Genomic DNA, 72089 nt, shown 5'->3' with positions numbered 1-72089 from the left:
ACCGTAAATCGGATTAAGACGAGTCCTAAATGAAAATTTATCTACTAGAAAAGGGCTAACTGAAAATCATATTTACAGTAGCCTAGGTCATACTTATCAGACCCAGAAAACAGAAGACAGAAAGTTCCGGTGAGTTCTTGGTGCTTGATGTTCATCACGGTTCTCATCCTTGATGCACATAGCTTCAAGTGTACAACTCGTTGATGGGTTTACATCATCTTTACCAAGTTTCAACCATCATAACACAAGTGCAAGTCTAAGATATGTAGCACAACACAATCAAGTGTTGCAAGTAGTTTGATGAACCAAAGTTACATCAAAGTCTTAGATTTAACACACACATGAAATATAAAAGTAATATTGAACTATAAACTTGAAAGTAACTAACTAATCAAGATCTTAAGTTGTAGAACATAGTTCCTAGTTTGATTTTGAAGATCCAAGACTCAAAAGTCTAGATCTAAAGTTATTAAGTTAAATCTTAAGTAATAACACTTGAACCTTTACCTTAATGAAACCATAAGCTACAAAACTTAGATTATCATCTTGTAAAGTGTATGTAAGCTCATAAGCTCTTGATTATGACAAAGTTAGAAGACCATAAGCTATATAAACTTCGATCTTACATAAGCATTTGAAGTTATAACTAAAGAGTTATACTTCTATGCTCTTGAACCTTTAAAGTTAACTTTTGTTCAAGAAAAATGAGATCAAAGTTAACTAGTAACACTTGACCATTCATAACCAAAATCACGATTTATATAAGCAAGGAAATGAAGAAATAAATCAATTAAACAAGTAATAAGTTCATGGGTTTCATACTTTTAAAGATTCAAGCCTAAGTCTTGATCTTTAAGAATGTAAACATTAAGTTTACAAACATGAATCATAAGTATGTTTTCACAACACATGAACTTTAATCTTTAAAAAAAAAAAAACCAACAAGTATAGAACATAACTATAAAGTTTATGTTCTTGTATGTCTTGTAAGAACAAGATGATATGAAGAATCAAACTAAAGAGTTTGATTCTTAGTAAGTAGTAAGTAACAACAACAAGTAAGTAACAAATAATCAAAGACAAGTAACATTAATCAAAAGAATGATGATGATGAAGAGTGTATATGGCCACGGTTTTAATCAAGAGAAAAGGAAGAAGATTTAGTTTTGTTATTTACAATTTGAAAGAGAAATGAGAGAAAGAAAGTTGCAAGTTTGAAGTGTGTGTTAATTGAAATGGAACAAGTGAGTGAAGTAGTCAAAAAAAATAAAAAAATAAAACTCCTCTAAAAGCCTAGGGTGGCCGATGGTTTACTCCACCAAATGGGGAAGGGAAATGTCCACAAGCTCTTAAATGTAATTGTCTAAAAAAGATGGTTATTAAGGGTGCTTTCATGGGGATAAGGTGCAAGTAACATGCAACTAGATTCCTTTACCAACTAAACTAGTCTTGTTAAGTCTTAAGTAATACTTGCATTCATAAATGGGCTTATTAATCCAATTAGTGTGTAGTGTGGGCTCTTAAGTCCATTAATACTAATAAAAGCCCAAGTTCCATTAATTAACAAATTAATCCAACAAAGCCCAAGTAATTAACTAATAACCTTAGTTAATTAAAATGATTAATAAAACTTAATCATGAATGTAAATAATATTCTAAAAATATTATTCGTGTAATGTACGTATGTCACAAAGACATTTCGGGCATTCAAAAGTTAATCGTGGTAACAAGTAAATGTATATAAACAATACATTCAATAAACACAAGTATTAATAATAATTATTAATAAATAAACGTTGGAAAATCTAGGGTCATTACACAACATGCTGCAGCCCAAGTCGTATCAAGTTAAAAGGTATCGGTTCATCCAGCTTTTTCTTGTAAAGTAATATCAACCGACACTTTAATTAAAGGTGTGGGATCAACAACATAGTTGTTGTCTTCCATTATCTCTTTAAATTTTTTTTTTAAACCGAACCATTAGGTAGTGGGTAGTATATGTGGGGTTGTCTGATTGATACTTTCGGTTTATAGAGCTAAACAGGAAAACGATTTGGTAGCAGCCACGAACAAAAAGGAATAAAGGTTTCCTTTACAGCTCATTTATCACTATAAAGCACTCAACATATCCACCATTATTTTTCCAAATCCTCGATCATGATATCCTTTTTATACGTTATTCACTTCCTATCATCAACGTGATTTTAATAGACACAAAAATAGAAAGTGCAGCAGTGAAATCCCATGGTTGTTGACGATTCCTTCAGACAGAAATGATAGAAGTGGAAACAATATGTACGATGCAGCAGACTTGATAAGAAATTAGTGGTTTTTGGTGGCGTTCTACAGCGTATAACAAGTTGGTTTGTGTATGGTGTTTGTTCAAAAAGTGGCAATCTTATATGTGTGTAAAAAGATAAAGAGAAAGAGATAGTTCAAAGTGGGGTTTCCATGGGTAATGTTACGGGTGTGGTGATGGGAGACAAAAAGAGAAAGAGATAGAGGAAAACAAAATACATTACGCAGATGGTGGTACGTGCTCACGTTTGAAGAAGATGGTTCGAAAGGGAATAGATACAAACAATTATGGTTTGGTAATGGTAGCCGTTGGTGATTGTTATAGATTGAATAAGGTGGTCGAATGGCGAAGAAAAGTGATATTGTGGTTATTCGGTTAGTAACATAAGATGTGGAGGAATTGAAGGAATTTTTATCCGTATCATAGAAGGATTGTGTATTATAATGCTAGTGTCATCGACATGAAGAATCAACTCAAGAAGAAACAAACAAAAATATATAAAGCAGAAAATGAAGTGTAACATATTCGTACGATATATACAGCACAAGATTCGATTACAGTTTGTTTCGTAGCTTGATTTGATCGACCGAAGAATCAATCGGGTACACATAAAAAAAATATATATATATATACAAGTTGAATAAAATTTGATTATATAGTGCTTATTGAGGTCGACGTGTAACAAAATTCAGACAGGATTATACAGTAACAAGATTTGAAGGACGATTGTGAAGTTGACGTGTAACAGAACGAAGACAGGGTTCTTCGAACAAGAAGAAGAAAACAAGAAAATATAAGTCAGATGTAACAAATTCGTATATTCTTCTGTTACTGATTCCTATTCAAGTTTCTTTTGTTCTTGTGATTAAATCTTGATTTGTACTCGATTAGAGCCAGAAAGAAAAATTACATATAGTAAGATTGTAACGTGAAATAGATTTGGATTCTGGATTCATATATACAATACTACTGATTTCTATATGTATTTGTATATGTTAACATCTATTTCCTTATGAGGTAAGGCTTAGTGTGTCAACAAGATACTAGAAGTAATCTAGCTTTAGGAGGGCGGAGTGTTACCGATTGATTTTTACCCTCAGGAAATAATCCCTGCAGACCCGGTTCACAAGTGTAGAAACTTGTGGGGTTGCTTAATCAATCTGTCGTCCGTAGAGCGTAAAAGTGCTAGCCGGATGACTTCTAGTGAGAGAAAGTAGAGAGAGAAAGAGAAGTGAAGTCTCAGCTCTCAAAGTTATCAGAATATCTGAACTGTGTAAAATGACAACCCAAGGGGTTTATTTATAGTGTCAGATCCACCAGATTGCTTGGGGACACGTGTCAGATGATGATACGTTCTGTTACTTGTGATCCGAAATTTACGCTGAAGGTGGCGTTCTCCGTCCAGGTCTTATGCGCTAAGCGGCCTTCAGGGCTTACGCATGACGGAGCAGCCTGTACAACGGAGAACGCTGGACGGTTAATTCCACAAAACTGTTGTTTCCAGCCTTCCTGATGCTACTTTTATGCAACCATTATGTCTTTTATGTGTGTATACGATAGGATACACCATTAGTATATAATATGTACCTATATATAATACTGATTCCTAATATGTATCTGTATATATAAATTAGTATGTATATCTGTAATTATATATCTGTATGTATATTATCTGTATAATATAATTAAATTAATAACTATAATATTAATACTCTTAATATTATAAATAATAATAATAACTATTTATAAAAATAATAATATTATTGATAATAATAATATCTATAAGATTTATAACAATAATGTTATTAATAATAATAATATTAATTATAATATTACTAATAATATTAATGATGATAATAATATTAATAATAATAATATTATTAGTAATAATAATATTATAACAATTTATATTTATCACACTTCCCTTCCATATATTATATATTGAGATTAATAATAGTTAATAATACTGATTTTATTATTAATGAAAGTAGTCACAGTATTATTAGTATAATAACTATATTTTTAACTTGTAATTACATTTAATATATTAATGTTATAATTTATTAATTATGTAATTATATCATTCATTATATGACATTATGAGTTGATAAATAGAGTTTTATCATTATTGAGTAATATAGATAAAACGATTCGATTATGTGGAGCGTTCGAGTGAAGCTGTTACAAAGATGGAGATAGAGATTTAACTTTTAATGTAGTCACGGTGGATTTCCGGAATTCAAGGAATGAAAATCTTGAAAATCTATAAGATCTGATTCTTCTGGATTTATGGAAATTAAAATCTCTGTAATTAAATGTGATCATCTGTCTCGATTGCTTTGTCTGGTATTTCCACTATAAATGAACTTCTTCCGTTCCATTACTTCTCACCACTCCCATTTTCTATACTTTAATTCATACTTCCAATCATCAGTCAATATGCTTCATCCAGTTTTAATTCTGGATATATTCCTGACTTTCATATCGATCATTCTCCTTTTTAATCTACCACCGGAGGAATCTGTTTACTTCTATTATGCTCTTGGATTTATAGTGTTTTTAGTTCTCCCGAGCATTATTATACACGGTTTGTAATTTCTGTGTTTGTGATCAGATTTATATTTCTTGTTATGTTTCGGAGCGCCATGCTCTTTCCGACTTCAAGTCAAGCGAATAATGGTCAAGAATTCATAGATATAGAGTTTCGAATGATCATAACGTTCTAAGCACGAAGAAACGCATTCTCACGATTTGATTGGTTAAATTACCAGAATTACTGAGAATGGAACTATCAAGAATATAATTTCTTGATACGTTCAGAGATTAAGCAGAATGAAAGAGTTGGGTAACATGGTACATGATGTGGGTATGATCTGTAAACCTTTATCACGTTCCATTAGAAACTCAGCATGACTTACTTTAATATAATCACGTTGGCCGGGCGTCATTATATTATACTAACTCATGCTTCAATTCCCAACACTTCTCCAGAATTCATTCCTAATTTATATTTAAGTTTTACAGAAGTTTTCAATATAATGAAATACAGAAAGCACGAAGAGATATATAATTTCGGACGAGAATATTTATGAAAATATCCTCAGAAATATCGAAGATATTTATGATGCTATTTTGGAATTTCTAAGTTCGAAGGTTGATGAAGAAAATTTTCCGCAAGATTTTAACATGACTCCGGAGCAAGATATTCTCTAAAGATTTCATCGGATCCAGAATTATCTGGGTTCTTTTAATATAGGGTTTGGTCCTTGTATTTGTCATTGATCTCCTTCATGGTGTGCTCAATCCGTTTTTCAGTACCAAATTTTCTATCGGGCGTTCCTAACACTCCCTTCTTTATCATCAAAATTTTGGCTGTTTAGACCATCTACAATTTTTTTGTTTCCTCTGCATTTAATGCTACGATATCTGAATCATCGGTTATCAATTCGAGAGGTTTCAAGAGAATTGTGTTTTTAGATGATTAAATGCTGATTGTAATTATCAAGATACAAAGGATGTTTAAGATGAAATCAAGTAACAAACTTATATATCAAAGTTATAATAAGGCTAATCCGAATGAAAGTTGAAGTTGATTTGATGGAGCTGTGACAAAATTGGCTAATTTTGGAAAGTTATTGTAAAGTTATTTTCGGTAATAACACGCCAATGGATCTGGCACAGTTTTGAATTCAAAGTATGGCTTTGAAAGATGTGGGAATCTAAAAGTCATGTCTTCTGTTAAATCTTGACTTGGATTTTGATCGGTCAAAATCCGAATTATGAAATTAAATTTGAATGAAAATAGTTGTTCTTTGGTAAACGGATACGTATATGTACGGATTTGAGCAGTATTACTATTGACCGCTGAATCTGAATTGAAGAATGTACAATGTAACTTATTAATGTAAAAACTAAATATTCCTCGGGTATTACCTACCCGTTAAAATATCTTCACCATTAACAGTTTGTACAAAGGAATTTTTAATTGCAATCTTTATGAAAATATATATACATATATATTTTCTTCAGATGTAATCATGGATTTAATGAGTTGATATGATATTAAACTCATTTGATTTGTCATTAGAACTAGAATACATAATCTCCAAAACATTAGAGATTATATAATTGCCAGGTATGACGAAGATAAATGATGTAGAACGATACGTAGAACGATGATTATGATCGAGGTACAGAATGAGATATTAAGGAGTGTGATGTTGAAACTTAGGTTGTTGGTAGTACTTGTGTGGATGTTGGTGGTACTGTTGGTGTTGGTGATGTTGCTGAAGCTGTTAAGTTTTGCACCATAATCTCCAAAGTCACTACTCGAGCGTGAAGCTCGTTGACTTTTTCCATTACTTCAGGATGATTATCGGTTGGGACGAGCGGAAGAATATGTTTTAAAATTGTAGACAAAATTTAATCGTGTCGAGCTACCCTGGAAATGAGGCTGAAAATGGTGTTTCAGACAGGTTCACTGGTAAGTGCTTCAGGTTCTTTGCCAAGAGGGAAATTTGGTTGATGGAAAGGATCGCGTTCTTCTTGTCTCCGTTGGTTAAGTCGACTACGAACACATTCCCAATTCATCCAAAATTGATGATGGCTAATTAGTTGATCCATTCCGGTTATACTGTTTTCAGAGCTCGAGTGGAAATCCATATCGGAATCCGAGGAACTTGAACTGGTTGCAGAATTCATCTTACACTGTTAGATAAAGGATTTTTTGAAGCGACCCGTCCTATTCCATCCGGACGAAGTCCATATCGATTACAAACGATTCACAATAGTTGGTTACTGATGTTTTAGCAGAGTGGTATAAAAATACTATTAATTTTAGCAGGAAATACTATTAAATACGATACAATTTTACACAATATATTTATTTATTTAGAGAATGGATATACTTAAACCTTGCTACAACACTTATAGGCAGTGTACCTAATCGTACAGTAGTGTAGTTTTTAGTAAGTCCGGTTCGTTCCACAGGGAATCTTTTTAAACAAAGCTTAACGCTATATTAGTTTACTTTTATAAAAATACAAATATATATATAAGTAATATTATTATTATAAAGGGGGGTTTTTACCGTTTAATGACCGGTTTGTCGATTTTAAAACTTTAGTCGCAGTTAAAACCAAATGTAAAATATTAAAAATAAACACAAGACTTAAATTAAAGCGTAACGTAAATAACGATAATGAAATTGCGAATAATAAAAGTGCGATAAAATAAACTTGCGATAATTAAAAAGTACGATAATTAAAAGTGCAATTAAATACAATAACAATAAAAATGCGATAATTAGAAGTGCAATTAAATATAAAATAAAGGAAATTAAATATGAAATAAAAGAATTATGCTTATTTAAACTTCCGTAATCATGATGTTTGACGTGTTGATTTTAGTTTTATGCCCATGGGTTAATTGTCCTTTGTCCTGGATTATTTAATATGTCTGTCTGGTTTTTGTCCATAACAGTCCATCAGTCATAAATATAAAGTGCGAGTATCCTCGTCAAATTATCCTTATACCCGAAGTTAAATATTCCAACTAATTGGGGACTTAAACTGTAACAAGATTTTAATACTTTGTTTAATAATTACACCAGGATGTCGACTGAGTGTAACCCAAGGTTTTAATATTTTGTTATCAATTATACCAAGTATCCTTGTACATAATTTCACCCCTGTTTTAATTATTCTAGTGGCTATTAATCCATTCCCGTGTCCGGTTAAATGAACGATTATTCGTACATATAAATACCCCGCCCATCGTGTCCGATCGAGTGTATATGGTAATTTATAGGGACGCCCAATTGTAAATCTTTATATTAACATTAACAAACTATCATTTAGTTAAACAACTATAAAGCCCATTAATAGCCCATAGTCTAATTTCCACAAGTGTCGTTCTTTTGTCCAAACCCCAATTATGGTACAAAGCCCAATTACCCAATTTTAGTAATTAGCCCAACATCATGATTACTTCGTTTTAAATAAGCATAATAATAACTTAGCTACGAGACATTAAATTAAAAAGGTTGAACATAACTTACAATGATTAAAAATAGCGTAGCGTTACACGGACAGAATTTCGACTTACACCCTTACAACATTTGCTAACATACCCTTATTATTAGGATTAAAATTAAAATTAAAATTAAAATATAAATATAAATATATACGATATAGATAGAGAGATGGATATATTTATGGATGAAAAATGATCAGAATTCGGTTGGCTTTATAGGGATTTGAGTTCAGGTATACTCCGCGACTCGCGGCATTTTTTGCCTTCAAACTCCGCGAGTCGCGGAGTTTGAAATTACAGCTCACACAATTTGGAGTCTTTCTTGCCGATGGTTTTTATTTATTTATATAATATATAAATAATTATAAGAATTATTTAAATATTATATTATATTTATGTGCATAGTTGACTTGTAATTTTTAGTCCGTTGCGTCGAGCGTTGAGAGTTGACTCATGTCCCGGTTCCGGATTTTCGAACGTCCTTACGTACAATTTTATATTTTGTACTTTGCGTTTTGAATCTTGTACTCTTATAATTTCGAGACGTTTCTTATCAATAATTGGAACCTCTTTGATTGTCTTTTGTACTTTTGAGCTTTTTGGTCGTTTGCGTCTTCAATTCGTCGAATCTGTCTTTTGTCTTCACCTTTTATTATTTAAACGAATATCACTTGTAAATAGAACAATTGCAACTAAAAGCTTGTCTTTCTTGAGGAATAATGCTATGAAATATATGTTCGTTTTTAGCATTATCAAATATTCCCACACTTGAGCGTTGCTTGTCCTCAAGCAATATCGTCTTGAAATACTAGAATCACTTCTTTATTCTTCACACTTTGTACATCAGTGATTTCTATACGGTGGTATAAACAATGGTAGTAACGATATGGTTTACAGTCCCACATGACTATAAAAATTTAGATCCATTAAGGAAATTGGATCTTTATGAAAACATTTGATCTTTTGAAAATTAAATCTAGTTTTTACTCTAGATAAGTTTTCCGGAATAACCCTTCACCGGTGTTTGCAAAATATTTTGGTGGGTTTGGTGGGTTTCATATTTGAAAATTTTAGCTCAAAACTTATGGTTTTGTGTCACCCACTTGCTAACCTTGTATTTGGAAAGCAAAACATCCAGTTTACTTGTCCCGTATATTACCTTTCGGTAAACTACCGTCCGGTTGTAAAGGAAAGCGTTGAACACGCAACTGTTAAGGCAATGTCCCATGACATGCTTTTAATTATGGTCTATAACATGTCGGACGCAATTACTATCCTTGGTAGGAGCAATAGTAAAGCTCACCCTTACGATTTTTCGGTCTGGCACAAGGTCCTGTCTTTGACCATGCTATGCAACCACCGTTCTTACGGTTGACACCCGATTTAGTTCAGGTGACCTAATGAATTCCAGGTGAATTCCTAGGATTTTACGTTCAATGGTAATGAACGCATTGAAAATAGGGTTTTCAGAAAACAAATCGGTTTGTAATTTTTATCAAAATATTTTCTCGTTCAAGCTCGAGTTTAGATATCATTGAATTCCATGAGTTTGTAATTCTCAATCTTTAAGGTCAATCTCAAGGATTGAGTAATATCAGGCTTAAAAGCTGATTTTTGATCTTTTAAGGAGATTATCATTTCTGGGGATCTGATTCATTAGTCTTATCCAGCTAATTTGCATGGTGCCCCCCCATTTTACGAGATAAATCCTTCTCATGGTTAGGATAAATCTGACCACTTGGCGACCCTGTTTAATGCTGAGGTCCGTGGATTTCCTGCTGATTTTAGTGATGACTTTTCTAGATTTTTCGTCAACCTACAGCTGGTCTGGACGACAACTTCATGACCTAAATCAAGAAGCGCGTGTCTTTTTTTTTTGAAGACTTTACTTCCTTTTAATGATGGAATTGATTCATCGTGTAGATCCATCTCTTCTTTTCTTTTATCGGGTAAAACTGTTTAGTTTAGTCCAAAGTAAAAGTATTTTCAGTTATTTGTTACAGATATATGTGACATATGTTTGAGATAACTTGGTAAATTTCCCCACACTTGGCTTTTATTTTCCTTTTTATCGTCCTCTATTCCATTTTAAATGAATTTTAACATTTTGGTTTGTTTCTCAATTTATGTCCTTTCTGAGGTAACAATAATTTCGGTGTTAAAACCTAGTTTTATCGTTCATAAATATGTATAAACATGATTTTGAGTTCATTTAATTGAAAATTTTAAAATTTTTTTTACTAGAATTGGGTAGTCAGTATATAAGACTAGGGCTGTTCTTTATTATCAGAGAGCACTAGATTCTAATACAACTACTGCTTTACTAGTATTTTTAATGGTAACCCAGTGTTTAAAGTAAAAATTTTAAAAATCCGAAAGAATTTAACCCCTTCCCACACTTAAGATCTTGCAATGCCCTCATTTGCAAGAAATCAGTAACAAATTAAATTATTGAAGGTGATTTGTGTGAAAATGATTAAATTTTACCAAATTTTCCAAACATATTGGCGTTTGTTTGCTGAATGATAAATGGTGCACATCATTTGTTCATTCCGTCTTGTTGTTATTTCACATATATTTTGCATCTTGTCGTCAAAATTAGTTGCTTTTGCTGAACTTAATGCCAGTCTTTGAAAATGCGTTGTTTTACCCTGTTGTGTACATAAGATAAACTGCAAACATATATACATATTTTTGAAGTTTGGTATATTACCCCACATTCAAAAATTATTAAAATCTAAGAATAAAAGTTAGAAAATTATAAAAACTATTACAATATTAACATAAGTATTAAACGTATCAACATTACAAATTACAAAATAAATAAAACTAAGTAGACTAGGGATGATACTGGTACCAATAGGGGTTCCAAGCATAACCATAGGTGCTATAAAATGCTTCGGCAGGGTTATACGTAGGATACAGTGGTTGCATCTCTATAGACCAGGGAGGGAATATGGGTTTCGGAGTAGGAATATAGTTTCTACCTATATGTTGGCAATGAGCTATGATTTGGTTTTGATGAACTTGCCAATCTTCAAATGCTCTCTGTCTAGCATTTTCGTACTCCTGTGAAGCTATAAACCTTTGCATTTCTTGCATTTCATTTCCCCCTCCTACATTACCTTGCTGTTGGTTTCTCTCAACCTGTGGATGTCTACCATGGTATTGTACTGCGGCGTTATTTCGCCTCTTCAAAACTTTCGCACCATGGTATACATTTAAACCTATAGTATCGCGGGGTTCTGGTTCTTCGACTAATAATCCCCCCGACTTATATCCACACCGAGATATTCAGCAATCAAAGTAATAAAAATACCACCTACTATTATGCTATGCGGTCTCATCCCCCTAACCATAGCTGATAAATAATAACCCACACAATACGGTATACTTACAGCGCTTTGTGGGTCTCGAATACACATATGGTAAAACAAATCCTGTTCATTTACCTTTTCCTTGTTCTTACCTCTTTGTGTAACCGAATTAGCTAAAAACCTATGAATCACTCTTAATTCAGCTCTATCTATATCCAAATAAGAGTAATTTCCCCCTTTGAATCGGTGATGGCTTGTCATTTGACTCCATACACCGTGTGTATCAAAATTTTCATCTATCTTTCTACCATTTAGTATCAACCCTCTACAACCGGCAAATGCTAACTCCTCAGGCGTATATATACGTAAAGCCTGAGCCATGTCTAGTAAAGACATGTGGCGCATCGAACCTCCCAACAAAAACCTAATAAAAGATCGATCGGTTAAACTAGCTACCCGATCATTTAATTCTATACTACATAACAATTCTTCACACCATACTTTATATACAGGTCTACGCATGGTGAATAAACGTACCCAGTCATTAAAAGTAGAATTGCCATACCTCTGTGCAAGTAATTCTCTAATTGGCCCGGCCAATTCTACAGTTTCTAATGGTCCCCATTCTACTACCCTAGGTACCTCAACAACCTTAGAATGAAGAGTATGCAAACCCCTTTGATATTTTGGATAATCTATCCAAAGTCTGTCAAATCTCAGGTTCGGGTGCAAATCTTCCAAGTGCATATCAGAAAAGGTCATGACTGGATGAGGTATATCTTGCTTGTAGTAGTTATCCACCTCCTGTTGTTCCGCATTCTCAGCAGGAGCATTGCGAGCTTGGGATGAAGATTCACCCCTTTCAGTCTGCAAAACACATCAAACACAATTTTTGTGCATCCAAATATGCATTAGTGTCAGCAAAATCATCAATCAAAATAATTACAATGACATGATCAATTTATATCAAACTTAAGCTCATTTTCACATTTTTATCAAATCTACACTTTTTCAAATAAGCATATACGAAAATGTTCGCCAAGTTCATAAGCATTCAACTCAAATAACATGTCAAAATAATCATTACTAGCAATTAAACAAGTTTCAAATGGCATTATCTCTTAAAAATCAAGTTCATGAATTTTTAGACTTGAAAAAGTCCACTTTAATTCTCAAAATCATGTTTAGGCTCAAATTTTGGATCATTTAACTACCTAAACATGTTACACTACTTAATTTAGCAACAATTCATGACAAAAATCGGCCATAACCTGTTTATATCAAAAAGCCCCAAATTTGCTCAAGAACACAAACCCTAGGTTACTCAAAATTTGAAGTTTAAGGCTTCTAATCATGTTAAACAGCATCAATCTAGGTTATACAAGCATAATACATAAACAATTTAAGCCTAATTACACTAAAAAGCATCAAAATCAAATTGGGAAAAAAATTGCTCAAGAACACTAATTTTCGGATTAAATGGTGTTTAGGTGTAGAAATTTACCGTTTTTCTTGAGTAATTCCTTGATAGCATCCTTCTCAACATGATTTTAGTAAAATATTTGATGATTAACGGTTAAAAATTGTGATTTTGGGGGTGTATTTTCGACTTTTTTCGCAGTATTTTCGCTGTGTTTTTGAGTTTTGTGGTGTGCAACTGATCAGTTCTGCGTTTTATTTTTTTCTGATTTTTTTTCTCCCGCGACTCGTGGTGTTTAAAGCTTCAAACTCCGCGAGTCGCGGAGTTTGCTTTTTTTTTAACATCTTATATTAATTAAAACAATTAAGTAATTAATTTTAAAATTTTGTTTCCCTTGTTATTTAGGACGAGGTCGTTTCGGATCGATATCCTAGTCCGTCCTTCGACAAAATTTTAAAATTTGTCTTTTTGTAGCGATTGTTTTAAAAGCTAAGATTTTTGGGTTTTTTTAATGTTTTTGGCATACTTTAATTCAATAAGATTAAAAAAATAATGATAATAAAAGTTCTCGTCCCTCCCTCGGGTAAAGCAATTTCGGTTCAAAGACCTCGTCTTCAACTTACGACGAATTTTAAAAATCATATTTTTAACTTAATGAGATAAAGTAAATTTTTGTTTTTAAATTCACACAATTTAAATATAAAATTCAAAATTAATATTAAAAATTCACACCAAACTTACAATTTAAAATGCATAAAATTAAAAATTCATATTTTAAAAATAAAAAATTCACACCAATCTTAATTTAAAAATTCATATTATAAATTCACACCAAACTTATATTAATTTTTCAAATATTTACAATTTTAAATATATTGTTTTTACAAAGTTTACAATATTAATTTAAGATTTATATATTAATTTTAAAAACATGGTAAAAATAAAATTAAAAATCTTTTTGTCTTTTTATCCCACTTTAATCAATCAAATATTATCAAAAATATGCGCCCCTCTTTTCGGTAAAGTAATTTCGGTTCCAAGACCTAATTTAACTCATGACGAATTTTTGAAATATTTTGGGTTGATTGTTTAAAGATATTTATACCTTAAGAATAAACGTTAAATTTCGCAGTGATGTAATAAATTTTTGAATGATATCAATAATTTCGGTCGCCAAACCTAATTTTATTCAATACCAATTTAATACTTTATAGCGAACAAATTAGCGTTTATTATCAAAAGGTTAAAAATAAAAAAATAAAAACTGTACAAACATACCTGTGAAATAGATTTCTTAGTTATATGATCTATCCCATTCATAAGATAGTCGGTTTAATTGGTTTTCCATGGCTACATAGGCGTAACCTCGAGCATTCAGTGTCTTTTCTTCTAAACATATGAACGGTCCGTCTCTGCATAAAGTAACAAATTCGGTATTTGAATAGGTTTGATTATTTGAACATTTACCTCCATGTGACCATTTTCCGCATTTGTGACATCTTTCTAGGTGTCGTGCTCTTCTTTTCGCTGCGGATTTTGATTTTCCTTTACCAAATTGTAACTTATTATCTTCGCATCTGGATTCTTTTCTAACTCCGTCCATTCTTTCTCTGATTACTGATACTATTTCACTCGGAAGTGTGTCATTATTACGTTTAGTGATCAAAGCGTGTAGCATTAGACCATGGTTTAGTTCACAGGCAGTCTTCATTTCCTAAAAAAATAAAAATTCAGAATGGGGGGAGAAGACTAGTTCTTTAGGGTCTGCTAGGGAAAGACCATTCGGGTTCCATTTTCGAGAACTACACGAAAACAGACAATCTAACTCTAACAGAAATACATATTATCCTTTAAAGACTTGATTCTCCCCACACTTAGTTAGCTGTGGTGTTGAAATTGTGATTAACTTCGTTGTCGACTTCCATCGGACTATCTATGTAGTGTTTAACTCTGTGACCATTAACTTTAAATTCAATCCCATTTGAATTTATCAATTCTACTGTTCCGTATGGGAAAACTCTTTTGACTATGAATGGTCCAGACCATCTTGATTTCAATTTTCCAGGAAATAGCTTGAATCGTGAATTGAAAAGAAGAACTCTGTCTCCTTCCTTAAATTCTTTTGAACTTCTGATTCTTTTATCATGCCATTTCTTCGTTCTTTCCTTATAGATTAACGAATTATCGTATGCTTCATGTCTTAATTCTTCTAATTCATTTAGTTGACTTAATCGTAGACGTCCAGCTTCATGTATATCAAGATTACATGTCTTCAAAGCCCAAAATGCTTTGTGTTCAATTTCTACTGGAAGATGACATGCTTTTCCATAAACAAGTCTAAAAGGTGTGGTTCCAATTGGAGTTTTGTAGGCTGTTCTAAAAGCCCAGAGTGCATCCTCTAATTTAATGGACCATTCCTTCGGATTTGATCCTACGGTTTTCTCTAGAATACGTTTTAAAGCTCGGTTGGTATTTTCAACTTGTCCACTTGTTTGTGGATGATATGCGGTGGAGATTTTATGAGTTACTCCATATCTTTTAAGAACTTTCTCAAGTTGATTATTACAGAAATGAGTACCCCGATCACTTATTAAAGCTTTCGGTGTTCCAAACCTTGCAAAAAGACGTTTTAAAAAGTTGACTACAACTCGTGCATCGTTAGTTGGGAGAGCTTGTGCTTCCGCCCATTTAGATACATAATCAATGGCTACGAGAATATAGAGATTATTATGAGATTTTGGAAATGGACCCATAAAGTCAATACCCCAAATGTCAAATACTTCACATACTTGGATGACATTTTGTGGCATTTCATCACGTTGACTTATTTTTCCGGCCCTTTGACAAGCATCACAGGTTTTGCAAAGAAGGTGTGCGTCTTTGTAAATTGTAGGCCAATAGAATCCAGCATCATAAACTTTTCTTGCTGTTAGTTGAGGCCCATAATGCCCTCCTGTTGGTCCTGTGTGACAATGGTTTAATATTTTACTAGCTTCATCTCCAAATACACATCGGCGTATTATTCCATCGGGACAACTTTTAAACAGGTGTGGATCTTCCTAAAAATAGTGTTTTATATCACTGAAGAATTTCTTTCGTCTTTGGTACGATAATCCTTTTTCAAGGAATCCACAAACTAAGTAGTTTGCATAGTCTGCAAACCATGGAATTTCTTTATAATCTATCTTCAATAGATATTCATCAGGAAAGTTGTCTTGTATGGCCGATTCATTTAGAACTTCTAATTCGGGATTTTCAAGACGAGAAAGATGATCAGCGGCGAGATTTTCTGCTCCTCTTTTATCTCGGATTTCAATATCAAACTCTTGTAAGAGTAAGATCCAACGGATTAATCTTGGTTTAGCATCTTATTTTGAAAATAGGTATCTAAGAGCAGAATGGTCGGTATAGACCACCGTTTTTGCTAGAACGAGATATGATCGAAATTTGTCAAAAGCAAAGACAATAGCAAGGAGTTCTTTTTCAGTAGTTGTATAGTTCATTTGTGCTCCTTGTAACGTCTTACTAGCATAATATATAGGTTGAAATCGTTTTTCAATCCTTTGTCCTAAAACGGCTCCCATTGCAAAATCACTTGCATCGCACATTAGTTCAAATGGTAGATTCCAATTTGGTGTTATCATGATCGGCGCATTATTGAGTTTCTCTTTAAGAATATTAAAAGATTTGATACACTCATCTGAAAAGATGAATGGAGCATCCTTTTCTAGGAGTTTATTCATAGGAGTGGCAATTTTAGAAAAATCTTTTATGAAACGTCGGTAAAAACCGGCATGCCCTAGAAAACTCCTAACTCCTCTAACATTGGTGGGATGTGAAAGTTTAGCAATTACATCTACTTTAGCTCTATCCACTTCAATTCCTTCTTTTGAAATTTTATGTCCAAGAACGATGCCTTCTTTAATCATGAAATGGCATTTATCCCAATTAAGTACTAGATTTGATTGTTCGCATCTAATAAGCATTCGTTCAAGATTAACTAGACATGATTCAAATGTATCACCGAAGACTGAAAAGTCATCCATGAATACTTCCATGTATTCTTCTATCATGTCGTGAAAAATTGCCATCATGCACCTTTGAAAGGTTGCAGGGGCGTTGCAAAGTCCAAATGGCATGCGTTTGTAAGCAAAAGTACCATAAGGGCACGTGAATGTGGTTTTCTCTTGGTCTTCGGGTGCTATTGGAATTTGAAAATATCCGGAAAATCCATCTAGAAAACAATAGTAACTATTTCCGGCTAATCTTTCCAACATTTGATCTATGAAAGGTAAGGAAAAGTGATCTTTTCTGGTGGCGTCATTTAATTTTCTATAATCAATACATACACGCCATCCTGTTACAGTCCTAGTAGGAATAAGCTCATTTTTCTCATTTGTAATGACAGTCATGCCACCCTTCTTAGGCACGCATTGAACTGAGCTTACCCATGGACTATCAGAGATTGGATAAATTAGACCTACATCTAGCAGTTTAATAATCTCTTTCTTAACTACATCTTGCATATTAGGATTTAGTCTTCGTTGGCGTTGCACATACGTTTTATGACCTTCTTCCATAAGGATTTTATGTGTGCAATACGAAGGACTTATTCCTTTAATATCATGAATCTTCCATGCAATGGCTGGTTTATGAGCTTTCAACACAGAAATGAGTTGTGATTTCTCATTTTCAGTAAGAGAAGACGATATTATTACAGGTAATTCAGATTCACCATGTAAATAAGCGTATTCCAAATGGTTTGGAAGTGGCTTTAATTCTAATTTCGGAGGTTCTTCTATCGATGATTTGTATCGATATCTGTCTTCTTCTTTTAGCATTTGGATTTCTTCTGTTGTTGGTTCATATCCATTAGCTATAAGTGTAGCTAACATTTCAGCTTCATCAATTGGTTCATTAACTTCTCCTAAAGAACATTCTCCTGTTCCTTGTAATTCTGGAAATTCTTCTAATAATTCTGCATGTGCATCTATAGTTTGAATATAATAACATGTATCATCTGCAGATTGCGGTTGTTGCATTGCTCTATCAACTGAAAAGGTAACACTCTCATCCTCTATACTTAGGGTCAGTTTCTTACCGAACACGTCTATCATTGCTTTAGCCGTGTTTAAGAATGGTCTTCCTAATATGAGAGGAACTTGAGAATCTTCTTCCATGTCCAGAACAACAAAATCTACTGGAAATACTAAAGTACCAACTTTAACTAGCATGTTCTCCATTATCCCTCTAGGATATTTTATTGATCTATCGGCTAGTTGTATGCTTATTCTGGTTGGTTTCAATTCTCCAAGGTCTAGTTTAGCGTATAGTGAATACGGCATTAGATTTATACTAGCACCTAAGTCTGCCAATGCTTCTATTGAACTAAGACTACCCAGAAAACATGGAATTGTGAAACTTCCTGGATCAGATAATTTTTCTGGTATCTTATTCAACAGCACTGCTGAACAATTAGCATTCATGGTAACAGCCGAGAGTTCTTCCATTTTTTTTCTATTTGAGATTAGATCTTTCAAGAATTTAGCATATCTAGGCATTCCTGAAATCACATCAATGAAAGGAAGATTTACATTTATCTGTTTAAACATATCCAAGAATTTAGATTGTTCGGCTTCAAGTTTCTCTTTCTTCATTTTACTCGGGTAAGGAAGTGGTGGTTGGTATGGTTTAACATAAGGTTTAGCCTTAACTGTGTTATCTTCATTAACCTTCTCAACCAACGGTTCTTTTTCCTTATCTTGATCAGGTTGTGGTTCTTGTGGAGTAGGAATAGCTTCATAAGAAGTTACAGGTATTTCAGGTGGTTTAAGTGTTGTACCACTTCTTGTGGTAATAGCTTTAGCTGTTTCATTCCGGGGGTTAGCATTTGTATCACTAGGTAGACTTCCCGGTTTTCTTTCACCTATTAACCTTGCTAGGTTACTTACTTCTTGTTCCAGATTTTGAATAGAAGCTTGTTGATTTCTAAATGCTTGAGCATTTTGTTCATTAGTTTGTTTCTGAGATGTGAAAAACTGCGTTTGAGTTTCAACTAGCTTCGTCATCATATCTTCTAAATTCGGATTTTTATCATCGGTTTGTTGTGGTGGTTTGTTTTGAAAATTAGGTCTTTGCTGATTGTAATTATTATTGGATACTTGTTGATTGCTAGGACCTTGTTGGTTGTTGTATGGAATATTTCGGTTATAATTCTGATTTTGATTATAAATCAGTCTTGGCGGTTGATAATTATTCTGATAATTATTTCCAGGCCTTTGGTTTATGTATGAAATATTCTCTCTTTGTTCCATTGTTAATTCAATACTGAGACAATCTTTTGTCAAATGTGGTCCTCCACACTGCTCACAACTAATTCGTATTGAGTGAATATCTTTAGTCATCTTTTCCATTCGTCTCTCGACAGCATCTATCTTTGAGGAAATGGAATCTAAGTCATGGCTAGAATCGGCTCTAGCTGCTTTAGATGATCTAACGATATCTTTTTCTTGGTGCCACTCATGTGAGTGGGAAGCAGTGTTATCAATAATTTTGTAAGCATCAGTTTCGGTTTTTTTCATAATAGAACCACCAGCTGCTATATCTATGTCTTTCCTTGTAGTGATGTCGCATCCTTGGTAGAATATTTGTACTATTTGACAGGTATCTAAACCATGTTGCGGACATCCTCTTAATAACTTTCCAAATCTTGTCCACGCCTCATATAGAGTTTCATTCGGCTTCTGTGTGAACGTAACAATTTCTGCTTGAAGTCTTACGGCTTTAGATGCCGGAAAGAATTGTTTAAGAAATTTGTCAACTAAAACATCCCATGTATCGATCGCCCCTTCAGGTAACGATTCCAACCAATCTTTGGCTTCTCCCTTTAAAGTCCAGGGAAATAACATGAGATATATCTGTTCATCCTCCACTTCTCGGATTTTAAATAGTGTGCAGATCCTATTAAAGGTACGTAGATGTTCATTTGGATCTTCCTTCGGCGCACCACTAAATTGGCATTGATTAGTCACCATGTGTAGAATTTGTCCTTTGATTTCATAATCTGGCGCATTAATGTCTGGATGAGTAATTGCGTGACCTTGGCCAGTGCGTTTAGCTCTCATTCGGTCTTCCATACTTAAAGGTTCCAGATTCTCCATAATTGAATTTGTTGAATCGAAATCACTAGAGGATTCTGATTTAATGGTTCGTTCCTCAACAATCTCTGTTTGAATGATTGGTGGTTCCGGAGGAAAGTTTAGTGGTCCAGGATCTACGAATCGTTCCTGAATATTCTCCGGATTCTCAATTGTGAGGTCGGGTTCAAAAAATGGATTATCGGAAATTTGAACTGAAGTACTTGGTCGACTGGATGACGATTCTAAAGAAAAATCAACGGCGGTTATATTTGCTAAATGTCTTGATCTAGTTACAGGTGGTGAACGTACAAAAGGTGGTGAACGTCTTGCTCGGTGCATTCACTGAATATCCTATTAGTTTTAAAAAGGAAAGAAAAATTATAATAAGTTATCCAATCAATAGACTTTTCTTATTTTGCCCACGTTTCGAATAGCCAAAAGATGCAGCAGAGGGGCAGGATTCGTTTGGTCTCAATATAATTGAGTACTGTTTGGCTCCAATAACCCGGTCCACGTACAAATCCAACTATTACTACGAACCAGAAAATTTTGATGTCTATCAATTTAACCACTTAAAATAAATTTTCGTAATTTTAAGAAATTTAGATAAGAAGTAGAATAAAAATCTATGTCCTAAAACTAGAATAGCGAGAAATAAGAAAGAAAAAGAGCTCGTCGAAAAAGGTCGAAAAAGAAAAATGGTTGAAAAATAAAAGGTGACGGAAAAATAAAAGAAACTTATAAAACTTAAAAACACTTGACTAACCTAACCTAATTACTACAACTAACTTAAAATTATAATCGCAAATTGAGATTACTAATTGGAATGATAATTGATACATAGGTAAAAGGTGTCTAAAAATATTAAAGCTTACAGGAAAAACTAAATCCCAAATGGAAATAACTTAAAAAGAAACTAAAACTTAAAAAGGCGTCGCAAAATTCTAAAGCACCTAAATCTTAGTCTAAAGAAAAAGCACTTAAGGAATTCTACGGCAAAGCCTAAAAATCTAGAAGTAAAAATAACTATGGCAAAAACTAAGTTTAAAACTAAATATGAGTGAAAAATACAAATATTACGCTAAAACGATTAAAAAGGGACAAAATATAAAAATATACAAAAAGTTGTAAAAAGTACAATTTTTATAAAAATATTATTTTTATATTATTTATAATAGTATTAATTTTTATATATAAATAAAACTAATTAAAATTTAATATTACAAATTAATTAAAAACTTAAACTAAATAATATTATATATAAAACCTAATTAGGTTTAATAATAATAATAATAAATAATTAAAACCTAACTCGTATTAATTGCTGGACCAGGTTCGTGTCAGACGGCTCCGCGAGTCGCGGTTCCCGAAGCTGCAAACCCCGCGAGTCGCGGGGTTCCAGAATTCAACTCTGGTACAGTTTAAATTGACGCGTTTTTTTTTATATTTTTGTTTTATAATTTTCTGTTTTATAATCTAAAATTTATATATAATAAAAACTTATATTTTTACAAACTAAAGATACTTTATAAAACTTAAATATTTAACAAAATCTTAAAAATATTTATATTTTTGTTTTTCTTTTTATATTTTTGAATATTTAAAAATTATTTTTATAAAAACAAATTTTAATAAAAGTAAACTAAAAATCTTTTTTTTTTATATTAGCGTTGCGCTTTCGGCTTTTAAGCGATTCCCCGGCAGCGGCGCCAAAAATAACTTGATGTTTTAGTAGAGTGGTATAAAAATACTATTAATTTTAGCAGGAAATACTATTAAATACGATACAATTTTACACAAGATATTTATTTATTTAGAGAATGGATATACTTAAACCTTGCTACAACACTTATAGGCAGTGTACCTAATCGTACAGTAGTGTAGTTTTTAGTAAATCCGGTTCGTTCCACAGGGAATCTTTTTAAACAAAGCTTAACGCTATATTAGTTTACTTTTATAAAAATACAAATATATATATAAGTAATATTATTATTATAAAGGGGGGTTTTTACCGTTTAATGACCGGTTTATCGATTTTAAAACTTTAGTCGCAGTTAAAACCAAATGTAAAATATTAAAAATAAACACAAGACTTAAATTAAAGCGTAACGTAAATAACGATAATGAAATTGCGAATAATAAAAGTGCGATAAAATAAACTTGCGATAATTAAAAAGTACGATAATTAAAAGTGCAATTAAATACAATAACAATAAAAATGCGATAATTAGAAGTGCAATTAAATATAAAATAAATGAAATTAAATATGAAATAAAAGAATTATGCTTATTTAAACTTCTGTAATCATGATGTTTGACGTGTTGATTTTAGTTTTATGCCCATGGGTTAATTGTCCTTTGTCCTGGATTATTTAATATGTCCGTCTGGTTTTTATCCATAACAGTCCATCAGTCATAAATATAAAGTGCGAGTATCCTCGTCAAATTATCCTTATACCCAAAGTTAAATATTCCAACTAATTGGGGACTTAAACTGTAACAAGATTTTAATACTTTGTTTAATAATTACACCAGGATGTCGACTGAGTGTAACCCAAGGTTTTAATATTTTGTTATCAATTATACCAAGTATCCTTGTACATAATTTCACCCCTGTTTTAATTATTCTAGTGGCTATTAATCCATTCCCGTGTCTGGTTAAATGAACGATTATTCGTACATATAAATACCCCGCCCATCGTGTCCGATCGAGTGTATATGGTAATTTATAGGGACGCCCAATTGTAAATCTTTATATTAACATTAACAAATTATCATTTAGTTAAACAAATATAAAGCCCATTAATAGCCCATAGTCTAATTTCCACAAGTGTCGTTCTTTTGTCCAAACCCCAATTATGGTACAAAGCCCAATTACCCAATTTTAGTAATTAGCCCAACATCATGATTACTTCGTTTTAAATAAGCATAATAATAACTTAGCTACGAGACATTAAATTAAAAAGGTTGAACATAACTTACAATGATTAAAAATAGCGTAGCGTTACACGGACAGAATTTCGACTTACACCCTTACAACATTTGCTAACATACCCTTATTATTAGGATTAAAATTAAAATTAAAATTAAAATATAAATATAAATATATACGATATAGATAGAGAGATGGATATATTGATGGATGAAAAATGATCAGAATTCGGTTGGCTTTATAGGGATTTGAGTTCAGGTATACTCCGCGACTCGCGGCATTTTTTGCCTTCACACTCTGCGAGTCGCGGAGTTTGAAATTACAGCTCACACAATTTGGAGTCTTTCTTGCCGACGGTTTTTATTTATTTATATAATATATAAATAATTATAAGAATTATTTAAATATTATATTATATTTATGTGCATAGTTGACTTGTAATTTTTAGTCCGTTGCGTCGAGCGTTGAGAGTTGACTCATGTCCCGGTTCCGGATTTTCGAACGTCCTTGCGTACAATTTTATATTTTGTACTTTACGTTTTGAATCTTGTACTCTTATAATTTCGAGACGTTTCTTATCAATAATTGGAACCTCTTTGATTGTCTTTTGTACTTTTGAGCTTTTTGGTCGTTTGCGTCTTCAATTCGTCGAATCTGTCTTTTGTCTTCACCTTTTATTATTTAAACGAATATCACTTGTAAATAGAACAATTGCAACTAAAAGCTTGTCTTTCTTGAGGAATAATGCTATGAAATATATGTTCGTTTTTAGCATTATCAGTTACATCGCGAGGTACTTGACCTCTATATGATACAATTTTACAAACATTGCATTCATTTTTAAAAGACAAACTTTCATTACATCGAAAGTTGACGGCATGCATACCATTTCATAATACATCCAACTATAATTGATTTAATAATAATCTTGTTGCATTCAATGACTCGAATGCAACTTCTTTCAAAATATGCCATGAATGACTCCAAGTAATATTCCTAAAATGAGCTAATGCACAGCGGAAGATTTCTTTAATACCTGAGAATAAACATGATTTAAAGTGTCAACCAAAAGGTTGGTGAGTTCATTAGTTTATCATAATCGATCATTTTCATCATTTTAATAGACCACAAGAATTTCATTTCCAGTTCTCATAAATATACGTCCCATGCATAGAGACAAAAATCATTCATATGGTGAACACCTGGTAACCGACATTAACAAGATGCATATAAGAATATCCCCTATCATTCCGAGAAATCCTTCGGACATGATAAAAACAACATCGAAGTACCAAAGCATCCGGTACTTTGGATGGGGTTCGTTAGGCCCAATAGATCTATCTTTAGGATTCGCGTCAATTAGTAGACCGGTTTACTAATTCTTAGGTTACCAAGCAAAAGGGGCATATTCGGCTTCGATCATTCACCCATATAATGTAGTTTCAATTACTTGTGTCTATTTCGTAAAACAGTTATAAAAATTGCGCATGTATTCTCAGCCTAAAAATGTAAAGGGTAAAAAGGCAAATGAAACTCACCTAATGTATTTTGTAGTAAAAATACATATTACGACACTGAACAATTGTAGGGTTGGCCTTGGATTCACGAACCTATATCATTTGTATATATATTAATACCTATAATCGTAATCGAACAATTTCATATATTATAACTTTATATATCATTTATTTAATTTGTATATATATTTGAAAATGATTATTGTTTATATAGTTTCATGTATATACATATATATATGTAAATATATATATTTAAAATACTTAATTTGTTATATATGAATAATTATATATAAAGGCTGTTAATATGTTTAAAACATACTTATAACCTTAATAATCTTCTTAAAACTTTTATTTTCATAAACGTAATTATTTTCAATAATAATATTATAGGTGATACTACTAATAATAATAATGATGATAGTTTTAGTAATAAATCTCATAATAGTGATAATATCAGTAGGTTTTAATAATTTAAATAATTTAATAATAATGATAATGAAACTTATACTTTTTGATAATAATACTAACATAATGGTTTTAATCATAATGGTACTACTAAAATATCAATCTTAATGATAATACTAATAATGGTAACAATACTGAATAATAATAACTATAAAGATAATAATGTTACAGGTAATGATAGTTATGATATTGTCTTTAGTGCTTACATAAATATTACTCATAATAATATAACTAATAATACTTGTAAATGCAACTATGATAATAGTAATAATAATAATAGTTATAATGATAATGATAATAATTATAATAATGATAATAATAATAATAGCACTCAGTAGTAATAATAATAATAATAATAATAATAACACTTAATAATAATAATACTAACAATAACAATAATTATATTACTTAATAATAACAATGATATTAATAATAATGAATTTTAAAAATAAAAACTACCTTGAAACTAGCTCGCAAAAAGAATTACCCAGAACGGGACTCGAACCCGTGACCTCTCGAAACCTGATACGCTGCTTAACCATCCAGTCTAACCTATTATTCTGATTTAAACCTCTCATTTAATATCTATAACCCGTATTTATTATCTATCTATTTTCTTCTTTATCTTCAACAATTCAATCGACCATAAACCAAATCATAGCAGCTAGATTATGTTGTGAAATCTAAACAGAATCGTCCTACATAAAATGTTCGAATTAATTTAAAACAAAGGAATGAGGGTCGACCTGTAACAGATACATGTTCACGATGAACACTTGAAACCTAATTATGAATTCTAGCCTGTTTCAGATTAGATTTATAACACAAAAAAGTTTGTAAACAACTCCTAGAAACTTTATCCATGATCAATTGAACTCAAATCATCAACATGAATCCGAATGTTACGATAAACACAATCATTTGACTTTTGAAACGCAACTTTGACTCCGAAATTCGAAGTGAATAAGAGGAATTGGAATGTGAATTTTTGCAGAAAGATCGTTTATAAGATTCTCAACAGAACGGTATTAATACATTTTGAGGAGTGATTCAAATTCAAACTTTTGACATGTTGAACCAAGAACAGAGATACTCGATGGTTTTCTAAAAAATTTGATTTTAATTTCAGTGTTTTTCTTTGAAATATGTTAACAGATAGTTATTGGAAGGCTAAGAAAAACATTACAGCTCATTTGCTCTAAATTGATTTTTGTTTGCTAGTTTGATTGCTCGACAATTGTGGATTCTGTCAGAAAGGCTTTAAGAAAAAATAGCAATCGACCAAAATTGATTTCGTTTGATTAGAGGACTAAATGTTGTTAATTTGTACTGGATTATAGTTTTAAATCAATTTAGGGAACACTTTGATAAGGATAGAAAACTGATTCGTGCTTTTTCTGTATCAGATTATATATATAACCGTAATATATATCTAAATATGTATTTGTGTATAAATTATCTATATATTTTTATGTGTGTCTGTATTCCTATATATATTAGTATAAATATATCTGATTCTTATATTTTGTTAATTAATAAGTGTATTAATACAATTAATAATACTAATAATAATATTGTTAGTGTTATGACAAAGTGACTAGTACTACTAAATAATAATATGATAATATCAATAATGATAATTTTAATAAATTTAATTACTAATAAAGATAATAATAATATTAATTGTAATTATAATATAATCATTTATACATATCAAATTTTATATATATATATATATATATATATATATATATATATATATATATATATATATAAATACTTACATATAAATATTTTGTTTTAGAAATAATAATACAGACATTAATATCAATATAAACAATAATAATAATGAAAGTAATGATAGTATTATTAATATAACAATTATATTCAAATTTTGTATTTTAATATAATACAATTGATTAATTATATTTTATATATCTTATATCAACATTTATTAGACATTGAATATTTATATCGTTTATATATATTACAATATAATACTTATTATGAATAGGAATCATATATATATACATATAGTTTCATATTAATATCATATACATGTTTATATATATAATTATTTTATTTGTACTTGATTATTCTGTTTATAAATTTTACATTTTCAATCCTAAGTAATTAAAGTGTATACTTATTTATATAAAATATTATACATTCTCTTATATTTATATTTATATTTATATTTATATTTATATTTATATTTATATATATATACATATTTATTTACAAATAATTGGTCGTGAATCGTCGGTAATGGTCGAAGGGTAACTGAATATATGACACAGTTCCAAAATTTCGAGACTTAACATTATAGACTTTGCTTATCGTGTCGAAATCAAATAAAAATCAAGTTTAAATTTGGTCGAAAATTCCCGGGTCGTCACATTTTTTGATATGAAATGATTCTCGGATATCGGATGATATTCTAATTACATAGAATACCTATATATATAGAACAAAAGATTTCGTAGATTACGGAGGAATTTACGGAATATGCCAGGCAAAGTTTACAGTAACAGATACGCTAAGATATGAATTTCCTCTATACACTTTTCATGCAATCAATGTAGTAAGATGTGTCTAGACAAAGAATGATAAGCAAGTGATTCCCTAAGAATGATAAACATGTAATTTTCGACACAAAATGATAAGCAAAACTTTTGACATGCAGAAACGGTCGAAGTCCAGACTCACTAATGCATCTAAACAACTATCAGTTAGACACACTAATGCAAGACCTGGTTCGCTAAGACCACCACTCTGATACCACCTGTAGTGACCCGTCCTAATCCACCTAGATGAAGTCTTCAGCAGATGGTCCCATTGCGAGGTACTGACCTCTATATTCCATGAACGACTCCATGTAATATCTTTAAAATGAGCAATTGCACATCGGAAGATTTCTTTCATACCCGAGAATAAACATGCTTTAAAGTGTCAACCAAAAGGTTGATGAGTTCATAAGTTTATCATAAAACAGTAAAATTCATCATTTTGATAGACCACAAGATTTAAATACTGCATGGTACAAATGGGCCCGAATCCTATACCTACCTGTAATGTACATGCGATATCTTTTAAATACAGTACACCTTTCTCGTGTACGAAATCATATTCACAAATCTTAGTAACCGTACACATATCTCGTGCACAAAAACTAATACACATAACCTGTGTATAAAAATCATTCTCTCGATACATAACATTCACATCAATTGGTGGCAATTATCATGTCCACATAATTTAATGGTGGCAATTATCATGTCCACATAATTCAACGGTGGCAATTATCATGTCCACATAATTCAACGGTGACAATTATCATATCCACATAATTCAACGGTGGCAGTTATCATGTCCACATAATTCAATGGTGGTAATTATCATTTTCACATAATTCAATGGTGGCAATTATCATGTCCACATAATTCAATAATAATCCACAGAACTTCTGTCTGCATAATAATTCATTCGAGGAATGTTTTGCTTGTGTCTATCTCGTCAAACATTTATAAAAGCATTTCATGTATTCGCAGTTCAAAAATATATTTCATAAGCATTTAATAAAGCAGTTATAAAAATAGCGCATGTATTCTCAGTCCCAAAAATGTAAAGAGTAAAAGGGAGCAAATGAACTCTCAATACGATATTTTGTAGTAACAATATGTATATGACGAAACTGAACAATGCAAGGTTGGCCTCGGATTCACGAACCTCAATGTATAAGCCTTTTTAAAAATAAACGTCCTAGTCCGGGCTTGAACCCGAGATCTCCCACTCACCACTAACACTCTTAACCATTGCGCTGTTTAACATTTTCTGTTTTAACACCTGATTAATTACATATAACTCCTATCAAATGTGTTTCTCTTCCTCTCCTAATCGACACTATCATAAACTTCACCATTTTAGTTATGCATCATCAAGGTTTCATCCTTTTCGAATCATGATTCATAACCATTTATTATTAACGCTATTAATCACCATAATCATCATCTATCTTCCTCATTACATCATTATCATTAACTTTACCCATTTCGTACCCGCATAAAATCATAATTATTATTCATCATCTTCGTTATTACTACCATCATGCTTATTATCATGATTCATACCATCCTAGTTATTATCAAAATCTTTACTATCGTCACCCAAATCATTCATCATTAACAACCCTCATCATCGTTGTATATTCGTTTAAAGCTAAAGAACATGAATTTACGGCTGCAATGTAGAAGTCGATTAGTGTTTCACAGAAAGAGTATATGGTAGCAACAACGATCAGGTGTGGTTTACACAGAAGGATACCAGGACAGAAATAGTAACAGTTTTGGAAATTAAAGGTGTTCGAATAGTGACAGCTCGAAAGAAAAAATAAAATATAAGGTGATAGTTTATGTATAGCAGTAGCAATCCAAGTGGTTTAGGTTTATTCGATGGCCCAATATTGAGTTCATCCGTAGTGGTTTTGATATTATAACATTCATGGAGCCCAACATGCTGTAGCCTAAGTTGTATCAAGTTAAAAGGTATCGGTTCATCCAGCTTTTTCTTGTAAAGTAATATCAACCGATACTTTAATCAAAGGTGTGGGATCAACAACATAGTTGTTGTCTTCCATTATATCTTTTAATTTTTTTTTTTAAACCGAACCATTAGGTAGTGGGTAGTATATGTGGGGTTGTCTGATTGATACTTTCGGTTTATAGAGCTAAACAGGAAAACGATTTGGTAGCAGCCACGAACAAAAAGGAATAAAGGTTTCCTTTACAGCTCATTTATCACTATAAAGCACTCAATATATCCACCATTATTTTTCCAAATCCTCGATCATGATATCCTTTTTATACGTTATTCACTTCCTATCATCAACGTGATTTTAATAGACACAAAAATAGAAAACGCAGTAGTGAAATCCCATGGTTATTGACGATTCCTTCAGACAGAAACGATAGAAGTGGAAACAATATGTACGATGCAACAGACTTGATAAGAAATTGGTGGTTTTTGGTGGTGTTCTACAGCGTATAACAAGTGGGTTTGTGTATGGTGTTTGTTCAAGAAGTGATAATCTTATATGTGTGTAAAAAGATAAAGAGAAAGAGATAGTTCAAAGTGGGGTTTCCATGGGTAATGTTACGGGTGTGGTGATGGGAGACAAAAAGAGAAAGAGATAGAGGAAAACAAAATACATTACGCAGATGGTGGTACGTGCTCACGTTTGAAGAAGATGGTTTGAAAGGGAATAGATACAAACAATTATGGCTTGGTAATGGTAGCCGTTGGTGATTGTTGTAGATTGAATAAGGTGGTCGAATGGTGAAGAAAAGTGATATTGTGGTTATTCAGTTAGTAACATAAGGTGTGGAGGAATTGAAGGAATTTTTATCCGTATCATAGAAGGATTGTGTATTATAATGCTAGTGTCATCGACAAGAAGAATCAACTAAAGAAGAAACAAACTGAAATATATAAAGCAGAAAATGAAGTGTAACAGATTCGTACGATATATACAGCACAAGATTCGATTACAGTTTGTTTCGTAGCTTGATTTGATTGACCGAAGAATCAATCGGGTACACATAAAATATATATATATATATATATATATATATATATATATATATATATATATATATATATATATATACAAGTTGAATAAAATTTGATTGTATAGTGCTTATTGTGGTCGACGTGTAACAAAATTCAGACAGGATTATACAGTAACAAGATTTGAAGGACGATTGTGAAGTCGACGTGTAACAGAACGAAGACAGGGTTCTTCGAACAAGAAGAAGAAAACAAGAAAATATAAGTCAGATGTAACAAATTCGTACATTCTTCTGTTACTGATTCCTATTCAAGTTTGTTTTGTTCTTGTGATTAAATCTTGATTTGTACTCGATTAGAGCAAGAAAGACAAATTACATATAGTAGGATTGTAACGTGAAACAGATTTGGATTCTGGATTCATATATACAATAGTACTGATTTCTATATATATTTGTATATAATATGTACCTATATATAATACTGATTCCTAATACCGATTCCGAATATGTATCTGTATATATAAATTAGTATGTATATCTGTAATTATATATCTGTATGTATATTATCTGTATAATATAATTAAATTAATAACTATAATATTAATACTCTTAATATTATAAATAATAATAATAACTATTTATAAAAATAATAATAATATTGATAATAATAATATCTATAAGATTTATAACAATAATATTAATAATAATAATAATATTAATTATAATATTACTAATAATATTAATGATGATAATAATATTAATAATAATAATATTAGTAATAATAATATTATAACAATTTATATTTATCACACTTCCCTTCCATATATTATATATTGAGATTAATAATAGTTAATAATACTGATTTTATTATTAATGAAAATAGTCACAGTATTATTAGTATAATAACTATATTTTTAACTTGTAATAACATTTAATATATTAATGTTATAATTTATTAATTATGTAATTATATCATTCATTATATGATAACATTATTTGAATATTTGATACTTATACATTTTATATATATTATATATATATATATATATATATATATATATATATATATATATATATATATATATATATATATATATATATATATATATATATATATATATATATATATATATACATATTTATTTACAAGTACAGGTTCGTGAATCGTCGGGAACAGTCGAAGTTAAATTAATGCAAGAAAACAGTTCAAAAATTTTGAAACTCAACTTAACAGACTTAGCTTATCATGTTAAAAATCTAATATCGTATCGAGAGTTTGGTTTAAAATTAGTCGGAAATTTCCGGGTCATTACACATGTAGTGTTAAATGAACATAAATCTTAATACCTCCTTGAGCCATCAATATCATCTCGTCCGATGATGGTGGGTTGACATTTAACCACCCGTGTTGAGAGCATCATCTTACATTGGGGTTATTCTTGATGTACCGGACCAGAGAGTTAAACTCGAATGACCCTTAAAACCCCTCTTTTGTTGACCAAATTTAGACTGAACCCTAAGGACCAATCTATTCCTGATCAACCAACTGGCTAGTTTTGCCAAATATACTCATATGTGACATGTTTGACCACAAGCTTTTTGGAACTTTTAGGAGCTTTTAACTTCTAGCGTGTATGAAAACCTTATATCAATTAGGTTTGGTTACAAAGTTTAAAGTTTTTTAGGGAGAAAAAATCTAAAAGCTAAATGAACTAGCATTTGAGAAAAAAAAACTCATATCTTTTTGTTATTTTACATTTTATTTTTACAATTTTAGCTACCCTGTCAAACACCTAAATACAATAAAAAACTACTAGCTACACGCTACAAACTATCAGCTACCAGCTAATAGCTACAAGGTACCAGCTAAAGGCCATGTTTGGCAACAATATTTTAGAAGGTTTTAGCTTTTATGTAAAAGCTCCTAACAAATAAAAAGCTACGTTTGGCTGCAAGAGCTTTAAGCTATTTGATGGAGGAAAAAAACTAAAAGCTAAAAGCTACTAGAACACTGTTGTAAACGGCGTCCGTTGCGACGTCCGTTGCGGCGTTTTGGTGACTAAACCGTTTCGACCCCGTCCCGTTTTCTTATAAGCCAGTCAACGGTCAAAAGTAAGGTCAAATGCAGGAAAAATTGGGTGAACGCCGGTCAAAATTCAGAAATTCTGTTAAAATCGGTCATAAGTTGGTCAAATCAATCAAAATTGACTTAGTTTATTATTCCATTGTGTATTATATTAACGCTAATAGCAATTATAGGTAAAAACTTGTCAACGAAGGTTTTTTAGCTCTAAAATATGTGTAAATTTATATTTATATATATAAAAGTCAACATTATTCAACATCCGTTTAGACCCCGTCTCGGCCCCGTTTTTTCCGTTGCGACGTTTTGAGGTTGCTACCGTTTCGGCCCCGTCTCGCGTCTTTTTCAACCTTGACGTCTAGAACTAGCGTTTAGCTTTTAGCTTCTAGCTTTTTGTCATTTTACTCTTTGGGTAAGTTTGGCAAAATTAGCTTTTAGCTGTTAGCTAGTAGTTAATAGCTTTTAGCTGTTAGCTAGCAGCTTGTAGCTGCTAGCTTGTAGCTGCTAGCTTGTAGCTGCTAGCTTTTTATATGTATTTAGTTGTTTGACAGAGTATGTAAAACTGTTAAAATAAAGAGTATAATGACAAAAAGCTAGAAGCTAAAAGCTAAATGTTAGTTCTAGTAGCTTTTAGCTTTTAGCTTTTTTCCTCCCTCAAAAAAGCTTTAAGCTCTTGAAACCAAACAGAGCTTTTTATTTGATAAGAGCTTTTTTATAAAAGCTAAAAGTTAAAAACTCTAAAAGCTCCAAAAAGCTTGTTGCCAAACATGACCTTTATTTTAACAGTTTCAGCTACTTTCCAAAACAACAAAAATACATATAGTTAACAGCTAATAGCTACCAGCTACTAGCTAACGGCTAAATGCTATCAGCTACCGATGTGCTAAATCAGGTTATATAATTCAATGAAAAAGAAAATACCAAATTCACCTAACACATAGCTATAGGAAAGTGTACCCGATCATAGCATAAAATTGATAAATCCAGGTTTCGTTCCTAGGGACAATACTAGTATTAAATTTTATCAATTAATGACATGCAAATCTAAATTACAAGAAAACGGTAAATAAAGGGGTTATCGTTTAATGACCGACAAGTCAAAACAGTGATCTTAAATAAAAGTATGCGAACGAAATAAAATAACAAATAATCAATATCAAACAAATATGTTTACTTAGGCACTATTCACTTATTGTGTTGCAATTTCACGTAGGATAGATAATTTCATATCATCCATGTGATTCATAAATTACTCATGTATTCCAGACGCATCTACACACTCTAGCATTCAAAGGTGTCACTCGTTCTTATAGTAAATCATGCAACAGACCGTCCATACATTTTCAAATACTTGCCAACTGAATTATTAATCTAGAATAATTGCGTTAACTGGTCTTCGCAACAAATCACACCTGCTGGTTTCTCTAATCAATCAGTTTATGCTAATTGTCAGATAGCATGCACAACCCTATTGTCACTTTGTTGTAAACTATCAATCATAATCATATCCTATGAGTTGTCAATTCAATTAGATAGAATCAATAATCAAACATCATAATTACATAATACCATGTAAGAATAGATCTTTACTAAATAATTATTCATCATGTAATCAAATCCATAATCAATGAATAAAAATAATCCCAACATAATAAATATTTGGCCTAAGTAAACATAACAAACTTAGCTAATAATCACGATAAAAATAACAAAACAAATATTCAATGTGGAATTCGTAATGAAAGAACAAGAATTAAACTTAAAAATAAAAGTGTTTGTGAAATCAAATGATAGTAGCCTTGTCTTGATGATTGGAAGGTGTTAGAGTGTTCCAAATAGCCTTGAAAATCCTTGAAAATCACCTATAATCAGCTTTGGAATGACTTCTCTCTCAAAAGTTGCATATGGCCTTAAAACCCTAAGACCCATATATATAGTTTTCCAAAACTGACAGGCGCAAGCGGTGCTTTGAGTGCCCAAGAGGCGCTTGCGCGACGAGTTCTCATTCAAACCATATTCGTAAGTGGTTCTTTTCTGGCGCTTTCATTTTCCATGCGACGCTTTCTTCCTCCAAGAGGTGCTTTGATCATAATCTTAAAGCTTCGGCGGAGCAATCCAAGCAGCGCTTCATTGGCCAAGCGGTGTAGCGACCCCGAAAAATCGTCAATTGACGGCGTCGACTACTTAGGTCCCGTTGCGTGGTCATAGGTCTTTAACGTGACATTTGACCAAAGATATGTCGCATTCCTTTCAAAAATAAAGATTGTTTCAAAGTTTACAAGAATTGTTCATCCAAAAGTTACGTTACAAAGTTATAGTTACATGTGAAACCTATGCGACACAGTTTTAAAGAAAGTCAAAAGACGCTCCATGAAATGCATGTATACTCGACATCCAATGCAAGTATCAAAATAATGAGCGGAAGCATGTTTCACATAGCGTTCAAAGACCTGAGAAAAACATAGAAATCTGTCAACGAAAACGTTGGTGAAATCATAGGTTTAAGTAAGTAAGTACAAGTGAACCACAAGATTTGCATCAATGAAATAATAGTAATACATTCCAAAAGTTTGTTTCACGAGCACCCAATTATCAATGCTTAACATTCCTTCCATAGAACCCCATCACTTAGTGCTAGAACATACACTGTTTCTCGAAAATATATTTCATTCGTAAACGGTAGCGAACCGTTTAAATGAGGGTTTGTCAAACCCATATGGATCCATACAACATAAGTTCTCGCTTACACCCGGCAAGTGTAACTAATGATAATCGAATTGAGGATTTTGTTCTAAACTCGTATGTAGAATGTTTGTTTTCCTGTACTTGTGTTCACTTAGTAAAGAAATGTTTATGTTTTCTCATCCCAAATGTAAGTTCAAAAAGAGTAAAAGTGGGACTATGATCTCACCTTGAGTGCACGAGTAGTAAAGTACTTCAACAAGTAAACGTGTGCAAAGAACAATGCTAGTCTTGACCTAAACAATAGGTTGTATCAATAACGGTAAACACGATAGGTCAAAGATGTTCAATTAGTCCTATGGCTCGTTAAGACTCGATCATAATAGCATGTGAATCAAATTGTCATGTTTCATGCAAGGTACAAGTATAAAAACATGTTAGAACGATTGCACAAATATTTGGTTAAGTTTGATTAAAAGTCAACTTGGTCGGGTCAAAGTCAACGAAAAAGTCAACATGTTCGGGTCGGGTCCCGAACTATTTTTCTGAGGTTTTTAATCATATATGAGCATGTTAGAACAAGTTTCATGTGAATCGGAGGTCCGTAGTATGCCAAACATTTTTCGTATTTTGGACATGGAGGTCAGAGCCTGGACACGGCTTATGCCGCGCCGCGGCCCACAATTGTCGCGCCGCGACAATACACGGGAGCTGGTACCTGGCCAGTTTCAAATGTTCAAGTCTTGATCCAAAATTCGTTTTAGCACAAAATGCAAACCGTAAACATTTAGAACTCGCACCTTATATCGTTGGAAAGCTCTTTTGACAAAGAACATAACTAAACATGTTTCATCAAACAAAAACATCATTTCCAATGACCGATTTCTCGTCATGTGATCATTTAAAGTCCATTTTCAAGTTTCAAGTTCACAAAATGCATTTTAAGTTTCAGGAATCCAATTCACACATATGATATGCCGTTTTGAAGGTAATGAAACATGCATTACAACTAAACACTAACAATTAACATTTCATGGTATTCAAGCATCAAAAAGTTCATCTCAAGAACGATCAAACCCTAATCAAGAATCACAAAATCATTAATCATGTTTTTGAAGTTTTACAAATCAACCTACACATCAAAATGAAGCTAGTGATACTAGTAACACAATTAAAACATGAACTTTAACGATTTAACAACATTTAATCTTCCAAAATCAAAGATTAAGCAAACCCATTTTCAAGTGTTCAAACTAGTTACTCAAAACAACAAATCGAACAAACAAAACATATATTCATGTTATACACGAGCCATAGACACTAATTAACACTTTTATAATTCAAAAACATCAAGAACACAAAATCTAGTAATTTTAGAAAGTTACCCAAATGAGATGAAATTGGTATCAAGTCGAAGAGGATGAAGAGAGGATTCCAAATATGTAATTTGTTTTGATGTTAGCCTCCAAATCCGAAATTAGATGATGAATCTTGGTTGAGTTCTTGAGAGGAAAATGGAAGTATGAAAAGAGAGAAAGAGAGAAAATGAGAGGAGGAGGTTGAAGGTTTGACTAGTTGACCTAGTCAAATCTTTGGCCTCTTTGCAAGTTTAGTCCCTCTAGTTCGGGTGCGGGTGCGTGAATTAACCAAACGAATTATTTTGAATTACACGAGAGTACGAGAGATGTTAAAATCCAATAACGAAAATATTTTAAGAAGGTTAGCTAATGGAGGCTATGAATCGAGATACTGAGGATAATATTACAATAAAAAGACGGGCGTTAAAATAATTTAACGGAAAAATGCGGGATGTTACATTACCCACACCTTAAAAGAAATTTCGTCCCGAAATTTAGTTGGAAGCAATAGTCGTTGCTTCTTACTCGAGACCTTACGTTGCCAATGCTATGAATAAGTGAAGATACATCTTTGGGCATTCCCACAAATTTTGACAGTCGAGATTTCAGTTTGTATTAAGACTTGGTTTTACGATCCAAAATTTCAACCAGTTTCCCATGAAGGGGAGTTTGCCATCAATAGTAAGTTTATCTAGGAGAGTAGCACGTTCCTGTTCCGTAGGACACGTCTCTAAGTTTGTTGCATGGAACGTAGAGTAAACGGAAATTTAATTGAGTCGGAAGTTCTAAACGGTAGGAGCGGTTCCAATACGCCCCAAGGTTTCAAAAGGATTAATATTTCGCGGTTTAAATTTCCCTGATTCCCGAAACGGATTTCACCTTTCCAAGGTGCGAGGTCTCAATATTACACGGTTACTGACTTGGGATTCGAGAGGTTTACGTCGAATATCGGTATAGTTCTTTTGGCGACTACGGGTCATCTTGAGTCCTTCTCAGACTTGGACAATCTCAACTGTTATTTCTTGAATGAGTTCGGATTCGGTGGTTTGCTTGCCACATGCTTTGATCCAACGAATAGGGGTATGACATTTGCGGTCATATAGGGTTTCGGAAGTGTGGCGTTAATACACGAATGGTAACTGCTGTGTGAGAGGAGACAACTAAAGGCAACAATACAAGTTTGTAACATGTCTTTCCAAGATGTGAAACGTACGTTTGTTTGGTCCGTTGATTGTGGATGATACACGGCATTCATGTTTAAACGTGTCCCTACAGTTCCTTGTAAGGCATCCCGAATTTAGAAGTGAGACGAGTATCCCGATCTGAAATTTTAATGGAGATGGTACGCCGTGCCGAGCTAGAATTTTCTTTAATACACGTTTGAACAGGTTTCGTTTCTCAAGAGGTCCGCACCGCGGAAGATCCATCGGTTCCCGAAAGTGGTTGTTAGGACTATTCACCATTGTGGCGAATACTAATATAATGTGAAGAGTTTCTCTCTCCATTGAGAAGTTTTATAAAAAGTTTCCTTACACGGAAATGCGAGCAATAAGACAGGAGTGAAATGAGAACTTAGAATAGGATGAGTTCACACCTTGAGGTAACCATGTCGTGCACTTAGTGGTCGAATGTTGAGGCTTGGTGGGATAACGAGATAGTACACGTAGTTGTATGATAAGTCAAAGAAGAGTGAAGCATCCTTGGATTGGGTGTTATCTTAAGTTCCAGTAATATCAGGCGGAAAATGGTGAAATAACAGGGCTATGTAACGTGGCACGTGTTGATGAGAAGGTTGATCGGGTCCATGATTAAGTATTCAAATTTATCGAGCAAATTAATGAATTTCAGTTCCCTTGATTTCGAGTCGAGAGAGTATGTCTTTCGGGCGTTCAAGTAGAAATATTTCCATATTTGAGTTCCAGTGTGCTAAACGAATTTAGCTAGTAAGGTTTGTGTGAAAGATCATGTTCAAAGTTCAGACACGGAGAGGTTTAAATTTTTCCCTCAGTGAGTTAACGAGTTTAAAGGTCGTGCAACACGAGAAAAGTCGGAAATGAATCTTCAGTGATAACCGGCGAGATCTAAGATTTTACGAATACAAGTCTGAGTCGTGAGGGTTTCCCGATTACGTGTGGTTCCGATTGCGAGATGTATTGAGATACTTTGACCACTAACAACATGGTCTAAAAATTGAACTTCGTTTAACCAAAATTCTCACTTGGAGAATTCGGTATAGAGTTACTCTTTTCTCAAGTGTTCGAGCGTAAGTCGGAGACATTGTTCTTTTTCTTCTTCGCTTGAATAGGTTTAGAACATCAATTATAAGTACGGTAACGATTTTTCTAAATAAGTTTGCACACGCGGCTCCGGAGGTTTATGAATACAGACGGAGCCTTAGATTAATTGAACGGTACTAAGAGAGATTTACAACTATCGTAGCGAGTTCAGAAAATGGTTTAGGAGACATCGTCTCCCTCATCCCTCAATTGATGATAACAAGGATGGAGATCGATTTGGTATACACACGAGATCCTCGTACTTGATCAAGAGGTCATTGATACGGGGAAAAAGAATATCGGTTCTTAACCGGAAATTATTTAGTTCACAATAATCTATACAAGACGATAGGGAAACATTTCTTCTTAACGAATAGGTTTTGAGCTCCTCAACTCTATAGGTGTTAAGTCAAAATTCAAATTATTCACCCAATAAGTTTAACGTACATCCTCCGATATAAATTTGGTGGCACACAATAGTTTTTCGTGGGTCACTTGAATGGCCTAAGCAATATCTAGGGGGAGTGGTGGAGTGCAAGGAGTACGAGTCAAAGTCTTGGTTATAAAATGTCTAACGATAACCGAATCGAATAAGTATGAAATATGCGGGTTGTTGTGAAGAAACGTACCCGTGACTAGTCCATCGTCGTCTCGGGCATCCTAGGTGTCGATGTTGAAAGTTCAACGGCGGGCGTTGGGGTTGGCTTTCTTCTTTGGGCACGCATTCCTATAATGACCCGGTTGGCCACATTCGAAACAAACAACCGCCCTTGGCGCATTGGGCGTCTTTTGAGCGACGGTAATGGTACTTTTACAAATATGGGCCACATGGCCACTTCTTTGACACCTGATGCAAAATGGTTTGCCACATTCACCCAAATGATGTTTGCGACATTCGTTACAGTAGGGCAGGTTTCCGGCATACCCTTTCTTGCCGTCGGAGGTGAAGGACTTCTTGGTGAAGTTGTTGTTGTAGTTGCTCGATGGAGAGGCTTCCCATTTTCTTTTGTTGTTACCCGGTTGGTCCTCGGCCGTAGGTGTCGGCGCTTCAATTTCATTCACCGTTTTTATAGATTGGCGGGCCATCGTTAAAGCCTCTTGTAGGTTGGCGGGTTTGGATGACATTAACCCGTGTTGAACGCTCTTCGGGAGGCCATCCATGTAAAGTTCGACTCTTAGGGATTCGGGAGTCATGAGATTTGGACACATTAAGACTAGTTCGGTAAACCGTTGATTATAAGCTTCGAGGTCATTCCCGACCGTTTTTAAATTCCTTAGACCCTGTTCGAGCCTTCGAGTCTCGTCGCGCGGGAAGTATTCGGTGATCATTCTTTCTCTTAATTCGGTCCAAGAGAGTGTAAGGGCCTCATCGATACCCACTGATTGTACATACGTGTTCCACCATGAGAGAGCAACACCGGTGAAAGTGAGGGTGGAAAACTTGACCTTATCTTGGTCCTGACAACCGCTTATGTTAAAAACGGCTTCCGTTTGTTCGAACCATCGGGTGAGAGCAATCGGTCCCCCGGTTCCATCGAAAGTGGGAGGTTTGTACCCCATGAAGTTTTTGTAGGAGCACCCCTCGTTTGAATTATCGGCTCCATGATTGTTGTTGTGGTTGGAGAAGTGATCGGCCACGGCCTCACCCACGGCGGTGGCTATCATTCGTTGAAGGGCTTGTTCTAAAGTTTCGGGAAGGGTATTGTGTTGACCTTGGTGAGCCATTGTTCCTTCATGACACAAGAATATCGTTGATTAGTATTCTTAACAATACTAATCGTGATATGGAATAATGATGAAGAGAAAATTTTCCTTGATTCGCCTTAAATTCTTTATGTCGTAATGTCGGAACGTTCATATGAGTCACCGTAATATAATCCCGGCAATTATATTACCCTGATTCATATGTGCATTCGACATTATTCTATAAAGTCAAGGTGGCGCGTCAATCAAATTAAACAACGAAAGATTTAGATGAAGCGAGAGTTAGTTATGAGTAGAAACGTTCGAGTATAAATGCACAAATAGTCAAGTAATTCCTACTTCATGTCTATATGCCGGTTGTAGTCTAGATTCACTAATGTAACCTATGACTCGGGGTTGACACCAATGAACTCTAAATCCCTACAACCAATGCTCTGATACCACTTGTAGCGACCCCGAAAAATCGTCAATTGACGGCGTCGACTACTTAGGTCCCGTTGCGTGGTCATAGGTCTTTAACGTGACATTTGACCAAAGATATGTCGCATTCCTTTCAAAAATAAAGATTGTTTCAAAGTTTACAAGAATTGTTCATCCAAAAGTTACGTTACAAAGTTATAGTTACATGTGAAACCTATGCGACACAGTTTTAAAGAAAGTCAAAAGACGCTCCATGAAATGCATGTATACTCGACATCCAATGCAAGTATCAAAATAATGAGCGGAAGCATGTTTCACATAGCGTTCAAAGACCTGAGAAAAACATAGAAATCTGTCAACGAAAACGTTGGTGAAATCATAGGTTTAAGTAAGTAAGTACAAGTGAACCACAAGATTTGCATCAATGAAATAATAGTAATACATTCCAAAAGTTTGTTTCACGAGCACCCAATTATCAATGCTTAACATTCCTTCCATAGAACCCCATCACTTAGTGCTAGAACATACACTGTTTCTCGAAAATATATTTCATTCGTAAACGGTAGCGAACCGTTTAAATGAGGGTTTGTCAAACCCATATGGATCCATACAACATAAGTTCTCGCTTACACCCGGCAAGTGTAACTAATGATAATCGAATTGAGGATTTTGTTCTAAACTCGTATGTAGAATGTTTGTTTTCCTGTACTTGTGTTCACTTAGTAAAGAAATGTTTATGTTTTCTCATCCCAAATGTAAGTTCAAAAAGAGTAAAAGTGGGACTATGATCTCACCTTGAGTGCACGAGTAGTAAAGTACTTCAACAAGTAAACGTGTGCAAAGAACAATGCTAGTCTTGACCTAAACAATAGGTTGTATCAATAACGGTAAACACGATAGGTCAAAGATGTTCAATTAGTCCTATGGCTCGTTAAGACTCGATCATAATAGCATGTGAATCAAATTGTCATGTTTCATGCAAGGTACAAGTATAAAAACATGTTAGAACGATTGCACAAATATTTGGTTAAGTTTGATTAAAAGTCAACTTGGTCGGGTCAAAGTCAACGAAAAAGTCAACATGTTCGGGTCGGGTCCCGAACTATTTTTCTGAGGTTTTTAATCATATATGAGCATGTTAGAACAAGTTTCATGTGAATCGGAGGTCCGTAGTATGCCAAACATTTTTCGTATTTTGGACATGGAGGTCAGAGCCTGGACACGGCTTATGCCGCGCCGCGGCCCACAATTGTCTCGCCGCGACAATACACGGGAGCTGGTACCTGGCCAGTTTCAAATGTTCAAGTCTTGATCCAAAATTCGTTTTAGCACAAAATGCAAACCGTAAACATTTAGAACTCGCACCTTATATCGTTGGAAAGCTCTTTTGACAAAGAACATAACTAAACATGTTTCATCAAACAAAAACATCATTTCCAATGACCGATTTCTCGTCATGTGATCATTTAAAGTCCATTTTCAAGTTTCAAGTTCACAAAATGCATTTTAAGTTTCAGGAATCCAATTCACACATATGATATGCCGTTTTGAAGGTAATGAAACATGCATTACAACTAAACACTAACAATTAACATTTCATGGTATTCAAGCATCAAAAAGTTCATCTCAAGAACGATCAAACCCTAATCAAGAATCACAAAATCATTAATCATGTTTTTGAAGTTTTACAAATCAACCTACACATCAAAATGAAGCTAGTGATACTAGTAACACAATTAAAACATGAACTTTAACGATTTAACAACATTTAATCTTCCAAAATCAAAGATTAAGCAAACCCATTTTCAAGTGTTCAAACTAGTTACTCAAAACAACAAATCGAACAAACAAAACATATATTCATGTTATACACGAGCCATAGACACTAATTAACACTTTTATAATTCAAAAACATCAAGAACACAAAATCTAGTAATTTTAGAAAGTTACCCAAATGAGATGAAATTGGTATCAAGTCGAAGAGGATGAAGAGAGGATTCCAAATATGTAATTTGTTTTGATGTTAGCCTCCAAATCCGAAATTAGATGATGAATCTTGGTTGAGTTCTTGAGAGGAAAATGGAAGTATGAAAAGAGAGAAAGAGAGAAAATGAGAGGAGGAGGTTGAAGGTTTGACTAGTTGACCTAGTCAAATCTTTGGCCTCTTTGCAAGTTTAGTCCCTCTAGTTCGGGTGCGGGTGCGTGAATTAACCAAACGAATTATTTTGAATTACACGAGAGTACGAGAGATGTTAAAATCCAATAACGAAAATATTTTAAGAAGGTTAGCTAATGGAGGCTATGAATCGAGATACTGAGGATAATATTACAATAAAAAGACGGGCGTTAAAATAATTTAACGGAAAAATGCGGGATGTTACAAGCGGCGCATGGATTTAATCTTCTCAAGTTCTGATCAGATTTCTAAGCGGCGCTTCTTCTCCAGGCAGCGCTTGTATCTAATACTTCACTTTTCTCTATCACTCAAGATGCGACGCCTTGATATACAAGCGGCGCTTCCTGCCTCTTCTCAGCATACCAGGCTCCTTCTTTCTTCTCACCCAGCTTCCCCCCGGTCCAGATCTTTATTCTTCATACAAATTTTCTGAAATCAATTACAAATCATTAAGTATCAAAAGTTCATATAATTGACCTCAATATACACAAAATAACACTGATAGTGCCCTTAAATGATATATAATAACATGTACAAAATATGCAATATCAGCTACCAGCTAGTTTTGCGAAACATACCCAAAACCTATCAGCTACTAGCTAGTTTTGCGACACACTCACAGACACACACACACACACACACACACACACACATATATATATATATATATATATATATATATATATATATATATATATATATATATATATATATATATATATATATATATATATATATATATATATATATGTGTGTGTGTGTGTGTGTGTGTGTGTGTGTGTATGTGTGTGTGTGTGTATACATATATATATATATATATATATATATATATATATATATATATATATATATATATATATATATATATATATATATATATATATATATAGCGGCAGGATCAATGGGGAAGTAACCAATCGGAGAGAAGCGGGGGAAACAAAAAAAAAATTCGTTTTTTTTTGGAATTTTTTTTCAGGCATCAAGATCACATGAAAATATGAACATTTAGAAAAGATACTTCGTGATGAATGTTATTATTTAGGCGGAAAAACGATCGACAAAAATAACATTCAAGATAATATTGATCGTGAAGAATGTTAACGTTTTTTTTTCCATGTTTTGTGAAGCAAAATTTAGCCCGATTTAGAGTTTAGGGTTTAGGGTTTGGGGTTTAGGGTTTAGGGTTTGGTGTTTTGGGTTTAGTCCCTAAACCCAAAATCCCAAACCGTAAACCCTAAACCCTAAACTCTAAACCGTTCGTGTTACAAACTCAATCTAAATCCAAAATCTAAACCCTAAATCTAAACCCTAAACCCTAAATTTCTAAACCCTAATATCTAAACCCTATAAACCCTAATATCTAAAACCTCAACATACGCTCGAAAAACACGATAATTGCTATATATTACTTCTTCGAGCGTTTTCCCGCCAAAAACATTTATCACAAAGTGTCTTTATTAAATGTTCATATTTTCATCCGATATCTAATGTTCATGAACAAAGTTTTTTCAAAAAATGAAAAAAAAAAATTTTGCTTCCCCCCGCTTCCCCCCGATTGGTTACTTCCCCCTTGATCCTACCACTATATATATATATATATATATATATATATATATATATATATATATATATATATATATATATATATATATATATATATATATATATATACTCCCTCCATCCTTTGTCCACTATTTTTTTAGACTGTCTCCAATTTGTTGTTCATTTTCCTAAATAGATAAGAATAATAAGGTAAATTTGTTTTATGCCCTTATTGTATTCATCTAAAATAAAAAAAGTAGATAAAAAATGTAAATATATATATACATATATAGTACGTGTATATATATATATATATATATATATATATATATATATATATATATATATATATATATATATATATATATATATATATATATATTGGTAGGATCAAGAGGAAAGTAACCAATCGGGGGGAAGCAAAAATTTTTTTTTTTTTTCGTTTTTTGAAAAAACTTTGTTCACGAACATTATAGATGGGATGAAAATATGAACATTTAATAAAGACACTTTGTGATAAATGTTTTTATTTTGGCGGTAAAACGCTCGAAGAAGTAATATATAACAATTATCGTGTTTTTCGAGCGTATGTTGAGGTTTTAGCTATTAGGGTTTAGATATTAGGGTTTATAGGGTTTAGATATTAGGGTTTAGAAATTTAGGGTTTAGATTTAGGGTTTAGATTTAGATTGAGTTTTTAACACGAACGGTTTAGAGTTTAGGGTTTGGTGTTTTGGGTTTATTCCTCCTAAACTCTAAATCGGGCTAAATTTTACTTCACAAAACATGAAGAAAAAAAAAAACGTTCACATTTTTCATGAATAATATTATCTTGAATGTTATTTTTGTCGATCGTTTTCCCGCCTAAATATTAACATTCATTACGAAGTGTATTTTCTAAATGTTCATATTTTTGTGTGATCTTGATGCCGGGAAAAAAATTTAAAAAAAAAACGAATTTTTTTTTTGCTTCCCCCCGATTGGTTACTTCCCCATTGATTCTGCCCCTATGTATGTATGTATGTATGTATGTATGTATGTATGTATGTATGTATGTATGTATGTATGTATGTATGTACTCCCTCCATCCGTTCTCCACTATTTTTTTAGAACGTCTCAAATTAATTGTTAATTTTCCTAAATAGATAAGAATAATAAGGTAAATTTGTTTTATGCCCTTGTTGTATTCATCTAAAATAAAAAAATATATAAAAAATAAGGGGTAAAATTGAAAAGTTAATAAAAAATAAATGTAACAGTCACTTTTTTTACTATGCGATTTTTATTCGCGAACGATATACATGAAACAGAGGGAGTAAATATATACGGATTATATATATTATTACTCATTACTCATTATACTTAAAAAGGAGCATATATTTTGATAGTTTAACTATGTCAAACCACATTTTTACACCATGATCATTGAATCAGTTTAGAGTGTCATTCTGATTTGACTTTTATTATATATCCATTCTTGATCGACACATATTGCACTAAAATAATATGTATGATATATATGAAACTTGGCTTTGAGCCCGTGCGTTGCACGACTTTTAAAAAATAGTGTGAAATTTAGTTTTATACAAGGCGTTGATGCAATAAAAGAGTATAAACTACTAATCAAACATTACAGTTTAAGAAATCATCTACTAATTGCTGGGTAATACATATCACACATCTAAAGGTACAAAAACATATATACGACAAAAGGTTGCCATTTGCAATGCACAACTTCTTAACACATACGAACCATAACCATGTTTATCATCAGATTTCAATACAACACAATCATTAAATCAACCACCATTTTCGTTACTTGAACCAAATGCTTAACTGCTCTTATTCTAAAAAATAGTTAGATTTCTATTACCATCACTACCCCCATAAACTTTTCCCACAAGCTGTACATTTTCTTCTCATTGAGAGTTGAAAAGGACCTGACTTTTACATTATTATCGAGTTTAGCTGCATTGTTTTCGTATTATTTTATTTAACCATCTAACTGTAGTCAACGCTTGCTTATAATTAAAATCGACATGATGTGATTTCATAACAAATAATGAAATTTAATAAGAGGAACAACATTATTTTATTTTCAGCGGGCATATGTTGTCCTTGCATATTGAGATTTTTCTTTAACCTATTCTCCGAACTACCTGTCTAACAGATATCAAAGTTAATATGGCGAACAATCATATTTACATATGCATTATGCATGAATACTAAGGGTATTAAGATTAATTCTACATCAAATAGACCATACATGTTGATATGATCGTGTATGTCTATATGGATTCCTGGAATCCTTCATTTTGTAAATTGTTTGTGTTTTAATAAAATTTGATATTTAATAAAAAATAAAAATAGACCATATAGTATTTCTAATAAAGTATTCCTAAATTAAAAATTGTTACTTACAGAAATATGTGCATGTTAGTTAAGTAGAAAACTCAACAGCTGTATATTAATTTGGTCGTGGACTCTTGGAGTCAAAGCAGAATGAATTACCATTTAGGCTAACCTGCATCATCACATCTGGTACATTAGTCTAAACAAATAATGCATTAACATATTTTAGAATTTCATACATAAATCAAGAGAACCTGCATTTGATCAACGTTGCCATGTGTAGATAGATTTATAACTGGTGCAACTATAATCAAATCAATCTTATATATATTTGAGTATGCACTAACATAAAACAAATGTTAAACTACCAACTAATATAAATAACTTAAAACAATTGATAAACTACCAGCATACAAATAAATGAGACTTACAGTGATCAAAAGAGATCATCTGGGTTTGTTTTTTTCTGTGAATAATGAGTAATAGTGAATAGTGAATTTGACATTATTCATAGCACACAAACCACAAAGTTATACGGAGTATTAAGGATTAAGGATGAACATGAAAATCATATCCCAATACCGTAAATTTTAATATGGTTAGTTGCAAAAATACCTTAAATCACAGGAAGCAAGTTGTATTGACATTTTAATAAACTGATAGTATCAAATTATTAAATACGGGGTATTATTTATCTGTTTATTTGTGAATAACTGTGAAAGGGACACTTGGATTTTCCACTTGTCACAATTAGCTATAATTAAGGTGCTAATCACATGTCATCATTTTTAAACTCTCTTTTATATAAATATATAGATATAGATATTTTATTAACTTAATTATTTATTTTAATTTGGTTACTAAATTTTTTTCTTAATGACGTTTTCTTCTACGGGTAATATGCTAAAACTATTTATAACAATTTATTTGGTATATCTAAAAAAATATACTATACAATAGAATTGAACGACTTAAAACAAATAATTTGAGATATCTAAAAAGAAAAAAATAGTAAACAATGGAATTAAGACGAGGGAAGTACAAGCGCATATATATAAGTTTAAAAATAGTTTTTTAAGCATTATTGATTATATCACTATGTGTGGTGTATATTTTGATTGTTTATGAATCGTCGTTTCAATTCTTAAAAAAACTAAGCCTTTTACTTTTTGTATATTTTCATTTTTTTAATAACAATAGTACACTCACATATATATAAGTTTTACAAACATCTTGTATCATCAAACATTATTTACTATATATGTGTACTAAATGTTGCGCATATTTTTATTGTTTACGAGTTGTCGTTTTAAACATATGTAAATAGCGACCAACAACACAAATGTTATCAAAAGTATGTTATTTCACCATATAAAAGACAGAGTCGCTAAGAAGAAAATAGAATAGCATGGCTCATAAACTAGACAATTATATGTTTTTATAACCACCTAACAATAACCGCTACAATCTTAGTCACCGAAAAGTACCAATATGATTGAAATTCTGGTAGTGTAAATAGTTATAGGTATAGAAATGACCAATAACTACAACCATAATGTTAAATATAGATATTAAAAAAGCAGCTAAATCATAAAAATATTTTTCACCGCAGTAATGTATGGCCTGACCATTTCCACCTTAATACTATCGTGAATAACTGAAAAAAAGAAGCATTTGTGTATATGTTATTGAATATTTAAACAGTTGAAAGATGAGGGTTAAAGTATAGAAAGATTTGAGGGGGTTAATATTGGGAGTAAGGGATTAGGAAAATGACAAGGTAGAGGTAAGCATGTGAAGTAAATTAAGAACACTTGAAATGTACTCCAAGAAAAATTATAGTGGTGTTGGTAATTGTAATTGTAATAGTTGAGGGGAAAAAGTGTAAAGAAAGTAACATACGATGGATTGAAAATTAATTTACCAAATTTTGAAGTTAAGGGTAGGTTTACTAGGTTGAATCACACACTTTCACTTTGCCCTCTTTTGAAAGTTTTCATGACTGTGAGACAAAGCCATTACTTAACATGCATCATATCCATGCATATAAAATTTTCTTCTTTTTTACTCTTCAATTTCAAAACCCCAAAAACAAAAAACTAACCATTTGACCTTTTTCTTGCATTTATCTATAATTTTGTTAGCAAATGATTAATTAGTTAGTTAAAGATCCTTGCTAAATTTTCAATGCTAATACATCCCATGTGTATTTTTCTTGAATTATAACTTAATTCTCTATTGATTTATATGATTTATTATTATTATCAGGACAAAGATAAGTCAAAGTACCTACAAACATACGAACTTATTGACCAAATAATATCAAATAGTGGTGATATTTTCTCCTTTATTTTTAATAAATATTCGTGTTTACGTATTAATTAAATGTTGTGCAGCATAAAGGTATAAATTATCATATTGAGTAGCGAGTAGCGAATTTGTCACCACCGAATTAACAATAGATGTATGTATTATCTTAAAGAGGTCGGTATAGATAGATAAATAAAATAAATTAAGTTTAAAGTAGATATTGGGAAGTGGAAAAAACGTACTTTGACTTGGTTTCTTTTCTTGTGAAGACTACAAGTGTTTCAATGTTTGTAGCTTACTTCTTCCATTCTCCCAAATCTTTGGTGCTATCCGGTAGAACTAGAATCTCTTGGTATGTACGTAAATAATTAACATTAACATTATATATCTATTATACCACACGTTACGTTGCATTTTGGTGCGTGAGATTTTGACATGACTAAATTTGATGCCCATAACGCAAGAATCAAATTCCGTAAATAATTAACTTTATATATCTATTATACAACACGTTACGGTGCATTTTGGGGCGTGAGATTTTGACATGACTAATTTTGATGCCCGTAACGCAAGAATCAAATTCATTGTGTAAAGGCATTATTTTTTAGGCGTGAGATTCCGACATGACTAAATTTGATACCTGTAACGCGTGAATCAAATGTATTGTGTATGGACGTCAGCTTCTAATTAAGGCGTGAGATTCAGACATGACTAAATTTGATGCCTGTAACGCATGAATCAAATGTGTTGTGTAGAGACGCCAGTTTCATATTCAACGGGCTAAAATTAGGCATGTGAATTCACGTGGCTTTTTCTCTTTGACTTACGCATTAGAGTCGTTGAACAACGGCTTCTTTATTTTTACATTCTTAAATCGCCTTTTCAATCATAAATATCACAATAATTACTCATTTTTGTCACAACTTTATCTCAATCTCCTTAATTATATACTATTCTTTTACCCTACAATTTGTACAAAGTAATTATCGAATGTAATCCTACAATTTGATTATTGAGTCTGATTTTGAAGACGAAGTTGATTATAATGGATTTCTTTCATAGATACATGGGTCAATCTTCAATATTACGAATGTGGCTAATCGATTATGGAAAAATTACTTAGTGGAGATGCCTAAATATCTGGTAAATATTTTTCAAATACGTCTTCGCCTGCACTGCTAATTGTTCCTCTGAATCACACAAGATATATTTTTTTTTGAAAGGCAAAATATATTATTAATCTCGAAAATGTACATGTTACAAGTATGGTTGCAATACTAAACAACCTCATAATCCCGATTTAGATACATTACCACAACACGATAACGCTAATCCAACACTAGGATGCTAAGGAAGTAACCTAATGAGACTAGCGTTTCTAAACATTTACCAATTTTTGTGGAGAATGTAACCAATTGTGCCAATCAATATGTTTCGATTTGCACCGTTTTGCGATCCATTCATAACTCGTGATTTGAATTTCGTTGAGCGCTACCGGAATACTCCAACATTTCTTCCTAAAGATTTTTTGATTGCGATTTTTCCAAACAAGGTAGCCACACGTCCACTTAACCGCTTGCCAAATCTTCGCACCAATTCCCGACATTGTGTTTGGTGGATTTTCACCGAACGTCTCACCAATGCTTACATCTCAGTATACATTAAGATATATCTCAGTATACATTAAACTTACGCAAATTGGCGTGTGGCACAACCACATATATGTTTAATGAATACATACAGATGAGCGAGACAACTTTGATTCTCTGTTTAAATAATTTTAGTCAGTATATTATTAAATAATTCCATCCTAAGTATTACCATCCTAAGTATATTAGAAACCCCAATGCACAAGATATTTTACGTTTGATTAGTGCACACGAAGAATAGCACAATTTTAGAGAAATGTTCGAAGTCTTGACTGAATGAATTGAAATTGAAAAATTGTACCAATGCATTGAAAGGTCAAATCACAATGGGTGATCACAATAAACCTGACAATTATTCTTGAAATAGATGCCTAATATGACATGTGGATATGACACCTTTTTTGAGACAGCGGGTTCAGATAATGATATTATGTTTTATATGCTTTCGATATTTCATGTCCTGACTTTTTTTTTTATGTATTTATAGAACAAGAGACTTCACAAAAAATGTTTTTCATATTTAGTTACCCAATTATGTTAAAACCTTTCATATTCATATAAAATGTTTTTCATATTTAAAAATGTTTCTAAGGTGTCGGCCCCTTTTAGAGTGAAATCGGGTTGGTTATAAGTTCTTTTCATTTATGTCCTAAGTTAGGGGTGTCGTTGGTGCTTGGGTCTTGCTTGGCATGTGGTGTAGGGTCTAGCTAAGTTTTTTTCTTAGCTAGACCCTACACCACATGCCAAGTAAAACACAAGTGTGACGCCCCGTACTAAATCAACATGTACGGACCATCAACAACAAGATCATTGCAAGGTCAAACACTATATGTTGTTTCAAAAGAAGTTTGCATTCATACGAAAAGGTGATGTCTTAACCAACATCAAATGTTTTACAACCAAAAATATGCTTCTATGAATGGAAGCAAGTAATAATAGTACGTGACCCAATGGTCGTTACAAATCATTGATCAAAAGTAATAAAGTTTGAATGCAAGATAAAATGTTTCATGCGGTGACATCTCTAGTAAGCACATCGGAAGTCTACAAGGCATGACTAGTACAGCGGAAGCAAGCAAACCTTAAGCACCTGAGAAAAATATGCTTAAAAACATCAACACAAATGTTGGTGAGCTATAGTTTAAGTATAACAGTAATGTAAGGTAGGCCACGAGATTTCAGTACTTCAACAGCGTTTCAAAACAGTATGAAAAGTATATGTCTAACAGTGGGCACTTGGTAACTAACTTAACGTAAATAACACCCCCTAAAAGTGCACTTGGCCAGTGCGTAAGTTTAAGAAGTATTAAACACTCGTTAAATGCTAGCGCGACTAGCCCGAGTGGGGATGTCAAACCCTATGGATCCATATCTAAGATTCGCGTTCACCGGTTCAAAGACCAATGACTAAACGTTACCGAGCTAAGGGGAAAGTTTATGCCGTTGTATAACCCACACATATATAAAGTTTAAGTACTCGTGCCTAGTATGTAAAACGTAAAATGCGCATGTATTCTCAGTTCTCAAAATATTTAAAGTAAAAAGGGATGCTATAACTCACAGTGGAAAGTAGTAAAAGTCGATACGCGGTAAAGTAAGCAAAGTGGTTGGTCCGAAAGTCCTCAACCTAAGTCAAAAGTACTAAGTCAGTAAATCATTCCCAAAGGTTTAAATGTATGTAAATTAGGTCTTAAGTATCATCATCATTCATCATTAAGTCAAAAGGGTAAAGTAAGTTTTCATCCAAGAGTAGGGTTTAAAACAAAGGCTGACTTCGTTCAGTCGCCACGGCCTCTATACAAACTGAATTGAGATGAGACCAGTGGCCATGACTCCGTATATGAGTCTCCTAGATGTTGACCAATTTCCAGAACCAAACTCGTCTTCGTTTGACCGTGGTGATGGTTTAAGTGCGAGTAGGTCAGAAATTTCAGCACAACGTTAATAGGGTGTAATGACTTTCGGGAGGCCATAGATCCTAAACCGTAACTCGGATTAAGATGAGGTCTAAAAGGAAAATCAACTACTCGAAACGAACTAACTAAAAATCAACTTTACAGTAGCCCAGGTACTCTGATCAGTTCCAGAAACAGTAGCTAAAGGTGTTCCGGTGGGTTCTTGGTGCTTGATGCTCATCACGGTTCTCATCCTTGATGCGTATAACTTCAAGTGTACAACTCATTGATGGGTTTGCATCGTCTTAACCAAGGTTTGACCATCATAACACTAGTGTAAGTCTAAGATAAGTTGCACAACTCACTTAAGAGTTGTATGTAGTTTGATGAACCAAAGTTACATCAAGATCTTAGATCCGACACATACATGAGTTACAAAAGTAATATTAAGCTACAAACTTGAAAGTAAACTAAATAATCAAGATCTTAAGTTGTAGAACTTAGATCTTAGCTAGATCTTAAAGATCATAGACTAGAAAGTCTAGATCTAGTGTTCTTAAGTTAGATCCTAAGTTACAAAACTTGGATCTACACTTTAATGAAACCATAAGTTATGAAACTTAGATTTTCAACTTGAAAAATGTATGTAAGCTTGTAAGCTCTTATTTACAACAAGTTTAGAAGACCATAAGCTATAGAAACTTAGATCCAACACAAGTATATGAAGTTATAACTAAAAAGTTATACTTCCATGTTCTTGAACTACAAAGTTAACTTTGGTTCAAGAAAAATGAGATCATGATTAACTAGTAACACTTGACCAAAATAACAACATCACAAACTTTAAAGTACTTACAAAAGAAGGAGATAAACTAAAGTACAAGTATTATGTTCATGTTTTATTTCATACTTAGGAAGATTCAAATCAAAGTTTGAATCTTAGGATTTAAGTCTACAAACATGAACACAAGTATGAATATGAAACTTATGAACTTTAAATCTTGAAAATATTTAAGTGTAGAACAATAAACTAGAAAGTTTAGATTCCTTGTTCTTGACTTCATCAAATAAAGATGGAAGTAACAAGATTTCATGAAGATACAAGTTAGAGAACTTGATCTTTAACAACTACAAACAATCAAACAAATAATCAACAAACAAGAACAAGTAATGATGATGATTTATGGTTCGGTTTTGTTAAGGAAAAAAAGAGGAAGAGAAGTAGTTCATGTTACTTACAAGTTGAGAGGAAAAAATGAGAAAAATGAGAAGTAAAATGAAGTGTGTGAAAAAGTGAAGTAATACAAATGAATAAGTAACAAAATTTGAAAATAAAACCACCCTCCCACCCATCAAAAACCTACGGCTTTTATGGCCAAGATGTGACGCCCCGTACTAAATCAACATGTACGGACCATCAAAAACAGGATCATTACAAGGTCAAACACTATATGCGTTTTCAAAATAAGTTTGCATTCATGATAAAAGGCGACGCCATAACAAATGTCAAATGTTTTACAACCAAAAGTATGCTTCTATGAATAGAAGCAAAGATAATAGTACGTGACCCTTAGGTCGTTACAAATCATTGTTTCATAAGTAAATAAGTTTGAATGCAAATAAACATTTCATGTGGTGACAACTCTAGTAAGCGCAGCGGAGTCTAGAAGGCATGACTAGTACAACAGCGGAAGCAAGCAACCTTAAGCACCTGAGAAAAACATGCTTAAAAAGTCAACACGAATGTTGGTGAGCTATAGTTTAAGTATAACAATAATATAAGGTAGGCCACGAGATTTCAGTGCTACAAAGAGCGTTTCAAAATAATATGTAAAGTATAAGTTTAACCGTGGGCACTTGGTAACTAACTTAACGTTTATAACCCCCTGAAAGTACACTTGGCGAGTGCGTATGTTTACGAAGTATTAAACACCCGTTAAATGCTAGCGCGACTAGCCCGAGTGGGGATGTCAAACCCTATGGATCCATATCTAAGATTCGCGTTCACCGGTTCAAAAACCAATGACTAAACGTTACCGAGCTAAAGGGAATGTTTATGCCATTGTATAACCCACACATATATAAAGTTTAAGTACTCGTGCCTAGTATGTAAAACATAAAATGCGCATGTATTCTCAGTTCCCAAAATAGTTAAAGTAAAAAGGAATGCTATAACTCACAGGGGTAAAGTAGTAAAAGTCGGTACGCGGTAAAGTAAGCAAGGTAAGTTGGTCCGGAAAGTCCTCAAACTAAGTCAAAAGTACTAAGTCAGTAATTTTTTCCCAAAGGTTTAAATGTATGTAAATTAGGTCTTAAGTATCATCATCATTCATCATTAAGTCAAAAGGGTAAAGTGAGTTTTAAGTCAAGATTAGGGTTTAGAACAAAGGCTGACTTCGTTCAGTCACCACGGCCTCTATACAAACTGAAATGGGATGAGGACAGTGGCCATGGTTCCGTATATGAGTCCTTTGGTTGCTGTAAAGATTCTAGAAGCAAACTCGTCTTCGTTTGACCGTGGCGACGGCTAAGTGCGAGTAGGTCAGAATTTTCAGCACAGTGTTAAAAGGACATAGTGACACTCGGAGGGCCATAAATCCTAAACCGTAACTCGGATTAAGACGAGTGTTAAACGAAAAATTATCTACTAGAACAGAGCTAACTGAAAATCAACTTTAAAGTAGCCCAAGTGGTCGGGTCAGACCCAGAAAACAGTATCTAGAGTGTTCCGGTGGGTTCTTGGTGCTCGATGCTCATCACGGTTCTCATCCTTGATGCATATAACTTCAAGTGTATAACTCGTTGATGTGTTTACATCATCTTAACCAAGGTTTGACCATCATAACACTTGTATAAGTCTAAGACATGTAGCACAACTCACTTAAGAGTTGTATGAAGTTTGATGAACCAAAGTTACATCAAAATCTTAGATCTAACACATACAAGAGTTATACAAGAAATTTTAAGCTACAAACTTGAAAGTAAACTTAAGTAAACAAGATCTTAAGTTGTAGAACATAGTTCTTAGTTTGATCTTGAAGATCCTAGACCCAAAAGTCTAGATCTAAAGTTCTTATTTTAAATCCAACACAAGTATATGAAGTTGTAACTAGAAAGTTAAACTTCCATGTTCTTGAACTTACAAAGTTAACTTTGGTTTCAAGAAGTATGAGATCAAGTTTTAACTAGTAATACTTGACCATGAACAATCAAACACAAATTTAAAATAATTAAAAATGAAGAAATAAACTAGATCTACAAGTATTATGTTTATATTTGCTTCATACTTGAGAAGATTCAAACTAAAGTTTTGAATCTTAAGAATTCAAGTCTACAAACATGAAAACAAAGAAGATTATAAACTTATGAACTTTTAGTCTTGAAAACACTTAAGTATAGAACTACAAACTAACAAGTTTGAGTTCTTGTTCTTGGTTCTTCATCAACAAAAGAGATGGAAGTAACCAAGATCCATGAAGATGCAAGCTAAAGAACTTGATCTTTACAACAACAAAAACAAACAAGTAACAAAACAAGAAACAAGTAATTAAGATGATGATGATGATGTGTGTAAAGGCCACGGTTTTGAGGAGAGAAAAGGAAGAGAAATAAGAGTTGTTGCTTACAATGTTTGAGAGAGAAATGAGAGAAAATGTTGTGATGTTTGAATGTGTGTGAAAAAGAAATGAAATGCAAGTAATTATGTAACAAGTAAAAATGAAAATGGAACTCCCCTTGTGACTACCTTGGCCGACGGTTTACAAGAAGAAAGGGGAAGGTCAAGACTTGTCATTCAAGTGTGGAAAAGAGGTGAGAGCTAGAATGGGGTAGTAAGGTTAAATGCATGGGAGTATGGTCTTGCATGCTTAAGTAATTTGTCTCCTAATTAGCTTAATAAATCAAGTACTTAACCTTAATAAATACTAGCATATAACATGGGCTCACTAGTCCATTAAAGGTGTAGGGTGGACTTACTAGTCCATGTAAAAAAAAGTCCAAGCCCAAGTAATCAACAATTAAATAAAAAACCCAAGTAATTAACCACTAACACTATTTAATTAAAAATGATTAATAATAAATAATCATGAACGTAAATAATATTCAAAAATATTATTCGTGAAAAGTACGCGTGTCACAAAGACTTGTCGGGCCAAGTAAAGTTAAATACGGTAACAAGTAAATGCATAACAATACATTTATTAAAGCGCAAGTATTAATAATAAATATTAATAAACAAACATTGGAAAAATCCAGGGTCGTTACATCACCCACCTGTTAAAGCAAATTCCGTCCCGAAATTTTAAGCTGAGGTGGATGGAGGAGTTGGGAAAAGGTGAGGATACTTCTGCATCATTTGATCCTCTCGCTCCCAGGTAAACTCAGGTCCTCGTTTGGCATTCCATCGCACTCGGACGATCGGAATCTTATTGCGTTTCAAAGTTTTGACCTCACGGTCCATAATTTCGACAGGCTCTTCCACGAAGTGGAGTTTGTCATCGATTGTAAGTTCTTCCAGTGATATGATAAGTTCGGGTACAGCAAGACACTTCTTCAAGTTTGACACGTGGAAGGTAGGATGAACTGAGCTCAATTGAGTTAGAAGATCCAAACGGTAAGTAACGGGTCCAACACATTCCAAGATTTCAAAGGGACCAATGTATCGTGGGTTTAACTTTTCACGTTTTCCAAAACGGATCACACCTTTCCAAGGTGCAACCTTCAACATTACACGGTCACCCATGTTGAATTCAAAGTCTTTACGTTTGAGGTCAGCATAACTCTTTTGACGATCACGGGCCGTCTTAAGTCTCGCTTGAATTTGAGCAATCTTCTCCGTTGTTTCATGGACTACCTCGGGTCCGGTGATTTGCTTTTCGCCTACTTCGGCCCAACAAATAGGAGATCGGCACTTTCGGCCATACAATGCTTCAAAAGGTACGACATTAATACTCGAGTGATAACTGTTGTTGTAAGAAAATTCAGCGAGTGGCAAATGCCTTTCCCAGACCTTTTCGAAATCGATAACACATGCACGCAACATGTCCTCCAAAGTCTGAATCGTGCGTTCACTTTGCCCGTCGGTCTGTGGGTGATAAGGAGTACTCATATCGAGACGAGTTCCCATGGCTTCTTGCAAAGAACGCCAAAATCTAGAAGCAAAACGGGGATCGCGATCTGAGATGATAGACAAAGGTACACCATGACGAGATACAACCTCTTTGATGTATAGTTGAGAAAGTCTCTCCATCGTATCCGTTTCCTTCATGGCTAAGAAGTGTGCAGATTTAGTGAGACGATCAACGATAACCCAGATGGTATCGTATCCGCCCACCGTCTTTGGTAGCTTGGTAATGAAATCCATTGTTATCCTTTCCCACTTCCATTGTGGGATTTCTGGTTGTTGAAGCAATCCAGAGGGCCTCTGATGCTCGGCCTTAACTTTCGAGCAAGTCAAACACTTCCCAACATAAGTTGTAACGTCCTTCTTAAGGTTAGGCCACCAATACTGTTCCTTAAGATCGTGGTACATTTTGCCCGCTCCGGGATGAATCGAATATCTCGACTTGTTTGCTTCATCAAGTATAAGGTTCCTTAGATCTCCATAACGTGGTACCCAAATTCTTCCGGCATAACATCGGAGTCCAGACTCCCTAACCTCGAATTTAGAGACAAGAATGTTCAAATGTTCGTGAGATATATTCTCCTCCTTGAGTGCCTCATCTTGGGCCACTCGGATCTGGCTGTTGAGATTCGAATAGATGGTGATGTTCAGTGCCTGAACACGAAGAGGTGCCATCCTCTCCTTTCGGCTCAAGGCATCGGCTACAACATTTGCCTTACCAGGATGAAAACGAAGTTCACAATCATAGTCGTTCAGCGTCTCGATCCATCGATGTTGTCTCATATTCAGTTGCTTCTGATCAAAGATGTGTTGGAGGCTTTTATGATGAAAATAGTGATCTTAGTTCCATAGAGATAGTGTCTCCATAATTTGAGCGCAAAGACAACGGTTCCAAGTTCGAGATCATGAGTAGTGTAGTTCCGCTCGTGAATCTTTAGTTGACAAGAAGCATAGGCAATAACCTTCGATCTTTGCATCAATACGCAACCAAAACCACTTTTTGAAGCATCGCAATAAACGACGAAATTGTCACTGCCTTCAAGAAGAGATAAGATAGGTGCTGGTCAATTTCTGCTTCAAGGTTTGAAATGCTGATTCATGTGCTGGTTCCCAAATGAACTTCTTCCCTTTGTGAGTCAGTGCGGTTAAAGGACGCGCAATCAGAGTGAAACCTTCAATAAATCTTCGGTAGTAACCGGCGAGACCTAAAAATTGGTGAATGTGAGTTGGAGTAGTGGGAGTCTCCCATTTGCTGATAGCTTCAATCTTGGCGGGATCAACTTTGATACCCATGTCGCTCACAACATGACCCAGAAATTGGACTTCCTTCAACCAAAATTCACACTTGGAGAATTTGGCGTAGAGTTGCTCTTATCTCAAGAGTTCAAGCGTAGTCGAAGATGTTGCTCATGTTCTTCTTCGCTTTTAGAGTAGATGAGGATATCATCTATGAAGACGATAACGAACTTATCCAAGTATGGCTTGCAGACACAATTCATGAGGTCCATAAATACGGCAGGTGCATTGGTTAATTTGAATGGCATTACGAGAAACTCATAATGACCATAATGAGTTCTGAATACAGTTTTCATTACATCACTCTCCTTCACCCTCAACTAGTGATATCCGGATCGCAAATCGATCTTAGAGTAGACACTCGATCCTTGTAGTTGATCAAAAAGATCGTCAATTCGGGGAAGAGGATATCGATTCTTGATCGTCAATTTGTTGAGTTCACGGTATTCGATACACATGCGGAATGATCCATCCTTCTTCTTCACAAATAAAACAGGTGCGCCCCAAGGCAATAAACTTGGTTGGATAAATCTACGGTCTAGAAGTTCTTGTAATTGGCTCTGTAACTCTTGCATTTCGGAAGGTGTGAGTCGATAAGGTGCGTGAGCTACAGGTGCCACTCCTGGCACTAAATCGATCTAAAACTCTACTGCTCTCGGTGGCGGTAATCCAGGCAATTCCTCTAGAAAGACATCGGAAAATTCATTCACAATTCGTACGTCATCTACGCTCTTTACCTTAGTTTCTAACATTTTCACATAAGCTAACACAGCAAGACGTCCTTTCTTCATGATCTTTTGCGCTTTCACGCAACTAATGAGGTTCAGCTTCGAGGTACATCTCTCTCCGTAAATGATCAGTGGCTCACCATCTCCGTGTGGTATACGAAGAGCTTTATCTCCACAGATAATGTCGGCCTTAATCTTGTTCAACCAGTCCATACCGACAATAACATCAAAGTTTTCCAACTTAATGGGTATCAAGTCAATCTCGAAATTCACACCATCTATGTTGATAATAGCTCCTCGGCTAATTTGGTCAACTTTCTCAAGTCCATTGGCTACCTCTACAAGCATACTCTCTTTTAAAGGAACTAATGACCAATTTCTCTTATCGTATAAGTGTCTACATACATAACTCCTATCGGCACCAGTATCAAATAAGACAGAAGCTAATAGATTGTTGCTAGTGAATATACCTGTCACCAAGTCGGGGTTCTCGCGTACATCCCTTGCATTAACATTGAAAGCTCTACCACGCGGTGGTCTGCCATCCTTTCTTTTGTTGGGACACACATTTCTGAAGTGGCCCGTCTGTCCGCATTCATAGCACTTTTTCGGTCCATTGGGGTTCGCCTTCACATTCAGGGTGGTGACCTTGCAGTCTTTACCGATATGCCCAGTTCGTTGGCACTTTTCACAAACCACATTACAATACCCGGTATGGTGCTTGTAGCACCTCTTGCATTGCGGTAGGGTACCCTTGTAGTTCGGGTTTGAGCTTGTGTTTGGGTTGGGATTCCCACCGTTGTTGTGCCTCTTAGCGGGGGTTTGATCATAGGCTCTCCCCTTGTTGTTATCCCACTTACGCTTATCACTACTACCCGCTTCAGACTTAGCCTTCTCCGGTTCATCGATGATGATTTAGTTCATTAAGGTATGCGCCATGCGCATTGCTTCCGGGACATTGGGTGGCTTAGACGAGGTGACATTTGCTTTAATGGACTTAGGAAGTCCCCACAAGTACCTTTCCATATGCTTGAACTCCGGGGTAACCATGGTAGGACACATTAGGGCTAACTCCAGATACCTACGGTTGTAACCATCGAGATCGTTTCCCACAACCTTCAACCGCATAAAATCAATCTCCATCTTCTGGATCTCTGTCCTAGGGCAATATTCCTCGATCAAGGCCCCTTTGAATTATTCCCATGGTGTAGCATACACCTCATCAATACCCTTTGCTTGAGACTGTGTATTCCACCAAGTTAGGGCACCGTCAGATAGCGACATGAAGCATACTTGGTTTTGTCCACCTCTGAGCAGTTACTAACTCGAAACACAGATTCTAATTTCTCAAACCATCTAGTGAGACCAACCGGCCCCTCCTTTCCACTAAAGTTGTGGGGTTTGCAGCTTTGAAACTCTTTGTATGTACATCCATTATGAACGGGCTGGATAACCGGTGGCGGTGGAGCTTGGGGGTTCCTTTTTGATAAAGCTGCGGCGACTCGTTCATTGATCATCTCCTCGATTTGGGCTGCGGTGGGTGTTTATCGTCCGTTGGCCATTGGTGTTCTAAACAAAAATTTTGACTCAACTCAAAATCCAGTATTCAATAAATAATAATACAGTATATAGCAATCAACATGGAATAAACACATCACATGTTAATTAAGTAATGCAACTAGGTACTAATACCACAGAATCATCATACAGTAACGTAAATAGAACACCGTGCAAGAATTAAACAACACAAGGTTTCCATTCATTAATAATAAGTTTCATACATCCGCATAAGTTCGTACAATACATAGATAAAACATAAAACTACAAATGAGATTACATAATAGAATCTAGTACAAATGTCCCTAAGTTGATGGTGGGTGGAGGATGTCCAATACGTGGGACATCTGGTCCTCGAGCTCGGTTACCCGAGCACAGAGGATCTCTACCTCCCTCATCAGTTCCTCGATAGAGGGAGAGGGTGGGGCAGGCGGTGCAGTCAGTACGGGTGGTGATGGTGGAGCTGGTGATGCAGATTGTCCAGCTCCAGAAGTAGAGGCTGAAAAACGGTAAGGCTTACGCACAAAAGGGTCAGCAGGGTACGACACAAGCCGCTTACGGGCGGTAACCCTACGACGCAGTCCATATGCGTCAGTGAATGCTCAACCTCCATTAATCCCTGGAATGACGGTACCATCGAAATGGTACCGCTTCTTCGGCGGGGTGGAGGGTGGCTGTACAGGTGCATCATCAGGGTCCTCATCAGAATTATCGTCACTGGAGTCGTCTGAGGAGGTGTCGTCGGATAAAGAGTCAGCGGAGGATGGGTCGTCCGAATCATGTGGAGGTGGCTGCACGGGTGGCTGTACTGGCTCTCCTCAGGCAGCCATCATCAGTCGGTATCTGGCGGGTTCGATCGCCACGAGACATCCATCAGGAGCGCGTCGGCACCAATGGTTATGCTCATTACGGACTGGACCTTCCCCAAGATCTGCGGGAATCACAGCACCACTGGGATGGTGCTGTGGCTCCGAGGGTCCAAGGGCAAGTGGAGCTGGAATCTCCTGGAGGTCCTCGGCTCCATCAGAGGTAACCACTGGGGTAGGTGTATGGCTGCTGGTTCCGGAGGATGAAGCGCCGGGGTTACTGGTGGGTAAGGGGATCTGTGTGTCGGCAGCAGCATTAGGTAAGGTGGCTGACGAGTCTGAACTGCTCTCCACAATGATGACAGGTGGTAAATCCGACATCTGAACAAGGAAAAATAACTTTTTCCATGTCAGTAAGTCATAAAGCAATCATGTATTAGGCCAAGTAACTAAGACAGTCTAGATCATGTATAGCAGTAAGTAGCATGGCAATAACGACAAGTATCATACAATCGAAAGCAGGTAATAGCATGCAGAAGTGAAAGCAAGTAACAGTATACGGCATATAGCGGTAAAACTAAGTAGCAGCATGCAGTAAGTTTTGCGGAAACAAGTAAACTAGCAAGTTGTAGATTAGTCCTATTAGTGAATCCTACTCGGGTCGGTCTTAGACTCACTAATGCAACCTAATTCCCTACAACCAATGCTCTGATACCAAATGTGATGCCCCGTACTAAATCAACATGTACGGACCATCAACAACAGGATCATTACAAGGTCAAACACTATATGCGTTTTCAAAACAAGTTTGCATTCATGATAAAAGGCGACGTCATAACAACCGTTAAATGTTTTACAATCAAAAGTATGCTTCTATGAATAGAAGCAAAGATAATAGTACATGACCCTTAGGTCGTTACAAATCATTGTTTCATAAGTAAATAAGTTTGAATGCAAATAAACATTTCATGCGGTGACAACTCTAGTAAGCGCAGCGGAGTCTACAAGGCATGACTAGTACAACAGTGGAAGCAAGCAACCTTAAGCACCTAAGAAAAACATGCTTAAAACATCAAAACGAATGTTGGTGAGCTATAGTTTAAGTATAACAGTAATGTAAGGTAGGCCACGAGAATTCAGTGCTACAAAGAGCGTTTCAAAACAGTATGTAAAGTATATGTTTAACCGTGGGCACTTGGTAACTAACTTAACATTTATAACCCCCTGAAAGTACACTTGGCGAGTGCGTATGTTTACGAAGTATTAAACAACCATTAAATGCTAGCGCGACTAGCCCGAGTGGGGATGTCATACCCTATGGATCCATATCTAAGATTCGCGTTCACCGGTTCAAAAACCAATGACTAAACGTTACCGAGCTAAAGGGAATGTTTATGCCGTTGTATAACCCACACATATATAAAGTTTAAGTACTCGTGCCTAGTATGTAAAACGTAAAATGTGCATGTATTCTCAGTTCCCAAAATAGTTAAAGTAAAAAGGGATGCTATAACTCACAATGGTAAAGTAGTAAAAGTCGGTACGCGGTAAAGTAAGCAAGGTAAGTTGGTCCGGAAAGTCCTCAAACTAAGTCAAAAGTACTAAGTCAGTAATTTTTTCCCAAAGGTTTAAATGTATGTAAATTAGGTCTTAAGTATCATCATCATTCATCATTAAGTCAAAAGGGTAAAGTAAGTTTTAAGTCAAGATTAGGGTTTAGAACAAAGGCTGACTTCGTTCAGTCACCACGGCCTCTATACAAACTGAAATGGGATGAAGACAGTGGACATGGTTCCGTATATGAGTCCTTTGGTTGCTGTAAAAATTCCAGAATCAAACTCGTCTTCGTTTGACCGTGGCGACGGTCTAAGTGCGAGTAGGTCAGAATTTTCAGCACAATGTTAAAAGGACATAGTGACACTCGAACGGCCATAAATCCTAAACCGTAACTCGGATTAAGACGAGTGTTAAACGAAAAATTATCTACTAGAACAGAGCTAACTGAAAATCAACTTTAAAGTAGCCCAGGTGGTCGGTTCAGTTCCAGAAAACAGTATCTAGAGTGTTCCGGTGGGTTCTTGGTGCTCGATGCTCATCACGGTTCTCATCCTTGATGCATATAGCTTCAAGTGTACAACTCGTTGATGTGTTTGCATCATCTTAACCAAGGTTTGACCATCATAACACTTGTGTAAGTCTAAGACATGTAGCACAACTCACTTAAGAGTTGTATGAAGTTTGATGAACCAAAGTTACATCAAAATCTTAGATACAACACATACAAGAGTTATACAAGAAATTTTAAGCTACAAACTTGAAAGTAAACTTAAGTAAACAAGATCTTAAGTTGTAGAACATAGTTCTTAGTTTGATCTTGAAGATCGTAGACCCAAAAGTCTAGATCTAAAGTTCTTAAGTTAAATCCAACACAAGTATATGAAGTTTTAACTAGAAAGTTAAACTTCCATGTTCTTGAACTTACAAAGTTAACTTTGGTTTCAAGAAGTATGAGATCAAGTTTTTACTAGTAATACTTGACCATGAACAATCAAACACAAATTTAAAGTAAGTAAAAATGAAGAAATAAACTAGAACTACAAGTATTATGTTTATATTTGCTTCATACTTGAGAAGATTCAAACTAAAGTTTTGAATCTTAAGAATTCAAGTCTACAAACATGAAAACAAAGAAGATTATAAACTTATGAACTTTTAGTCTTGAAAACACTTAAGTATAGAACTACAAACTAACAAGTTTGATTCTTGTTCTTGGTTCTTCATCAACAAAAGAGATGGAAGTAACCAAGATCCATGAAGATGCAAGCTAAAGAACTTGATCTTTACAACAACAACAACAACAAACAAGTAACAAAACAAGAAACAAGTAATTAAGATGATGATGATGTGTGTAAAGGCCACGGTTTTGAGGAGAGAAAAGGAAGAGAAATAAGAGTTGTTGCTTACAATGTTTGAGAGAGAAATGAGAGAAAATGTTGTGATGTTTGAATGTGTGTGAAAAAGAAATGAAATGCAAGTAATTATGTAACAAGTAAAAATGAAAATGGAACTCCCCTTGTGACTACCTTGGCAGATGGTTTACAATAAGAAAGGGGAAGGTCAAGACTTGTCTTTCAAGTGTGGAAAAGAGGTGAGAGCTAGAATGGGGTAGTAAGGTTAAATGCATGGGACTATGGTCTTGCATGCTTAAGTAATTTGTCTCCTAATTAGCTTAATAAATCAAGTACTTAACCTTAATAAATACTAGCATATAACATGGGCTCACTAGTCCATTAAAGGTATAGGATGGGCCTACTAGTCCATGTAAAAAAAAAAGTCCAAGCCCAAGTAATCAACAATTAAATAATAGGCCCAAGTAATTAACCACTAACACTAGTTAATTAAAAATGATTAATAATAAATAATCATGAACGTAAATAATATTCAAAAATATTATTCGTGAAAAGTACGCGTGTCACAAATACTTGTCGGGCCAAGTAAAGTTAAATACGGTAACAAGTAAATGCATAACAATACATTTATTAAAGCGCAAGTATTAATAATAAATATTAATAAATAAATGTTGGAAAAATCCAGGGTCGTTACACAAGAAGGGAAGGTCAAGTCTTCAACTTTCATGCATGGGGGAAAGGTGTGAGCTTAAAATGGTAATAAAGTTAAATGGTGTTGGAAAATGGTGTAAGTATACAAGTAACTAGATTCCTTATGATAATTAATCCATTTTCTTAATCTTAATAATTCATTAGCTTAATGATGGGCTAACTAGTCCATTAAGGAAGTAGGGTGGGCTTCCAAGTCCATATCAAATAATAAAAGCTCAAGTCCAAGTAAGTATGCAATTAATCAAATAAAGCCCAAGTAATTAACTAGTAACTTTAGTTAATTAAAATGACTAATAATAATTAATCATGAATGTAAATAATATTCGAAAATATTATTCGTGTAAAGTACGTGTGTCACAAAGACAAATCGGGCATGTAAAGTTAAATACGGTAACAAGTAACACGTATAAGAACACGTTTTATTAAAACGCAAGCATTAATAATGAATTATTAATAAATAAACGTTGGAAAAATCCAGGGTCGTTACATTACCCACCTGTTAAAGAAAATTTCGTCCCAAAATTTTAAGCTGAGGTAGATGGAGGAGTCGGGAAAAGGTGAGGATACTTCTGCATCATTTGATCCTCTCGTTCCCAGGTAAACTCGGGTCCTCGTTTGGCATTCCATCGTACTCGGACGATCGGAATCTTGTTGTGTGATGTGCGGAAAGTGGTATATGAATTGTTGTATAAAATAATATGGAAAAATACCGATTAGAGATTGCTACACACTAACGGGCAGTGTACCCGATCGTGTAGTAGTATAGTAACTGGTTTAGTTCCGTGTATCGTTCCAAGGACAGTTGTATTAGTCAAACTAGAATTATAAACTATATTATGATTAACTAAGTAAATGAAGCTTAAAGTTACAAGTTTTATGTTTTGGTGGCTATTTAACGATTTTGCCAAATCAGATAAGGTTAAAGGTAAAAACAATATTTTTGGTCTTTTAAGTTTATAAGATGAAAATAAGTGCAAAGAAAGCAAGTAAGATAGTTTTGATATCAATTTAAGGAAAAATGCTCATCTAGACTTTTTACCCTCGATGTTGAATGTTATTTAGGATTAAGACTGGATTGATTGGTTATGCACGAGAACTAATTGATCGGTTTACCAAGAGTAGTCTTGAGTAAACACTCAAACGGGATTACAAGACGCAAGTGATGTTCTTGTCATCTAAGACCTCCTATTTGTATTCAACTAATTCAACTAGTCTAAAGACTTGAAGAATGATCAGGTCAATGGTGTGTTGATCATGATCCACTCCTACGTCAACTTATGATTTAGCCTAGTTCATTCCCTTGGTCCGGTTAAATGCTCAATTCACCCAACCCAAGTAATCAATTTAGGGTGGTAATAAGATCCCTATAAACGTCACTAGATAAGGCAAATTACTAACACCTATTAGTTATATGGAATCGAGTAATGAAAATATGTATAACATAATCTAGGGAATTGATCGTTCACCTATATAACTACACATATCAATTAGGCTATCCGAAAGTGTCTACAAGAGTCGTTCTTACATTCCTATGTAAGCTGACCATTTGAACTCAACTTATCCCTTTTGGTAAAAGATGGATAAACACATGTCACTAGCTGTAAATCAATACATTAATTTAACAAGATGATGTTTCTTAATCAAATGAACATATCAATTAGTTGAATCGAAAGGATTAAACTTTAACAAGAATGGTTCTTGTATTCAAACATTAAACTATCGTGCATAATAACAATCAATCAAAAGTAAACATTCAACATCTCAGTTATTTATCTAGACAAACATTATAGAGTTTAGCCAACAATCATAATTACAAACAAAATAACAATCAACTGATAAGTAGAATTCATTTTTGGAGAACAAGAAAACAACCTACTAGAGAATGAATCTTGGATGGAGAAGGTTTTGATCTTTGAAGACTTGATGTTGAGCCTCTTCCAAGAGCTTGGAGTTCACCAAATTTGCTCCCAAAATCGTCTCTGTAACCTCTGGTTTCGTATGTGATAAAACAGTTCCTCAATCAGTAGCTTTTAAAGTGGAGAAAGTAGGTCAGAAATTCAAAAGTGGCTGAAACCTACTTCTGGACGGCGTCCTAAAGGCTGGACGGCGTCCCGTTGTAAAGAGCTAGACGGCGTCCCAAAGGCTGGACGGCGTCCCGTTGTGAAGAGCTAGACGGCGTCCCAATTCCCCGGACGGCGTCCAAGAATAAAGCGCTGGACGGCATCCCAAAGCCCCGGACGGCGTCCAAGTGTAAAGAAAGATACTGTTTCATTTTGTTTTCAGTCTTCTTTCATTTGGACGAAGCCTAACACATTTGAAGCTTTGTTTTACCATTTTAGAGCACTAAATAGACCTTAACTCGTATCGGGATCAAACAAGGTCATAAATCATCAAAACTCTTTATAAATCACTCTCCGATACAAATTTGCATATCTTGGCCTATCACTTGTAGAAAACGCCTTCATTATCCTTGATTCTAGAGCATTTTTACACGATATTGCGATAGATATATATGATGTTATTGAGCAATATCAAAACACCCCACACTTAAACCTTGCTTGTCCTCAAGCAATTCTTTCTTTACAAAGTTGAACAATATCAAACACAATCACACAATATAGATTACAAACATTACATAAATCACTCGAAGCACACGATACACACACGTTGATATGAAACGCAACTCACGTTATATAAAACACACGCTTTAAGTATAACACACCTTTATTGTAATCACACTCACGCTATGTACACAATGGAAACACACACACACATTTTTGGGAGATTAGAGATAAGTATCCGAAAAATTTGATCCTACGGAAATCAGGACCTTATGAAAACGTTTTATGTTTTTGAAAATATTATGCTAGTTTTAATACTAGGCACGTTTTCCAATTTTTTCGGATTTTCTGAATTTTGAAAAAATGAGTGCGGGTTTCCCGCTATTGGTCAAGCCAATCCCTCCCATGGTACCTAACATCACAAGATGTTGGTAAGAAAATAATGTGCTTAGGAGGATACACATTACGTCCGGATATCATTGAAAATTATGAGGTAATCATCTAATCCGTTAAATCAATCATGAAGATTGAGGTTCATCAGTCTTAAAAGCTGATATCTTACCTTTCTGGAGGTTATCCTTCCGGGAATCTGATAAATCACTAACATTTTGTGTATGCATGGTTCCTCCCGTTTTACTAGTAAATCTCCCTCATTGAGACAAACTTTGACTACCAGTTTCCCTGTTTGACGTTGAGGCCTGGTAGATTTCTAGTCGATGTTAGTAATGACTTTTCAAGATTTTTTGTTCCCCTACAACTGGTCTGGACTACATCTTCTGAATTGAATCTGTAAGTGTGTCATTCGGAAGACTTTACTTCCTTGAGGATGAAATAGATACATCCTATTGGTCATATCAAGTGGTCGGACGCAACATTGTCCTTGTTAGGAGAAACAATGAGGATCGCCCTTAGGGTTTTCGATCTGGCGAATGATCCTGTTTCCGACCACGCTATACAATCACCGCTCTCTCACGGTTTACACTCGTTTTGGTACAAGTGACCTACAAGTTAGCTTTACTAAACTAGTAGGATTTTCATCCAAATAATTGAATGATAGTGCAACTTCAAAAACTATTAATAATTTAAAACATAAATCAACATTTATTTTCTAGATTTTAAGACCACAATGTGTGTAACATGGTTTTTGGACATTTAAGGCTACTTGAAAATTTTAAATTTTTTAAATAAATGCCTTAATTTTAGTAAAACGAGTTCCCGATAAATTTCTATTCCCCACCCCACACTTGATGCAAGGCCCTCATTGCATGAAATCAGAAAAAGGATTAATTTTAGAGGGGAAAGTGATAGGGTGATTGTAGAAATTTTCAAATTTTTTTTTTAACCTGCAAGTCGTGGAACATGTAGACGGATGCTGCTGAACTTACTGCCAGCATAAGAGCATCGTTCATTCCGCGATTATCATCATACATACATCACAATATCAAATGTTGCTGAACTTAATGCCAGTCTTTGAAGTTAAATCACGCTGCACAAAAAAAAAACAAACCACACAAATAATTCTAAAAATAATGGTGTTTTGTCAACCACACCCATTATCAATCCACACAACTAGTCAATTATTACAAACCAAATATTGTCTAAAAACACACCACACAAATTAAATAGTCTGAAAACAGTGTACAAAATGATCAAAGGCACGCGGGCCTTAACTGGATTAGTTACCATATGGCCAAAAGTAGTTTCCCGAACCATCTCTGTACGGGCGTCCTTGCGGGAATTCCTGATCAAATTGGTTCCTAGCATCCTGCATCGCAGCGTTATTATCATAAATCGGGTGAGGAGGAGGTGGGTGTTGAGGATCCGTGTAATATTGGGGTGTCAGTCGTGTTGTCCCATAGTACTGCTCGGGGTTGGAATAAAACAACTCTGAGTTATGGTTATTCCAATCAATACCATAACTCATCCATCCCTGATCGTGCACTTGAGCAATCTGTCGTTGCTCTATTCGCTGCTGACTATCCCACATTCGGTCATTGTGTGTCCTTTGCTCACTCGGACTCAACCTCATATTATTAACACTACTAATCAAATTATCCCAACTAGATTGGGACGGATGCCAAGGACCCTGATCACCAACGCTCGTTTGCGCCTCCATTTCTGCTTCCTCCTCTACCTGCTGTTCTTGTTGCACGCCACTACCACTCGCGGCATCTGCGCCACCTGCCTCAAAAGGTACCAAATGCCCATTTGCATCCTTCATAAGAATATCAGCGTTGATATAAGAAATTTTCTTTAATGGTTTCATGACGTTAGTACACTCCATCAATCGGCTGAAATCTATGTCGAAGCGACGAGCAATCCTCGTGATATAGTAGCCTCCAAGAAGTGGCTTTTCTCTCCGTGTCTCAGTAGCGATGGCCAGAAAATAGTTTCCTATCAACCCAGGAATATCAGGATAGCAACCTCGTTTTATTTGATCCATTATCCATAGATCCAAGGTTTTAACCTTTTCGTTGCCTTCGACTCTCGCATTGAAAGTGCATGCGATGAGTCGATGAAGAATTCTATTATCCCGGGATACAATCTCATTATACCTGTGTCTGCGTGATCTGAACGGTGTAGATGCATTCGGCCCACAAATTCTTCGCCAATAAGCAATCTCATTAAAGGGCTCTCGACCAATGTAATCCGAACCCCGCAAGTAATCACCCAATTGGTTGTCGGTAAGTTCCTCAAAAATCCCCAACACTCTGCACAACTCAAATTTGCTTATCCCTCTATTTTCGCCCCCTAATCGAAACCGAAGAAAATCATTCGACAAATAATCCCGAACATTATTAAACCGTACAGTTGAGTAAAATTCTTTTAACAACACCGGAAAAATTGGTTCGCGGATGCTAAAAACGTGCTCCCATGCGTAGGTAACGATCCTATCGTAGGGAATGGCTAGCAAACGGAAAACATGTTGGTGCATATTTGCCTCATCCAATGGGCCCCAAATAAAGTACCACGTTGCATTTATGGGCCTACTGTTTATCCTCTCAAATGTTTCTGCGTAATAGTTGTCGTTTTGAACCTGTGTCAACCAAACTCGAGGATCATTTAGATCCTCCTCTTCTTCGTCACCAGATGATGAAAATGAATGTTGTTGCGGTGGTGGTGGTGGTGGAACCAAACCTGAAGTCCTCCCTCTTTTTGGTTGTCCTCTTCTGCTAGATTGTCCCTGCAAAACATAATAACACCAAACCAAAAGAACATAGAAACTGTTGTGTTAATGTTAGCTAAAAACATAACCGAGTAGCA

The 72089-nt window shown here is 34.2% G+C and overlaps 1 protein-coding gene and 1 long non-coding RNA gene across 4 annotated transcripts; both read right to left on the bottom strand.

Moving 5' to 3' along the window:
- Positions 1 to 34948: 34948 nt before the first annotated feature.
- Positions 34949 to 41193, bottom strand: LOC139872470 (uncharacterized). 3 transcript variants are annotated; one of them, XR_011767059.1, is made up of 3 exons: positions 36839 to 37757; positions 35683 to 35749; positions 34949 to 35221 (listed from the first exon to the last, which is right to left on the bottom strand). XR_011767059.1 is itself a non-coding variant. In XM_071860348.1 (3 exons), the coding sequence occupies exon 1, from the start codon at positions 40810 to 40812 to the stop codon at positions 39769 to 39771; it is 1044 nt and encodes a 347-aa protein (XP_071716449.1). In that variant the 5' UTR covers positions 40813 to 41193; the 3' UTR covers positions 34960 to 35018; positions 35103 to 35221; positions 39717 to 39768. The 3 variants fall into 3 exon arrangements, 2 of the variants coding, with proteins under 2 accessions (XP_071716448.1, XP_071716449.1); XM_071860348.1 differs by lacking the exons at positions 35683 to 35749; positions 36839 to 37757 and adding an exon at positions 39717 to 41193 and having other exon boundaries at positions 34960 to 35018; positions 35103 to 35221; XM_071860347.1 differs by lacking the exons at positions 35683 to 35749; positions 36839 to 37757 and adding an exon at positions 39717 to 41193.
- Positions 41194 to 41200: 7 nt separating this feature from the next.
- LOC139872471 (uncharacterized) lies at positions 41201 to 43426 on the bottom strand. The gene is made up of 3 exons (XR_011767060.1): positions 43162 to 43426; positions 42006 to 42072; positions 41201 to 41544 (listed from the first exon to the last, which is right to left on the bottom strand). It is a non-coding gene; the product is annotated as an uncharacterized lncRNA (long non-coding RNA).
- Between the last annotated feature and the right edge of the window lie 28663 nt (positions 43427 to 72089).

This window comes from Rutidosis leptorrhynchoides, chromosome 10, assembly GCF_046630445.1.
Source record: "Rutidosis leptorrhynchoides isolate AG116_Rl617_1_P2 chromosome 10, CSIRO_AGI_Rlap_v1, whole genome shotgun sequence".
NCBI classification, from domain to species: domain Eukaryota; kingdom Viridiplantae; phylum Streptophyta; class Magnoliopsida; order Asterales; family Asteraceae; genus Rutidosis; species Rutidosis leptorrhynchoides.
The sequence above is the reverse complement of the archived record's forward strand: the minus strand, read 5'-3'. Positions and strand labels throughout refer to the sequence as shown.

Excerpts from the sequence above, each read along its gene's own strand:
- LOC139872470 (XM_071860347.1), bottom strand. The coding sequence starts at position 40,812 with ATGGCTCACCAAGGTCAACACAATACCCTTCCCGAAACTTTAGAACAA.